The sequence below is a fragment of the Hibiscus syriacus genome, unplaced genomic scaffold (assembly GCF_006381635.1).
Source record: "Hibiscus syriacus cultivar Baekdansim isolate YM2019G1 unplaced genomic scaffold, ASM638163v2 tig00116997_pilon, whole genome shotgun sequence".
NCBI classification, from domain to species: Eukaryota; Viridiplantae; Streptophyta; class Magnoliopsida; order Malvales; family Malvaceae; genus Hibiscus; species Hibiscus syriacus.
The window spans coordinates 5,873,789-5,934,736 of NW_024063513.1; the positions used below are offsets into that span (position 1 = coordinate 5,873,789).

Here is a 60,948-nt window from a genome sequence, read left to right on the forward strand (position 1 = left end):
CGATATCGTCTCGACGCAGCCGTGGTCATGGCTGTCATTAAACCGGGGATTATTCATTTTCCTCTCCTTTATATCTTTATTTTGTATTATGTTTTGGGACAAAACGACTTAAGTGAGGGAGGAGGATAGCATGTTAGATTTTTCCTCGCTTGTTATACTTGAAATTGAGTTTTTGTTAGTGATATGCTTGGATAATTGGTTGTTGATTCCTTTGACTTGTTAAGTAATTTGTTTGCTTTCCAATGAATTGTCTAATTTTGCTTTGAATTGACATTGAATGCATGATGGTTCGTTGGTTTAACTAGTTAATTTCTCAAAATTTTTGACATTTCATGGTATATTGGTTGAATTGATTCATTCACTTGATTCTTTGAACCTATTTTGGTGAGACTTGAGCCTAATAAGCATGAAATTTTTCTTTTTTGTTCTTGTTCTTTGTTTCGTTGAGTGTGCCAAACATTGTTTTTGCATTCTAAAACTTGTGGTTTGATTCTTTTTTAGGCTACATGCATAATGAATTCAATGTTTTTTGGATGATAGAGACATTAGGATTAACCATTTTCTCTACCCCAATAAAAAAGTCTACCTTTTAATTTATCCCTTAGTAAACCAAGTTTGAGTCGACTTTCCCTTTTCTTTGATTTTGATCTCATCAGATTAAACCCGAAGCCTTTCCCTACATATCCCCTCTTTTCATACCATTATCAAGACCTTGATCATTCACTTTTGTCACTAAAAAAAATAGCCAAAATAGTGGAGAAATACTGTTGGAAATTTTGTTTGACCAAAAAAAAAAGAAAAAACAAACATCACCCATTTTGTTCGGAGAACAAAAAAAAATGACCCTCAATTTGAATGATTATCCCATGGTTGTTTTATTTTAATTCTCTTCCTTGTTCTTCATTCTTATTGGTGGCTTGTTTTAATTTTTACGACTCTTTGTATCAGCAATTTTAAATCTTTCTTTTCGGCCTATTTCCCTACCCAAACCTTAGCCACATTACAATGATTAAAGACATCTTAACTCTTGCAATGAATTTGTTTTTAAGTGGTGGAGATTATATCACATTACAAGCTTATGGTTATGTATTGACTTGCTTTGACTTGAGCGTTTCTTGTCCTTAAACACTTTGAGTGAACGAGCGAATCCTTTGTGAGGTAATCAAGTTGTGCATCATGAGATTAGTAGCCATTGGAATACCTTGTTTCGATTATTTCCTAACTTTACAACTTGCTTGATTGCTTTCTAAGTTTTAATTCTTTGCTTAATTATGGTTTATTGGGACAATCGAATTATGATATGAGTTAAGGAATGGCAACCTATAGATTTAGTATGTTGATTGAGAAATGCTTGAGGACAAGCATTATATAAGTAAAGGGGAATTTGACTTGCGTATATTTTGTGCTTAAATGTTCTTTGATTGTTCATGTTTACTACTAAATTAGACATTTTTATGTGCTTTCTTTGCATGGCAATGACTTCTGGAAAATGTACTTAAAAGGGCCAAAAACTGTATTTTTTGTTATGAAATCAAGGCTGGAAAGGCTGGAATAGTGGGCATGAAATGCTGATGTGACAGTGAGTCAATAGCTTCTAGAAGACCCAGTCAACAACGTCCAGTCTGTAACTTCCATAAGATGAGCAGATGGATGAGCATTTCAAACACATTCAAATTCAAGGTTTAGGATTTATCTTTTAGAATTAAATTCAAATTATTTTTCTGAATTATGTTTTGTATTTTCTTAGAATTATCTTTAGTATTTCTAGGGGTTTAGAAGTCTATAAATACCCACCTTGGGTAAGTAATTTTTCATATCTCGAATAATAAAATATTTCTTTATTTTCTTTCTTTTTATAAAATTTCTTTCTTTGTTATTTTCTTTTAAGCTTTGTTTTTAAAATGCTTAGTATGACTTGGTCATGTTTAGCTAATTTTCTTCTAAGCCGAGAGCTAAACGATGACTAAATTCTAATGTGATAATTGAAAAGCATTTAAGTAACTTTGGATACATATCTCAATTTCTTTTGCGCTTATTTCAAATCAAAACAATTTTTCAAAACCAAAGATAGTTGATGGTCGGAATGTTGTTGCGATTAAACATGTGGGAGGAAGGATCGATTAATTGATAGCAAATGAACTTCCTGAGAACACAACTAGCAAATTGTTGCTAAAGTGATAATTGAGATCGGAAACTATTTGTATGGAAACAACTATCCGAGTTGGTTTTTATGTGCTTAAGCGATTCTTGATCTACAACAATTAATGTTGATTAGATCAATTTCCAAATCCGAGATCTAAGAGTTGCACTTGGGTATTCAATATACAAGTTAGTCGCAAGGATATGTCCTTGTAGACAAAGTAACTGATGTGAATCCCGAAGGGTAAATCTATTTCGATGATCCAAAGAATGTGAGTCAAAGTGAATGCCTAAGGCTAATTTAATCCATTGAATTCTCAATATTCTACATTTCTCTATTTTCTTTAAATCAATTTTGCTTGTTTTTATTCCTCAACTCTTTCTATTTCACGCATAAAGGTCAAAGTCAAAAGACAAAGAATTTCGTCTATCACCTTAGTCCATGTAGGTTCAATCCTACTTCTCCTATACTACGTTAATTTCCTTATTTATTAATTCGAGAAGAAGAAATTTATTTTGACTTGCAAAACGACACCGGTCAATACTCTTAACATGCGGAATAAAAGACGGTGTTGTGGCTGGTAGCAGGCAGCTGGCAAATTAAGGGGTGTTGAAACTTTGTTGAATGAAAGGGACGTGCAGGAGCTACACTTAAGAAGAAACAGCAATTCTAGGTCCCCGTTGATGGTGTTGTTGGCCTAATATTCTGAATTGTATATAATTAACTTTAATTAAAAGTGGATAGGCGAGGAGAAGGGATGTGGATAAGATCAGATTGGAATGGGGTGCTTGCTGAGGGGCTTTCTATTTTCTTTTGGGGGAAGAGATTAGGATGACAGGTGCATGGCTTTGGCTTTGCTTAAGGGACCTCTTTTCTTTTCTTCTTCTATTCTCTTCAATATTTATTTTTTAAAAAAAACTTTTTATTATTGGTGCTAGTTATTCACTGAATAATTGATGGGATGGTGATTCGGATTCCTTGAGGAGTTTTGGATTCTTCTTTGTGAATTATGATGCCACCATTTGTGTCCTCCCAGACTCCCAGTGCCAAGGATTTTAGTGCGCTGTCTTGTTAGTATTTATTTACTCACTTGGAAAACGTATATACAACAGTAGATTAAACTTGTAAGCATATTTAAGGCAAGGGCATCCGGGGTGTTTAAATTGCCATCTCAAGCTAATGAATACCTGATTACAAGGAATTTGGTGACTTGGCAATTCCTCTTCTAATAGTTCCACTTCCAATTTTTTTTTTCAAGCGAATTTTCCGCTTAAAGAAATTGAAATATACAACGACGCGTATTAAGATGCCTAATTTTACCCCAATTAGTACCAAATTATTTAATACATTTAAATATAATTTTTACCATTCGCCCTAATTCATCGGACAGTCTAAACCATATATAAAATTTAGAAGTTGTATAATATGTCAACTGATTTTATTTGTGTACGAGTTAAATTTTATATTTTTTAAATATTTAATTAAATGGATTAAGGAATTTAAAATAAAAGTATCTTTATTTTATTGATTTAATGATCCAAAATATATATGAATCCCCTCTTTATATATTTATAAAGTTAGAAGTCAACTCGAGTAGCAGACAGTGAAATGGAGTGTTTTATTTGACAAAACCCTAGAAGAAAGTATAATTGAAGAGATAAGGCAGCCTTTGATAAATGCATTTGTGGGTGTCGTCACGCTGATAGTAGGCCGGTCAGATAAATCACTTAACAAGTAAAATGGGGTACATAGTTGCTCAATGATTAATGTAAGGTGGTTGGCAAACCGACCGTCTCTATATTCTATAAGAGAAACAGAGGTGGATTACTTTTTCTTAATCAGATTAACTAATCAAATCAAATTGCTATATACCAAATGCATTTCAGCTACATACAGTTTATTATTATTAATTTTACTATCTGCTGGTTAATAAATTAAACCAGTGCACTGTCCAGTAATGGTAGGATGATGGTAATAATCTTTCTCGTGTCAAAATACCTAAACCACGTTCTTTGTATTCGAGTATTTGACCGGACGTTATGACTTTTGAGAAAACGTCGTCCTTCTGGTTCGTTGGCCTAAGACAATTCAAAGTAAACAAACCTAACTCAGCAACCTCAAGTCTAACCTTGACTTGAATGTATCTTTCGATGATTGAGGATATGTTTTAGGCAAGCGGTTTAGCACTTGTTCTCACCCCCCCCCCCAAAAAAAAAAAACCCTATACATCGAAAACCAGACCAGATTCAATATAATTCCACAAACTATCTTAGACCTTTACCATTTGTTCTCCACCGCCTCTATATATTGAAACAAGAAAAGTGGTCCAACCTAGCTATTTTGGACACAGTATGTATCTGATTTTAATGTGTGAACTTATAACTATATCATACAAGTTATTAATAGATCAACATTTATATAAACATATAGTATTTTTGAATATATTTTTTAAATGTGGGAATATTGCAGCATAGTAGGCTGGACCTGCATTCTTAAGATGGGCATCTCCAGTTTGACCTACAGTGTTCACTTGCAATTTTATAAACTATTTTCGTTTTGTGGAGTACACTCCTTTTATAGACTGTGCTGTATAATCAGGTATAAGAAATTGAATCCAAATGGAATAGTTTACACACATCTCTTAAGTCAACTTCCTTTTGTTATTATTTTTCGAAGGGTATGGCTGAAGAATTAATCAAGCAGAGTCTTGATTACAGTCTAAGTGTTGAAACTCCACCTTCCCACCCTGACCAGTTGTTGATCTTGTTAGTGTAGTGCATTTAGTTGCCCATTCTGGGATGCAGATCAGATCAAGTGGAGCATACCTGGCTTCCGCATTTACCATTAATAAAAGAAATGGTATATATACATCAAAGGGTTTAACTTTTCCCTTGTCTTTTCTTTAAGAAATAAAGTAATGATCATGCACCACGACGTGCTTTGCTAAAAAAAGGCACCAAACAATAGGTTAGAACTCGACAAATGCCTACAAATGTGGAGAAGGAACTCCAAGATAGTGACATAATCCGATTTTGTGTTATCTCCTTTTCATTCAGAAGTATAACGAAGTGAAAGTGGAAGAACTCCCCCCCCCCCCAATTCAAGTTCCGCAGAAGACTACATAACTCCTCTAAATCTCCAGGCTTTAAAAACAGAAAATAAGGGATGATATCTACATTAACACACCATGGGGCTTGAACCCACGACCACAAGGTTAAGAGCTTTGCGCTCTACTGACTAGCTAGACGGGCAAATTAGCTACCACAAATGTTGTAAAACTTAATATATGTTTTGTATCACATACTCAAAAGAGAACGCTCTATTCCTTATTAAGTGTCTAATAGATTCATGCCTTATGCGAATGTGCCTCTTCTTACAATTGTAAGTTTGGTTCTTGGTCACACTAATTGCAATTTGTGAATCACATAATAAAGAAACTGGAGGAGTCGGTCATCTTCACAACGAAATTTTTGCTAACAAATTTCTGAGCCACTCGTCTTCTTGCCCGGCTAGGTCAAGAGATATAAACTCTGACTCCATTGTAGAACAAGCAATACAAGTATGCTTTGCTGATTTCCACAAGATAGTTGCTTCACCCAAAGTAAAAACATACCCACTCGTAGAGCTTACCTCATCATTGTTAGAATCCCAATTGGAGTCACAATATCCTTTCAGTACTGCAGGATAGCAACTAACTCAGGTTTCCAATCTATTGTGCCCTTAAGATACTTGAGTAAGTGTCTGAGAGCAACCAGTGCTCACCACTCGGATTATGGGTATATCTACTAAGTGTGCTCGCATCATAGGCAATATCAGGTCGAGTATAGTTCAATAAGAACATTAGGCTTCCGATCACTTTTGCATATTCAATTAGGGAAACGCTACTTTCTTTATCCTTAAAGAGATGTATGTTGTGGTCATAAGGAGTTCGAACAGGGACGACGTCAAAAATGTCAAATTTCTTCAACACTTTCTCAATATAGTGTGCTTGACTCAAAGAAAAACCCTTTTTAGTTTTGGTAACTTTGACTCCTAAGATTACATTGACTTCTCCCAAATTGGTTATCTCAAATTTAGTAGACAATAAATCTTTTGTTTTGTTAATGGACTCAATGTTAGTACTGAAAATTAACATGTCATCAACATACAAACTTATGATAATGCAATCAACACCAATCATCCTCAAATACATGCATACATTCGAACCATTCACAACAAAACCAAAACTAATGATAGTTTTATGAAATTTCTCGTACCACTATTTAGGATCTTTCTTGAAGCTGTAAAGTGACTTTTTGAGTCTACATACTTTCTCTTTCATACCAGGTGCCTCAAAACCAAGGGGTTGCTCTATATAGATCTCCTCATCTAGATCTTCATTCAGAATGTAGTCTTTATATCCATTTGATGTACTTACAACTTGTGAATTGAGGCTAGTGTAAATAATGCACGTATCACTTAGATTTTCGTAATGGGAGAGTAAGGATCGAAGAAGTTTAAACCAAACTTTTGCATGAACCCTTTAACTACTAGCATTTCCTTATACCGTTAGATAGAACCATCTGGTATGAGTTTCTTCATGAAGACAATTTGTTGCTTATTGGTTTGAATCCTCTAGGCAACTCAACCAATTCCTAAGTATGATTAGACATTATTGATTCTAGTTCATCATTGATAGTGCTTTTCTAGAAATTAGCATCGATAGATCGTATAGCTTCCTCATAAGTTTTAGGATCCTCATCTAACAAAAATATTTGAACTATAGGACTAGAAATAGAGTCTAAATCATTTATATCATAAATAAAGGAAGTTATAAAATTTGGTCCAAAAGAGGTTTCAACTCTTTGTCTCTTATTTCTTCTAGGCTCGAAAATGATTTCTTTAGAAGATCTAGCAGGTACACTAGAAGAAATGGATGGAATGTTTTATATTTGTGTTTTTTCATTTAATCTAGATTTCTATAAAGGAAAAGAATCATCGAAGAAAATGGCATCTCTTGACTCACAAATAGAAAAATCTTGTAGAAGTATGAATCTGTATGCGACGTTGTTTGTAGCATACCCTATGAACATTGTATCAATGGTTTTAGGTTCGATGGTGGACTCCTTAAAATCCAGTAACCCTACTTTAGCCAGACACCCACACACTTTCAGGTATTATAGATTTGGAGTGTATCCTTTTCAAAACTCGTATAAAGTAGAATCTAATTTCTTATAAGGTACTCGATTCAATATATAATTTACCGATAGAATGGCGTCCCCCACATGTTATCAGATAACCCTGAACTTATAAACTATGAGTTCATTATCTCTTTAAAAAGTATTTTTCCTTTCGGCTATATCGTTTTGTTGAGGAAAATAAGGGGTTGAAGTTTCGTGAATTATGTCATTCTTCTCACACACATTTTTTAAGAAATTTGATTTGTATTCACAACCTCTATCAAATATAAGTCGTTTGATTCTCCTATCTAATTGATTCTCAACTTTTGCCTTATAAATAAGAACGAAGTTTTCAGCCTCATCTTTTGTTCTAAGGAGATAAACTTTTGTCTATCTCGAGTAATCATCTACAAAAGTTATGTACTAGTGTTTTCCTCTTTTACTTTCAGTGTTTCTAAAGTCTGATAGATCACTATGAATGAGTTCTAACAATTCATTCTTTCTCTTAGAAACAATCTTAAAGTGAGGTTTAACATGCTTGGTTTCTACACAAATTTCACATTTATTAAAGCCACTTATGTCTAGTTTAGGCACAACATTCATTTTCATCAATTTCTTTAAAGATTGAATATTCACATGTTCTAATCTAGCATGCCACATATCAACATATTCAACAGTGTAAGCAAAAGTGGTAGCTTTATTCTCATTAAGTTGAGTTTCTATGACAAATAAACCTCCGTTTAAAAAATATTTCCCAATATAATCACCATCTCGGGAAAATACAAGTTTATCTTCCTTAAAAACTAACTTAATGCATGTATTATTCAAAAGTATGCCACTTATTAAATTTCTACGCAGGGTAGGTACATACAAGACATTATTAAGGGCTAAAATTTTACTGGAAGTTAACTTGAGTAAAACTTTGCCTTTTCCCAGCACTTCAGAGCGTTGAAATTCCACATGTACACACGTTCACCTTCGTCCCCATCTTCGAACTTAGTGAAAAACTCCCTTGTTGAGTAGAAATGTCTGGAAACGTCGGTGCTAATGACCCACTCAACATTGTTCTCCACCATATTCACCTCTGAAACCATCGCTGCAATGACATCAACATTGTTCTCCGCAAAGTTCAACTATGGTATGTTCTCATTCTAACGGTCGGAATGGTGTTGGAACTGGTAAGGTTTGTGGTCTACTTGACCCCACACATAGCACTTGATGGTCTTGCCTTTAGCTTTAGACTTCCCTAGCTTCTTGAAGTTGGTGCCCTTTTGCGACTTGGTCTTCTTATTCTGATTCCCCTTTTTCGCTTTCCTTTTATACTTAGACCTTGAGGCATAACCATATTCAACCAAGTTAGCTTTAAAGAATAAATTACCAATAAAGTTAGTAACCTTATCCTTAAATCGGTTAGTCTCCTCTATTTACATGTGGCCCACCAGCTCCTCAACTGAAATGTCTATCTTCTTATGCTTGACAGAGTTGCGGTAGTCAGACTAGGACTTGGGCAACTTTTTGATAATGACATTGGCCTAGATCACTTCACACATTTGTATTCCTTTGGAAACGATGTCGGCAACTAGATTCTCATAATCATAGACTTGATCCATTATGAGCTTATCATTCATCATCTAGAATTTGAGCCATTCATCGATAACGTATTTCTTTATGCCTGTATCGTCATCATTGTACTTCTTCTCTAGAGTGTCCCAGATCACCTTGGCACTTCTTTCCTTAAGGAACATGTCAAATAATTTTTTAGACATGTGGCTGAGAAGGTATCCTCACACCGTCTTATTGTCCTTATCGTATTTCTTGGTGGTAATAACAGTCGCAGCAGTAGCGGCTAAGGTGACATCTAATAGAACCACATCAATATCATTTCCGACAACTGAGGTTGTCGGCGGCATGGTTGGTGGTGGCTTGACCAACCCGTAATCCAGGTCAAGCTGCTTGAAAAATATCAGTATTCGCTAGGACCACCTCCGGTAATTCTTTCCATCGAGTGCGTCGAGCTTGGAAAGGTCGGGAATCAGCTTGCTCAAAGATGATGTCATATTTGCAGTATATGAATTCGTTTCTAAATTGTTGGAAATTTTGGTTGCAAAATCACACCATTAGCACTGACTGGAAAAATAAACAAAATTAAATAATTCAATCGTTGTAAATTGTGTCATGGTAAAACCACTGCCTTAAAAATGAGTTCGCCCCGGTGTGTGTAATCGGTCCAATAGGCAGATCATTCCTCGAGGTTAACAAGGTCGCTCCAAATTCCGTACACCCAGAACTAGAGTGGACTGTTGGTGGTACTGCTCCTCGCCGAAAAGAGTCAGCTTAGAAAGCTCTGAGAGATTTGAGAGATGTTTGAGTGAATTGGTGAGTTGAGAGTGATATGAAGCTCTCTATTTATAGGCTTGGTTCAGGGGTAAATTTGTCTAACAAAAATCATATATAAATTTGATTAATTCCAAATTTAAACCTTGTCCAAAGACTGTTGCAATTCACTGTTGAATCTGGCCCCAAATTAGTCTAGGTTCGTGCATTCATTTTTAGCCGTTTGTAACTCATATAATTACTTCTATAACTCATGTAATTATATTTGTAACTGACACCATAATCATTTGTTAATCCCTTTGAACATAGATGTAAAATAGTCTAGATACATGCAACGTTACACATGTTTAATTTCATAATTTAATTGTTCCGATTTTAATTTTCAGGCAGCCTATAAATATCATAATATTATTCTTTCACAAATCTTTTAAAAATTTTCTCTAAAATTATAGTAATAAGCCACAACTACGTCCACATCCATGGTGCACAAGAAGCCACCTTGTTCTCTATCACTCAATAAAGGAGTGGAGAATGCCTTAAATACCCAATCCCAATGTATTTCCCATTGTATGTGGGATTGAGCATTACTAACACAATACATTACTCAAAGAATCTGCCATGAACAAATTTGATTCGATGAACTACACAAAGAGAAAAGATGAAGACCTCCTAAAGTGTTACAAATCATAATCACAATATTTGGGGACATCAATACAAGCTTCCATTAAATTCCATCAAAGGACCATCCCGAGAGGGGGGGGGGGGAATCAATTTTCCTTCTCTTGCACTCACTGTAGGCGGCTAGAGATGAAGACTCGCTTAAAATTGGAGTCAAAGTTGAAGATCCAAAATGCCATTGCAGTCATAGGAACTAATCCCTGTTCGAGAAATGCCAACCACATGGTAGCTGAAGCAATGGACGAGATAAATGAGTTTTCTACGGTCCCATTGCTTTGGTGATTATGAGATTGATATCTACTTTCTACCAGGCATAACTAACCAAAAGAAAGGGACTAAATGAATGCAGTCGCTTTTGCAACTCTTTTATTTCCATTCAGCTGTTGGGATCAAGAAAGAAATTTGCACTTAGGCTATGGACAAAACACAAACATTAGTGATCATCTTTGTAGTTAACCCTTGAAAATATAAAGGAAAACCAATAAAAACAGTACTGGCGCGAAGTTGAAGAAAAATCAAAGAAATGTGGTTATTTTGTGTGTTATAGTTAATGGGGTTGGTGATATAAACAATTCCAGTTTCGTTAGCTTTCTGAGGGTTGCTGATTTGGTCACCTTCTCTTTTTATATTAGCCTCAGTCTTTGCTTAAGCAGGTCCACCATGGGAGGCACCGTGATTGTTTCCTATCCATGTTCATTGCTTGTTTTCTGTTAGTTGCCTGGTAGCTCAACCCCAGTACGTATGAAAATTACAGCTTATATTCATCAAATATTCATTGACAAAGCACCAAAGTAGAAACCCATTAATACTTTTACAAATTGAGGAATAAGTCAGCAGATAATAGATATGATGGTTAATCCACTAAAATAGAAATGACTAACAATACAAGGCCAGTACCGAACAGACGATCAATACACAAACACAATAAGCTGTTTACATAGGCAACTTGAAGTTATTGAGTGGACAGGATTCGAAAACACAGCTGGTTAAAATATTAGACGATACAGATTTCGTAGCCACATTCTTTAAATGACAGAATCAACTTTCAGATGGCTAAGTGGAACCCCCAATCTTGGGATTACCGGGAGGTGAGGGTTTTGGAATATATGGAATAAGAGGACTACCATGCTCAATAGGGCCAGGTTTTATAGATGCCTTTGAGCGTGGAACTGGATCAATGGGATCGTAATCTTCCATATCCACATTCCTCTGCTTTTCCTTGCTTGTACTATCCCCAATCCCCTGCAAATTCAGATGAGAAAACGCCTCAAAATTCTAAAACAAAAATAAGGATTTGTCTTAGCTGGTTGTGGCCATTCATGATACCTTCAGCTTCCTACTTGTTCCAGTCACCCTTGTACCGTCACCATGTTGCAAAAACTCCATACCTGCGATTGGGGCATTTAAGAATCTGCTTTCATGTAATTATTATTGATTCCTATGGTGATATATGTCTGGTTGCTGCTATTTTTTTTATTAGATTTACGTGCACAATGCATTAACTTTAGCAAGAAACATTTGATCATTTTCTAAGAAAAGGAGATAATTCTGATCATTAAGTCCGTGAAAACGTTGCTCGAATATCATGAATTGACATTGACATGCAAAGCTGCAATTTTAAGCTACATTGTTTTATTGGCGTGATTCAGATACGGGCCAAACACAAGTGGATCGATTAGTTATAAACACCACTGAAATAAAACAATAAATAATTGCTTTACCCTACAGCTAGCAAGGCAACAACCAAAAGAAAGAAAACAAAGACGAGAGTTGGGGTTAAAGACAACCCGAACGCTTGACCAAAATCATTTCCGTAAAACTTGCATAACAAGAAATAGGATGCAGTGAGGTCATTTAATTCTTTAAATGACAACCAGCCAAGTGCAGTCACCAAAGTTTGTGCATTAAAGTTATTATCTGCAAGGTTATGATAATTGGGAAGATTGATTTGACATTATATTCTGGTCACTTCTTGTTATAAATATTGCGTCAGTATACGTTGGTATATGATCAAAGGATTCAATTACTCCTTCCGTCTTATAATTTATGCCTTATATCGATTATGTACGTATATATGTACGTATATTTAGGAGATTGATTTGATCACTAAAAATGATAAAATTATTCATAAAATGTGATTGATAGATTTGTCATGTGTTTTGATAGATGTGAAAAAGTGAGACATATAAGGACAAAAAATAAAATATAATAGTTGTTGTTTGTTTATTTTTCTAAAATGACATTTTGAACGAGATAATTTTAAAAACCAAAAGAGACATGTTTAGTGGGACAGAGAGAGTAGTTAATAATGAACACTCATATACTCAACGTGCTTGAACTTGAGATCTAAAGAGATAACAAGCATCACTTTAACCACTAATGTTGTTTGATTCATATAAAATTGTATCTATTCAAAAAAAACACTCAATCATTTATAATATGCCCGTCACTTTAGAACTATTAAAAAAATACTCACTCAGTCCCACTAAATGTGTCTATTATTGACTCTTTAAAAGTAAAAAAAAATTAAACTTTGACAATGATTATTTTAAATATTTTAAACCATTAAATTTTATAAAATATATATTTAAAAAACTATTTGATTTAAGGTTTTTAAAATATATTTTTTATACTTTTATCAATAATAAATTTTAAATAATGATGAGTCAAAGTTAAAAAATTGATAAAAAAAAAAGTAAACATTAGACCGATATAATGGGACAAGGGAGTAAAATGTTTACATTATTCATTGTTACTGGAAAAGAATCAGTTAACAGACTTCATAACTGCCGTTGGTGCACATAAACAAATGGGATTGCATGCGTTCATTTCTCCTTAAATGAAGTTAGAAGTATTATGATAATATAGTCAGATAATTAACAAATAAACGGTTTTTCAGTATTTATGCAAAATAGTATATTATTTAACTATATAGTAACTAATATCAGATGGAAGAAGTTTAAAGAACTGTGCATTATTGCATTTTGCTATAATATCACTGACAACAGCTCCAAGTGCAGCAATTACCCGTGGTCCAGTTACGAGAACAAGCCCATAATTTTTTTTAAGGACAAATAGATTGTGCTCACTTAATAAAAGAAAAACAGAAGAGTACGAATTGAAACATTTACCAGAAATGGAGGAGCTGCTGAGGAAGGTAAAGGCAACCAACGCTGCCCCGACCACAAAGAAGAAAACCCAAATCCCAGGGAACTTCATAATGGCGATGTCAATGGCGGATGATGAGTTCTCTTCCAAACAAAGAGTTGATTTCTCTTAACTACAACCCTTGAAAAAACTCTGGAGAACTCTTTATATCCAGCTACCAAAGTATATTTAAAGAAAAATAAAGGAACAAGTTTTCGTCACCCTAGATTCGAGAAACTTCAAAGTCGTCCAGAAAACCCGTGGGGATAAGGAGATGAAGTAGGTGGCTCGTGATTACTGTCTCTAGTGCCTAAGAGCGGCCCATGCCATGGTTTTGAGGGGATTGAACATGTATTTATATATATATATATATATATATAAATGTACAATATAAATGGTTGAAACTTTAATGGTGGGTAAGTGAATAATAAAAGAAAGCATGTGAGTTTCATTATCTGGTCTCTCATGGCTGTAGGGATGCAGAGAAGGGAGTAATTGCCATTGTTTTTGCAGGGGAGGAACAGTGTCATTGTGAGAAATGAAAGAAGACTTCAATGCGGCAGAAAAACAAAACAAAAAAAATGTGGTGGGAATTCGAGCCGTTGGGCACGTTCTTCTCTCCAATACTCTTTAGCATTTTGTTTTGTGGCAACTGCCAATGCACCGTTTGTTTGCTTTTTCTCATACATCACCAACCATTAAAACTCGGAACAACTTTTTGTTTTGTTACAACTACTCTCCTAACTAAATGAAGCTTTGGCACACAACTTCAGACAAAACCGGCCGCCGCCAACGTATGAACGGTAAATATGCTTTACTAACTACAAAACATTAATCTTAAACCCTAGAACCCTGCTGAATATCATATCCCTTCCTTAATTGAATCCAGGGTTAAAGTGGGGAAAAGATTTTATAGTTTGGCTAAGAAAGTGGGATGGTGATGATTTTCTGTCGTTTCCAGTGTCTGAAAAAGAACATGCTCCAGCCAGTAAAGTGGGTTAATTGAATATCATTTTATAATTTTTAATAGTCGAGAGATTTAACGGAGTAGTGTCTTATAGTTGGGGGACTATTTATGTAATTTACCATATTATTATTACAAGTGTTACCACTTACCAGTTTTTGTTTGTTTGTTTGTTTTAATCAATTTTGTGGAGTTCGAACCAAGAATCTATTGAATGCTGACTACTTGAACTAATGGGGATACATAAAAACGGAGGTGGAAGTGGCATGGCACACAGGTCGTGTTGTTCAAGTTCAATAGACCAAGGTACTCCTTCATATCCTGATTGAGGCTCTTCACCGGACTGTCCTTTATGCGAACCGTAAAAGAGACATCGTACCATCTGTTTTTCTTCACCTGCAATCTCTCAAGAAGCCTTTGGCATCTGATAATTGTTCTATGTCCAGTATGGAAGACAAGTGACCAGAACAGTTATTATGAATGCATTTAATATACTTGGTGGGAGAGTTCTCTCTCTGATTGAGCTAACCGTGAAACTTTTAGTTGCTCAAAATCCTTTTATTGTGGCTCAATATCCAAGTTATGTTAGAGATTCTCTTAAATTTTACTTGCTAATAATCCATTAAAATTTTATTAGAATTCTATTGACTATAGATTATTAAATAACTAAATTTATATAAAATAGTAAATTATCAATAGGAAGAAAACCATAATGAATAAGATTTTATCAAGCATTCTTATATAAAATAACAAAATTTAATCTTTAGAATTAGAAGGTTTAGAAAAGATGTAGTTTTCAAGATTTTTTATATGGCAGAGTTCGTAATTCTGCGTACAAAGTTACACATCGTTAAATATTGTTATCTACAGATGGATCCATGTCTCAACTATTTTATGATCTTTATTTATCGTTAAGTGAAGGAGAAAAGTGATCAAATCAGTCTCTCAATTTTGTATCCAACCAATTCAACCAGTAAGGTAAACCGATTTAATATAACTTTTTTGTAATGTTTAAATGCTAATTTCAATCCTAAATCAATATGAAATATAATTAATAAACAATTATTAACAAAAGTTGTGCATTTAGCTTAATATATGACCTTTAACGTAGAACTAGAAGATAGAAATTCAATCTCATTAACTACACAGTACACACACGCCCGCGGAAAAGAGATTGTTTCACCGATTCACTGCAACTCTTCATCAGCTTTAACTGATTGACCAGTTTTCAACCCAAATTAACGGGTTTTTTCACATAGTACTAACCAGACAGAAGAAGCCAGCAAGCAGCCAGTCCGATTTCAATAGATGTAAATAGCTCAATAAATGAATAAAGAAAATAGCGGACCCGAAAACTGAATGAGAGCGACAATATAATTCTATCTCTAAAGAACCAGAGGCATGGCTACCGATTATATGAAATATTCGATACTAAAGATTGCTTTTCAGTTGTCGATCGTGTCTTCCAGGACGAATTTCAGTTTGACAGTTGAGTTAAACTAAAAGATTTTCTCTACTCCACGCTCACTTTGTTTAAGCTTGCCATGTATGTCAAATAGATTGTCCATATATAGGCACATGAACTGTTCATTAGGGGCTGCCAGAAAAAAAAATGTTAGCAAAGGTATTAGTCAGTATTCACAGCAATTGGATATGGGAAAGTTGAAAAAACAGATGGCGGTAACCCATAAATACCTGGAGATGAACCGGTACAAATTTGTACGTAACAAAATCACAGGTTGGCCAGAACATAGCACCATTTATTAATGTTGGGAGGAGGTCACGCTTCAATCTAGCAGCAATCTCTTCAGCATTTTCACCTACGGAAACACAATAAGAAGTCAAAGAACAATACTTCATTATCGGAACACCAACATCAAACAACCTGAAACTTAGTTATATAAAATAAGTACAAGAAAAGAACTGGGGCTTCATCTTTGAAACCCTTGTGATAGCACTTAACTATCGTACTCTATTTTCGGAGGATGGGTACAACTACAAAACTAGACAGTAAAAGACAAAAACAATAACAAGGCCCCATTAGAAAGGGCTACAAAGTCAAGCAAATAGCAAGCACAAATAGCATACCAGTAGCCAAAAGGACATTGCATGATACGGGCAAAACTAGAAACATAAAAAAACGCTACAAGGTTCAAGTGACAACAGTTCATCCAAGATGAGATCTCTGGTTTTCAGCTGAAGAGAATTTATGAAATAATGATGGTTGATACCTTTGCTATGTCACCTGCTGAACTCAATGAAGACAATAAAACTCCCAATAAAGCATAGATTCGGAGAATATAGTTTGTAGAAAGCCCCACGTCCCAACATTGCACTTACAATATGCAGCTGTACTCGCTTAAAGAAAAAAGGGTGACGGATCAGTAACCTTGTAATGCCGCATTGTAGGAGAAGAAAACCGAAGTGATCAGAGGCCCAAAGACAGCCTGCCCCAAAAACATTTTCTTGAAGGTAGTCAGCATATCTCGTTTAGGCAAAGCTTTTGACAAAAAGTTAAACCAAAGATGTTGCGATGGCCCCAAGAGAAGCAATCCATATCCAGCCATCCGTAATGTCCGTACGAAGTCATAACCAGAAGATGATGTGATCATCTACGAAGATGTTAATTAAAAAAATGTGAGAAGGAAACATAATTATGGCAAATCACCAAATAATAAAGCAACAGCATTATAGAAATGGAGATATAAAAAAACAATATAATAAATAAGTACCATATTTGGAACCAGGTTAGCTCAAAGGTATTTTTGGAAGTTAATTTAACTCGAAAAAAATAACAGATAATTCAACAAGATAAAAATAATTGCATTACTGCAAGGCAATAATTGTTAATGCAAGCATCAATAAACACCTGGAATGCAACGGACACTTCCTTAAACAAATAGATTCTATTTCCATAAAGCAATCAAAATGCAAAATATCCAGACCCTTGTTCGCAACATTGAAAATTTTAAAAATTCTCAAATTGGGATAAGCTAAAACCTAAAGAAACGGGATTTACCTGAGAAGTAAAATCAGCAGAAGCAAAGATAATCGAAGTTGAGATAGATTTTGTAATAACAGGATTGGATTCAAGCTTCTCTAAATACCATCCCAATAATCCCACCTTTGAAGACGATGACGAGGTTGAAAAGGAACGCATAGAAGGAGAACCTTTGAAACTTGTGAGTTTATGAGGAGAGGACAAAGAGTAAACTCTCCATCTTTGGCTGATGATAGGCGATTCGTTGAAGCTTTTTCCATGGAAGAATGAATGGCTATTGGAAGAGAGTCGGATGGTGAAGCTTTTGAGAGTGTTGCCACCACTGCCCATTTCTGCAACGACTGCTTCAACTGACGGCACAGCCTGGTCCGGTGCTATGACCTAGTGATTAGAGGCCCATCAACCAATATTTGTAATGGGCTCTGGGATAAGGGGGTTAGGGTAGTAGGAGATAATTAAGGGGTCCAATTGGTAAAGACGGGCGAATTCTCTGAACCACCACCCGGGCAGTCTCCATACCCGCTATCTGACGTCACAAGATGGGCGAATTCTTCACCACGCATGTGTCCTAATCCCATATCTATCATCCTACGACTCACATCACTCGAAAACCTTCCTTTCATGACTCCACAACAAATTAATCGTAAAATAATGCAGTGAAGAAATTCAAAGGAAAATTAGTTAATGAAAACACACTAAAAAAACAGAGTTAATTTAGAAACTCATGCAACATCGCATCTTAGTGAACGCATTGGCAGTGTTAGGAAAGAGCATTTATATTTACGTATAAAAGCTATGTGTTGTGGTGGCATTGGGCGTAGAGAGGTGTGATATGAACCGGAGCGTACTCGTCTGGTCCTGGTGATGAGACCAATCTGCATGACCACAGCTCACATAGGGTGCATTTGTAAATAGATCTCGACCGAAATAAATACAGAGAAAATAATTTCAGTGATCAAAAATCTCAGATAATATACGATTTTGACAAATTTTTTTTGGATTTACGAAAATGACCAACAAAATCGCAATGCGATCTCCACTATCGCAAATTCGCGTTGCGATTTTTCATTTCGTGTTGCGATAGTCTACAGTTGTCGTTGCGATTTTCCAAATTCGTTGCGATAGTCTACAGTTGTCGTTGCGATTTTCCAAATTCGTTGCGAAAATTCGTTGTGATAGTTTTAAAAAAAAAAGATTTTGTTTCTTAAGAATTTTCTCTAAAAAGATAGTATCCGCGCGGACGTGTCGAAGACACGTATGACCACGACCACGACCACGACCCGAGACGAGACAGACGGCGGCGGCGGTGCGCGAGAGTCCCCCTTGTTCTCTATCACTCAACAAGAAAGTGGGAAAGCCAAGCCTTAAATACCATTCCCAATAGTGTTTCCAATACTATGTGAGATTTGAGCATTACCAACACTTGTTCCCAATACTATGTGGGATTGAGCCTTAAATAGTGATATTATTTTTGAATGTTTTGCTTAAAATTGCAATAATCGCGATTGATTATAGATTGACTTTTAATTATGACATATTTAATCGTATAATACTAATGCAATTGGTTGCTGATTCAGTTTTTTTAAGGTGCATGATTGTTAATTGTTTCCTGAATAATCACATTGTATTGAAAACAAATGTTGGTAATGCTCAATCCCACATAGTATTGGAAATACTATTGGGAATGGTATTTAAGGCTTGGCTTTCCCACTTCCTTGTTGAGTGATAGAGAACAAGGGGGACTCTCGCGCGCCGCCGCCGCCGTCGTGGTCGTGGTAATGGTAATGGTAATGGTAATACGTGTCTTCGACACGTCCGCGCGGATACTATCTTTTTAGAGAAAATTCTTAAGAAACAAAATCTTTTTTTTTAACTATCACAACGAATTTTTGAAACGAATTTGGAAAATCGCAACGACAACTGTAGACTATCGCAACGCGAAATGGAAAATCGCAACGCGAAATGAAAAATAGCAACGCGATTTTCAACTATCGCAACGCGAATTTGCGATAGTGGAGATCGCAATGCGAATTAGAGATCGCATTGCGATTTTGTTGGTCATTTTCACAAATCCAAAAAAAATTGATCAAAATCGTATATTATTTAAGATTTTTGATCACTGAGGTTATTTTCTCATAAATACATAGATTTGTAATTAGTTAATGACCCACACCCAATTTAGGACTAGGCCTCGATCCAAAGCAACGCAGGTCCTCAAAGACGTAAGTTAAATAAATATTTGTAAATAAATTAATTAATTGATAATATATTTTATTCACTGAAATTTACGGTTGATGATTTTATATATTTTCATGATGAGGTTTAACGCATTAATAATAGATCATTTAGAAAATGACATAAGATGTATTTTTAAAAAATTAATTTATGTAAGATATAATAAAATAAAAATGATCTTAAATATATTATTGATTTTTTTTAATTTAATCTGTTTTTAGAATTTCCTCTTAGATACAACGAAGAAGCTTCATTCCTACTATTCTCCTTTGGTTCAGCTTTGTATTTGTTTCACTCTTTAGTATTTCGAGTCCTTATTTTTTTTTTTAATTTCATGGATGATAAATAACTTCATCCGTACTGCAAACTCACCCCCCGTCAACCCCATATCTTCAATATCACAACTTCTTCATCCCATTCCCTGTTCTGAATCTAAAGTAAATCCCTCCCTGATTTTTTTCATCTAACATATTTTAAAAAAATATTATTAGGTGAACTAAAATAAGTATAATAAAAATTATCTACTATTATTTGTATATATTTTTATTTAAAAAATTAATAATAATAATTTTTTCTGAATATAAAAAAATATATCAATAAGACCAATATAATTTTTTAACGGGACTTATATATTTTAAAAAAAAATTAAGACATGGGTGGTCATGGCCTAAGTCCCACCCCCTGAATATGCCGCTATCCAAATCCAAAGTAAATCCCTTCAAATCAGATAGTAAATTTCTCGAAAGAGGGGACACCGCTTACAGGTAGAGCTCACTCAAAAAATTAGGAGCCGGGAGTGAAAATTTAAAAAATATGTTCATATAAAACGAAAGCATATTTTATTATTTTAAAATATATATATATATATATATATAATTTCCTATTAATAAATTATAGGAGTATAATTAAAATTTTATCAAATAAATTATTTTTTTATAAAAAAATCCTTTGAATACAATTAAAATAATAAAAGATCGTGACTAACTTATAATATTATAAAATATATTATTTTATTATTTTATGAAGGGGAAGATGAGATCCTGAGCAGGAGCTCATAATGCTCCCCTACCGAGTCGGTTCTGCTTATGAGCTCCATTAACATGATGGTTCGGATCATGTATTTGATTTTTCGTATGTTCTTAATAACATTTCCGAATTTTGAATATTTTTGAATTTTTATAATCAACTATCACAACTAAAAATGTAAATGGTTTTATTAAAAAATATAAATTTTATTTATTTTTACTTTATTTTATTAACGTATTATATTAATAATATGATACAAAAAATATTATTAAAAAATATAAATTTTACTTTATTTTTTTTATAAATAAAAATAGAGAAAATAACCTCAGTGATCAAAAATGTCTTATAATATACGATTTTAACCAACTTTTTTTTGATTTGCCAAAATGACCAACTAAATCGCAATGCGATCGATAATTCGCAACGCGATCTCCGGTATCGCAAATCAGTTTCTAGATTCGCAACGCGATTCTGACTATCGCATTGCGATTTCCCAAATTCGCGTTGCGATTTTCCTAATTCGCATTGCGATTTACATAGCGTCATTCGTATTAACGCGTATTTTTTTTCAAATTCCAAACACGAATATATTAATATATCGGAAACTGAACCGTCCACAGTATATCCCGTAATCGCAACTCATAACCTAAAACCTAAAATCACAACTCAGTCACTTCTCCATCTCTCACTCTCTACGACGAAATCCGTCCCCATCTCCGAAGATTTCCGTCCCCATCTCCGGCGAAATCCCTCACGACCATTCACGGTCAAAAATCTCTCACAATCATTCAGAAATGAAAAATCAACCTCCGAGGGTTAGTTTTTTTAATTATTTTTATTTTAAAATTTTTGCATTATTTTATGTTTTTCATATTGAAATTGATGATAAGTTTACTGGTAATTTCAATAATAGATTAATCATTTCACTTAGATTTCTTATTAGATTCATTCGATTGCTGCCAATACTGCTAAACTATTTAGTCTTTAACCCTGTGAAGTTAGTAGTTGTCTTTGTTTTGTCTTTTGGTTGAAGTAATGCAGAAGAAGAATAGTTTCTAAACTTAAAATCGCAACATGAAAATGAAAATCGCAACACGAAAATGACTATCGCACCGAGAGAAATGAAAATCGCAACGCGAAATGAAAATCGCAACGCGAAATGAAAATCGCAACGAGAGAATCGCAACTCGAAACCAAAATCGCATTGCGATTTTCATTTCGCGTTGCGATTTTAATTTCGCGTTGCGATTTTCATTTCGCGTTGCGATTCTCTCGTTGCGATAGTCATTTCCGCGTTGCGATTTTCATTCTCTCGTTGCGATTTTCATTTCAACCAAAAGACAAAACAGTGTTGCAAATTTTAGTTTTAAGAATAAACTACTATTTATGTTTATTGTTTTTGGTATATATTCACAGTGTAGTTTTTGGTATATCTAACTTGGTATGTTTATTGTTTTTGTAGAAATTTTTTTCGGCTGCATTGACATTAAGGAATAAAGTTAGCCTAGCCACTACAATTGCTTCGAAGCTTTCACCTGCACAAAGAAAATTGTTTGAGGAAACCTACTTCGGGCCATGGCTGAGAGTACAGCATCCGGGTGGAGATGCTAATTTGACCCATTTGTGGCTTCAGACCATGACTAGCAATCTACCCGACAGTATACAACGTGGTGAGGAAGAGATATGGTTTCATTTTCCATCGGCGTATACTTGTTTTGGGCTGAAGGAGTTCTGCTTAATCATTGGTCTACGATTCGGACACGATGATGTAGGCTGGTACACTCGTCATATCACCCGCCCATCATGGTTATCCAGGGTTTTTCCTGATGAGTCAATAAAGAAGCCGAACTTACACATCGACGACCTGAAGAAATTGTTTAATAAGAAAGATAGTTTTACTCGGATAAATGACGTCGATGTTGTCCGAGTATGCCTTCTAGTACTTTTGTATGTCGGCTTTTTAGGCAGAGAGGCCAGACAACCTATTCCTCATGAGCTAATATTATTGGTAGAGGACCTAAATGCATGGAATCTGTTTCCGTGGGGTTCGTATATATGGAAAGCTACCTGGACTAAGTTGTCGTCTGCCTTTGATGACTGCAAAAGTTTGCGTGGCGATGGGTCGAAATACACTTTGTCAGGCTTTGTTTGGGCCTTTAAGGTAAGAATTTCTATATAATGTTTTCAAAATTATAATTAATTATTTAACAATTACTAATGTTTGTTATTATATTGTTTGTAGATTTGGATATTCGAGGCTTTCCCCAGCATGCGAACATATGCATTAAAAACTTCAAAAGATATTCCTAGGGCTATTTCCTGGAAGAGGAAACGTTTGTTGGATTGGGAAGACTTAATACCATATACGACAATAAATAATGTAAGTTAACACAAATACTATCATATATAAACAAGTTATTAATAGTAGACGTTTAACTTTGTTTGAGTTTTTATATTTTTAGGAGGCCAACACTCCATTAATGAGACTGACACCCACGGAGGCTGAGCTTGCCACTGATTGGTGGCAAGCTAGTCAGCGTTTTCTTGATGACACGAATGATGAGCAGCCTCCACTTCCTCCACTTCGAGAGCCATCACCTCACGTAGAGCCATCACCTGATCGACCCGACTATACACCTCTACAACGAGAGCCATCACCTATCCCGTCACATCATCGAGCCTCTTCTTCACCATCACCTCATGATAGGCGACCGGCAAAGATGTCACGACTTCTATCTCCCTGTTCTCCACCTCCACAGGATGAGTCAAGGGAGTTACGTGATGAGGTCAATGCCTTGCGTGAGGAGATCGGTACTCTACGCGATAACGATGGTGCATGGCGTGCAGAGGTGTCTACTTTACGTGGTGAGGTTGCAGCTCTACGTGAGATGGTAGTATCGTTGCAGAATGAGGTTCATACTCTACGCAACGAGGTAAGTTTAAGATTTTCTATATTTAACTTGATGATAAATTTACTCGTAATTTCACTTAAATTAACCATTTCACTTAGATTAACCATTTCACTTAGATTGCTTAGTAAATTTATTCGGTTGCTGCCAATACTGCTAAACTGTTTATTAACACTGTGAAGTTAGTATTTGTCTTTTGTTGTCTTTTGGTTGAAGTAAATTTATTCGATTGCTGCCAATTCTGCTAAACTGTGTATTCTTTAACACTGTGAAGTTAGTATTTGTCTTTGTTTTGTCTTTTGGTTGAAAGTAAATTTGTTCGGTTGCTGCCAATTTTGCTAAACTGTGTATTCTTTAACACTGTGAAGTTAGTATTTGTCTTTGTTTTGTCTTTTGGTTGAAAGTAAATTTATTCGGTTGCTGCCAATTCTGCTAAACTGTGTATTTTTTAACACTGTGAAGTTAGTATTTGTCTTTGTTTTGTCCTTTGATTGAAAGTAAATTTGTTCATTTGCTGCCAATTCTGCTAAACTGTGTATTCTTTAATACTCTGAAGTTAGTATTTGTCTTTGTTTTGTCTTTTGGTTGAAGTAATGCAATCCATTCAAGTTTCAATTTGCAGAAGAAGAAGAAATAGTTTATTCTTGAAACTATATTTTAGCAACACTATTTTGTCTTTTGGTTGAAATGAAAATCGCAACGCGAAACGAAAATCGCAACGCGAAATGAAAATCGCAACGAGAGAATCACAACACGAAACCAAAAATCGCAACGCGAAACCAAAAATCGCAACGCGAAACTATAATCGCGTTGCGATTTTCATTCCGCATTGCAATTCTCTCGTTGCGATTTTCATTTCGTGTTGCGATTCTCTCGTTGCGATTTTCGTTTCGCGTTACGATTTTCATTCTCTCGTTGCGATAGTCATTTTTCACGTTGCGATTTTAAGTTCCAGAAACTATTCTTCTTCTGCAAATTGAAACTTGAATGAATTGCATTACTTCAACCAATAGACAAAGACAAATACTAAGTTGACAGTGTTGCAAGTTTGAAACATATTTGTCTTTGTTATCTGATGCATTTTGTGAACTATGATAGAATAATGAATTGGGTGAATTCAATGCAAGTTTGAAACATATTTGTCTTTGTTTTCACTGTTTAAATATCATGTCTGTTTATTTACTTATTTTTGTATTTAATTATTTAGCGGCCTGATAAGGTGGATGCTTTACGTCGGGTTTTTCTTGCACGACAGAGTTCATGCATCAGACGGCGTGCACGTGCTATTAAGTCTCCATACACCCCAATAGTGCGAAGACACCGCAAGAAGAAGCCCGACTCGCTTGTCATCCCTCAAGAGTCCACTCCTATCGTTGAAGAGGCCCCTATCATTCCTCGAGAGTCCCCTCCCACCGTTCAAGAGGCCACTGTCATCGTTGAAGAGGTCCCTCCCACCATTCAAGAGCCCGATTCACATGGCATCATATGTAATATTCTTGAGAAACCCTCTGACGTGCCGGACATAATGGATGATAGTTGGCTCTCGTATGAGTTACCGGCCAGTACCATTCCGGTATCTGAAGTGGAGAGGAGATAACTACCGGACACAATTCTGGATAACACCCTTTGGGCTAAGACCGCAGTTGATTTTTATCTACATGAGCAGAGCCAGGGGTGTTTCACTGACATATGCAAGCTCAACGATGATATCTATTTGTTGCTTGATCGGTCTTGGTGGGGCGTATTATTAGGGGTCGAAGACAATGGCTATTTCGATGGAGGGGTAAGTCTTATATTTTTCTTATATTTCAATTTGATTATTTTTTTAAAATTTATGTAAGTTACTAATATATGTCTTTTTCTTGTAAAACAGCATATCGATGCGTGGGTGTCACGTCTTCTAATAATTAGGAAACTTAAGGAAAATAAAAGAAATACACGATATACAATTATGCCGACGTCTTTTAACGCCGTTCACTTGAAGAATCAACGAGATGAATCATTTGCGTTGGGCAATGGACAAGCTAAACTTTATCCTGCATGGTGGGAGGTCGATAAGGTTAATATTTATTTTAGATTGAGTTTAAAGGTATTCATAAATAAGTGCGCAAATGAATGAATTATTACTTATGATTGTAGGTGTTTATCCCTGTTTTGGAACGTAAACATTGGCTTCTCGTAGAGCTTCAGCTCCCATCCCTTAAGGCAATAGTATATGACTGTATGATAAATTACATATCATTGGCTGATTTAAGAGATATTATTAAGGGATAGAGCTCTCATTTGGCTAAATTCTTGGATGCGATAAATTATTGGACTCGTTCTGGAAACAAAAAGCCAAAGAAGCTCAATATTACAGTTAGCAGAGACGAGACCGCACCACAATAAACGAATGGACCCAGAGGGGATTGTGGTCCTCTCGTATGCTTGGCGTTGGAGCGTTTGATCACAGGAAGTATAAAGTATCTACCTCCCACCGATAGAGATAGAGCTGTAGTAGGCTTGTGGTTTCGGCATTATATGGCTAGATCGATATATACGAGACGCTGCCTACCTGCATCCGCGTTATAAAAATGTCCATAAACAATTGGTAAGTTTATAGGCTTTTGGTTTGAAAATGTTTGGTTAAGTACCTAGAATTCAATAATTTGTTGTTTGTGGTTTTAGATGTGTAGAAAGTGTTGTTTGAGCAAATGTTTGGTTTCTGCAGGTTAATCTCAAAAGTGAGCTACGTGAAAATGATGTATGGCTGCAAAAGTTGATTCAATAGTAGATGAGGAAATAAGAATTATTGCTTATTTTTTTATTGTTTAATTGATTTGTAAAAGATGATTTGTAAAAGTTGATTTGTTTAATTGATGTGAACATAATTCTTATTTGTGCTTGTTTAATTGATTGAAATGTAATGGTTGATTTTGTTGATTTCAATCTGCATTATGTTGAAGGCAAAAATGACTATCGCAATGCGAAATGAAAATCACAACGAGAAAATCGCAATGCGAAATGAAAATCGCAACGAGAGAATCGCAATGCGAAATGAAAATCGCAACGACAAAATCGCAACGCGAAACTAAAATCGCAACGCGAAACTAAATTCGCATTGCGATTCTCTCGTTGCGATTTTCTTTTCGCATTGCGATTCTCTCGTTGAGATTTTCATTTCGCATTGCGATAGTCATTTCCGCGTTGCGAGAGACATTAAGATGATTGCGAACGTCATTTTCGTGTTGCGATAGTCAAATGAATGCCTAATAAGTAATAACAACTGAACAGATCATAGCAATTTTCAAACTCAAGTTACTAATACATGCCTAACTGAAAATGTTAAAAGTTCACACATAAAATCCACATAATACAACGTTTGCATTTAAAAATCACCTAAGTTAACAGTCCCAAAAGGTGAAGCCGGTTGTGATAAGGATTTTAATTGCTTGACACCATATGAGCTTTGGATTTTGATGGGGATCCATATTTTGGTAGAGGAAAAGATGATTGTGATAGCACTGGTGATCCACATGTCAACCTTGTATGACCACTTTCCTTGCACCGACTACATGTCGATCTCTTTTTCTCTTCACCCTTAGACGGTATACGATCGTGACATTTTGGTCGGCCAGGTAGCCTTCTGTCCATGGCTGGTGGCAAAACTGTTTGTAAGTCATCTGGTATGTCCCACTCAGAAGGATGTGGAATAGGGTAAACAATCTCGCCATAAGTCTGTCGATATACTTCTGTAGTGTAGCAATCCATAGCGTATGTGCTTGAATCATCTTGGTTTAGATGAAGAGAAACTTTTATAACATGGCCACACGGATAACCAGATGTTTGCCATTTCATACAACTACACGTCTTTGCATTTAGATCGACAAGCCCATTTAAGTTATTATCCACTACTTCAAACAAAGTGTTTGAACATGGTTCAACTCTCCATGACGTTGACTTCACAACACGTTTCGTTATCTTTTTTTCTTTCCATGGTGTAACACGATGTTCCAATGTTCCTGTAAATTTAAATAAATAATACTTAGTAAAATATATGATAAGTTACGAATTTAAAGAAATAATACCTGCATGGTTTCTTTTCTTGTAGTACCACTGTTGAATAGAGGCTCGAAAAAACTCCATTAACATAGTAATGGGTAATTTCCGGGAATGACGACTTAGAGCGTTGATTGATTCTGCACTATTAGACGTCATGAAACCATATCTTGCTCCAAGTTGATGTACTCTTGACCATCTTTCAAACCTGACATCTTCTAGTGTTTGAGCACACTGAGGCAAAACATGTCTTAAACAGTTTATATGCTTATTAAAATCCACTTCCCGATAAGCTTTTACAGCCTTCCAGTATGTACATTTGTGATTTTTTATACCAGCAGAAGTTGATTTTAGATTTCTATACAAATGAACACCACAAAGTCCATGAAAAGCATCTGGGAAACACCTTCTAACAGCGTTGTCAATTGAGTTTGCCCTATCAGATATGATTGTCAGATTACTAATAGGACCTATGCAATCCCTAAGATGCCCCATAAACCATGTCCATGAATCAGAGGTTTCAGATTTGCCAACCCCGTAAGCTATTGGCAGTATCCCATTGTTAGCATCCATGGCTACTGCTAATAAGTTTACTCCAAGGTATTGACCTTTTAAATGTGCTCCGTCAACTATAATAACTGGGCGCATGCAATTAATAAACGAACGAATCTACAAAATCATATACACAAGAAATATAATCATTTAAATGTGAAATGCATGTAACTAACAAAAATGAGTCAACAAAATTATATTGATTTACTAACCGCAGCACCAATGGCGATAAACAGCAACTCAAAGCGTCCATCTCTATCTGTTTTGATATGAGTTACCGACCCAAGATTTTTCAGCTTTAAATTGTGACAATAAGCCGGTAGTTGGGCAAACGATGCTTCTGGCGACCCCCTCAACAATTCCAAGGCATAATATTTGGCTCTCCAAGCTTGAGAATATGAGATACTAATCTTGAACCGAGCATTCATGTCAGTCATAATTTCATGTCCCCGATATACCCTACCATTCAAAAACATTAACTCAGCCAGAAAACCACCCAACACCTTTTTGTTTTCCTGTCTATGGTGAGGAAAAACTTGGGTTCTTGAACATGTATGTTTATCAATAAAAGTCCTAACTTGAAACATTTCGCAATCTTTTATCCTCTTTGCAATCATACGCCACATACAGTTTTTGTCAATCATACACCTTGTTTCGAAACGATCTTTGCTTGATTTGTTAACTTTTAGTTGATAGCCATCTTCCACACATTTCGTATACAAAGCTATCTTCAAGTCTTCCTTTGTATCAAAATAATCATCTTTCTTGATACGAATAATTTTTGTGTAACAATCAACTGCTATCTTTACCAACTCTTCTTCCGGTATCTGAAGTAATTCTGGCATATTCCAGTTATACTCCCGTGGCATTTTCTTCAGGGACTTTTCTTTGGGGATTTCTTCTTCTTCTTTTTCTTCTTCAGTGTTATATGAATTACAGAATGGATGTTCAACATGTTCATTTACAGTCGTAACTTCCTCCTCATTATCATCAACAACATCTTCCTCGGCAACGGCTGTTTCATCATCAAAATTCGGGTATTGACCAATATCAAAATCATTACACGCAGGGTCTGTTTTTTCTTCTGAAAAATCATCAAAATCCGAGTATTGACCAAGATCAAAGTCCGGGTATTGACCAATATCAAATTTTGAATACTGACTAGTACTCACAAATTTTTTTTGTTGGCTCATCATCGTCTAACTGGTCAATACGAAAATTGGAATTTGGTGCTGAAAGTTGATTGGGATTTGAATTAGGGAAAGGTTGTGGGTTTTGAGATTGTGTTTGGTATTGGAAATGTGGTGAAACAATATTTGCTTGGTGATGAAATTGTGGTGGAACCATTAAATTTTGAGCACCATAAACTGGGGTTGAAAAACTTAGTTGATTACTACCCACTACTGACCTAACTTCACTACTTCTAGGTTCAACAACATACAATGTAACATCATCACTTGAAACACTAATGTAAGCAATGAATCGTTCAACATCTTCATTGTCGGTTAACAAATAAATTTTACCATTTCTCTGATAAGATAGCCTAAATCCACTTAGGGGCTCTAAATTCAATTTATTTGCAACACTTAACATTAGAGTTTCATAAGTTAACTTTTTTAATGACAGTTTTAGTTGAAGATTCATGGGTAAAGGCATATATTGTAAAACACCATGAACATTCTCCCATGACCCTCGAAAATACAAATTTATCCAAACATGATCAACATTAGATGATTTCATTATTGTAAATTAATTTACTAAACAAACGAGCTGCGAAACTAAAACCTGTTGCCGGATGGGGAAGGATATCATTGGATATAGGAACGGATGTCGCCAGAGAAAGTGATAGATGGAGATGGAATGAGTTGCGATTTAGGGATTTAGGTTATGAGTTGCTGCTGCTGCGTAGTTATATACCCAAAACATTTGTGTTGCGAAATTAAAACCTGTTGCGAATTCAGAAATCGAGTTGCGAATTTGAAATTCAGTATTGCGATAGTCAGAATCTCGTTGCGATTTACTAAATCGCAATGCGATTACGTAAATCGCAATGCGATTTTCCTAATTCGAATTGCGATTTACGTAATCGCATTGCGATTTAGGAAAATCGTAACGCGAATTTGGGAAATCGCAATGCGATAGTCAGAATCGCGTTGCGAATCTGGAAACTGATTTGCGATACCGGAGATCGCGTTGCGATTTAGTTGGTCATTTTGGCAAATCCAAAAAAAATTGATTAAAATCGTATATTATAATGCATTTTTGGTCACTGAGGTTATTTTCTCACAAAAATATTATCATTAATAATATAATATAATGATGAGATGTTATATAACGTCATCATCCTCAAATGGTAGTTTAAAAAATAATTTTAAAAAAATAAAATCAAGATTAATATTATTAAAAAAATCAAGATTTAAATTGAAAATGGGTAATATGTTGAGTATTGTTTTTATCAATTTGGTTATTTAAATATCCATTTGCACGAATCAAATGAATTACGTGATAGATGAATTATTATTATTTATTGAGATTTTAGATTCAAACATCAAGAATATTAAAGATATGAGGTGAGAATTATCTTTAAATACATATTAAATTTTTCTTATCTTGTATTAATAAAAAAAATACATGATCCTTTAATTAATTATGACTTTGGGTGGCTTTGAAGTTACGTTTGCAAGTTTGATGGGAATCAATTCAATAAAGAAAATGTCTTTACGAAAAGCAAATAAAAGGACGACGCATTGTTGAATTTCCGAAAGCGACACACCAGCAACCTCCAAAGCTTTTTCTTCGCAACAGAAAACCTAATGTGCAACCTAAGTTTAGGGATTGTCTATCTGCATGTTCATGAGAAACAACCGGCTAAAGAAGGATAAAGAATGAGTGCAATAAAAAATGTTATGAAAAGTATGACGTTTTTATGGAGCGTAACTTAAAACGTTAACTTTTTAATATTTTTGGTTGAATAAAAAATATTATGAAAAAGATGTGCAACCGAAAAATGTTAAGAAAAAAATTTAAATTTTAAGATACACTAAACTGAAAATGTTATGTTTTTATAACATTTTCGGTTGTGTCCCTTCCCTGTAGGTCCTTAACCTTAAATTAGGCCATCGTCCCATATACATTCCCTGTGTTGCTAACTCGAACAAAAGTTGCATGTAACTTGAGCCGTGTTACAATCTTTAGAAAGCAAACCGGAACGTAAAAGAGTATAGAAAACGAAAGCAACTGACAATTGATCCGTGTTAAACCTTGTTTAGAAACATAAAATATTAAATATGTTGATTGATTGATGAACCATGCTGGTGGTCGAGTACAGGAACCATTCGGCCGTCAAAGGTAAAAGAGGTCCACAGACTTTGATTCCGTAAACAAAAAAGGCTAAGGGACTGCATAAAGATTGAGGATTCTGAAATCTGAAACCACTGTCAGCTTTCCATTTTAAAATTCAACTAAATAAAGTTCTTAATAAGGTAAATGCATGAAATCTTTTAGCTTGTCAACATGCTCGAATGTGAACTGAATTTGCTAAGATACCGACATGAGATTGAATTGAACCACCTTCAACAGTAAATGGTCCAATGATCGAATGGGATGTACTACATAAAATATCTTAATAAGGTTGATAATCCTGAGATAACCCAAAATTTAAATGTTGTGAGTCAGCTGCTATTAGTTTGGTTGAAACCTAGCGATCAATCAGTTAAGAGCCTCACATGAAAGTTAATGTTCTGAGACTTGAAAGTTACATCTGCTATTCACCTTCAAAAGGAGTGAGGTTAAGAAAATGGAGTAAGCAGGAGCTAGATATTGTCCCTTTAAAGACTTAATGGTCGTTTAGAGAAGAATTATTGGAGAATTTATTGCTAAACGACACTGATCCTGGAAATACATGGTTATCATTAGAGGAGTAGGGGTCCATTTCCAGCAAATCGCCACTCAAGTATATACCATCGTATAAAGTGGGAGAAACAATCCTTTCGTTCCCGTTGTGGTTGAACCCTCCAATAATTCAAAAGCTCTTTGATTTGGTAATATGACTTAATGACTCGATGTTCACATCCTGCATCAGAAATCTAAATCCTCCTTTTTCACCCCGGAATTAGTTGCTTTGGCCTTTGGGTTATGGCCAATCCATGGGTTTCCACTATGGCACCGAATACCTGATAATGCTCACTTATTGGATTAAAGAAAAAGTTAAACAGCCAGTAACTTTAATCCTTAGCAAATGGGAGATTAGTGGATTCCCCACTACCACTTTACGTAGTATCATTGGTTGATTTTGAAGGTGGGGTGTCGGGTGGAAAGGGAGAGCTGATCTATAATAAAAGATAACATGTTCTAATAATCACATAAATTATCATTATAGTCGCAGTTTTTTAATTTAAAGGAATACGATGAAGTTGGGATTTTGGGTGCAAAAGCAGTGCAGATCTAGAAGATAAGATACCGTGTTGCAATAATCACATAAATTATTGTTGCAGATTCTGTTTTCTGAATTTATAATGAAAGCAATTCCCTCGCATATTTAACCTGAGCATACTTGCCAGCAAGATTCACGATTTTTCCAGACTATTATGAAAGCAACAAGCAAATAAAACAACTGGAATGGTGACTGATGACCTTTAGTTATGTCTAATCAAAGTGACTAAAATTGAAAGGGCCTCTGCTTACCTGTTACATGTGTGACAGTGTGCCTAATTGTTTTAAAATTTTGGAATCTTGTCTTTTACACTGGATTTCAAAACCATATCTATGACAAATTCAGCCTGCCTTCGATTTAAACACTGAATTTTGCTTTCATGTTCAAAAGACAAGTTTCCGGGCCACCAAGAATTAAGCATATTCCTATTTTACAAGCCATCATAAGACGAGTATGAGTCGATGTAAGAAATATGAGTAGATTAAGGTTAGTCGCCATTATTTGCCGCTTGATTTCTACACGCATGCCCCAACTTGAGGCGTTTAACATTATTATTTTAATCATCAATCATTGAAAGAAGAAATTTCTTCCATTATTGAAGGGCATACTTTGTCGGGAACCGATTTGGGGGTCAAACTAATCTCTCCTCATATAGCAGACCCTTCTCCCTTGGTGACCCATGCATTTAGCAATCGAGAGGAAGTGAAATTGCAAACTCGAGCTGTCTTTATTTCCTACACTGAAGAAATGAAGTCATTCAAGTTCAAACTAGTAGACATCTTTCTATTTCTGTGTTTGTATTATGCATACATCTTAGCAGAAGAGAAGATCCAACAAGACAAAAGGACTTACATAGTCCACATGGACAAGTCTAACATGCCAGAAAGTTTCACTCATCACTCCCTCTGGTATGACTCATCTTTAAAATCTGTCTCTGACTCAGCATCCGTGCTTTACCGATATGAAAACGTAGTCCATGGCTACTCGACTATGCTAACAGCCAAGGAAGCTGAATCACTAGGAGACCAACCTGGAATTCTCTCTGTCTTACCTGAGGTGATATATGAACTACACACAACTCGAACGCCGGAGTTCCTTGGGTTAGGAAAGAGCACGGCTCTCTTCCCCACCTCTGGTTCAACAGGTGAAGTGATTGTTGGCATATTGGACACCGGAGTGTGGCCTGAACATAAAAGTTTTGATGATTCCCAGCTTGGGCCAGTGCCATCTCGCTGGAAAGGCAAGTGCGAGGTGGCGAAAAACTTCAGTGCATCAAGCTGCAACAAGAAACTAATTGGTGCCAGGTTTTTTTCGAAAGGATATGAAGCTGCGTTCGGACCTATTGATGAATCAATGGAGTCGAAGTCCCCGAGAGATGATGATGGACATGGAACTCACACGGCAACTACAGCTGCCGGGTCAGCTGTGCCCTTTGCTAACTTGCTAGGATATGCTTCCGGGACAGCACATGGGATGGCTTCAAAAGCCCGAGTAGCCATCTATAAGGTGTGTTGGCTTGGTGGGTGTTTTGGCTCTGATATTGTAGCAGCCATGGACGCAGCTGTTGCAGATAGAGTGGATGTTTTGTCGATGTCTATTGGGGGAGGATTATCAGAGTACTATGGTGACACTGTTGCCATTGGAGCATTCACAGCAGCCGCAAATGGAATTTTTGTATCTTGTTCAGCGGGAAACAGTGGACCTACACCAAGCAGCTTGTCGAATGTTGCACCATGGATAACGACTGTTGGTGCTGGAACATTGGATCGTGATTTCCCCGCCTCTATTACTCTGGGAAACAATGAAAAATACTTTGGCGTGACACTATATAACGGAAAGCAGTTGTCTGATTCCATGGTGCCACTAGTTTACGGGGGTAACACCAGTAATTCAAGTGGTGGGAATCTTTGCATGACTGGGAGTCTGGTTCCAAAAAAAGTTTCTGGGAAAATTGTGGTATGTGATCGAGGGGGTAATGCGAGGGTGCAAAAGGGTGTTGCTGTGAAGGCTGCTGGTGGTGTAGGGATGATTTTGACAAACACTGACCCTTATGGGGAAGAGCTAGTCGCCGACGCACATCTCTTACCTTCAGCAGCTGTTGGACAGAAAACTGGGGATGCAATCAAGAATTATATAGCTTCTACTCGAAACCCAACCGCCATTATTGGTCCTGGAACCACAAAGTTAGGCGTTCAACCATCTCCCGTGGTAGCAGCTTTCAGTTCTAGAGGTCCAAACCCAGTCACTCCAGCAATACTAAAACCAGACATTATTGCACCAGGAGTCAATATTCTTGCTGGATGGACTGGCGCAGTTGGTCCGACAGGGTTAGACAGTGACCCAAGGCATGTAAACTTCAACATCATTTCAGGCACATCAATGTCATGTCCCCATGTTAGTGGGTTAGCTGCACTTCTCAAGGCTGCTCATCCAGAATGGAGTCCAGCGGCCATCAAATCAGCCCTCATGACCACAGCTTACACAGCTTATAAGAGTGGTCAAAAGGTCGAAGATGTTGCCACAGGAGGACCAGCAACACCATTTGATTATGGTGCCGGGCATGTGGATCCAGTTGCAGCCCTTGATCCTGGTCTCGTCTATGATGCCACTATCGATGACTATCTAGGTTTTCTTTGTGCCTTGAACTACACACCAAATCAAATTAAGAGCACTGCCCACAGAGACTTCACTTGTCAGAAAAGTAAAAAGTATACCCTTGGAGATTTTAACTATCCATCCTTCTCTGTTCCTCTGGACACTGCATCGGGAAGAAGGGGTGTGGCCAGCGTCTCAAGCACCATCAAATATACTAGGAGCCTTACTAATGTTGGTGCCCCAGAAACATACAAGGTTTCTGTGTATTCACATTCTCAAGCAGTGAAAATGTCGGTTGAGCCAGCAACACTTACTTTCGGTGCACAATACGAGAAAAAGAGCTACACCGTGACATTCAAAGCGAGTTCCATGCCATCCGGTACAACCAGCTTCGCCCATCTCGAATGGTCAGATGGAAAACACATTGTTCGCAGTCCAATAGCTTTCAGTTGGACATAATCATGACACTAACTGGACTCATGCTACAAATACTGAGACTTCCAAGTGCCCTCTGACAGTATATGGGTCCGTCTCAAACTATATTATCTTACGGAAACGTTCAAAGCAGATGCAAATATAAATGCTCTCTAAGAAAATTGGGGAAGAGTAAATTGTGTTCTTAAAAAGTGGTCAGGGAAAGTGGCGGAATAATTGTACGCTGATCTGCCTAAATAAGGAACATGTATTTTCATTTAAACTGGATTCCTAGTTTAAGTATGGTTTACTGATCTTACATCTAGTGTTCTAATATCCATGTATTACATCACTCAAACTGTTGGGCAAGATAAAAGATGGTTATTGTCATTATATTTCTTTCTTTTTATTCTTGTTCTTTTTCCATTAACTTCACACTATTGAGCAAGATAAAGATGGTTATTGTAATTATATTTCTTTCTTTTAAATGCTGCTCCTTTATCAATTAATTTCACACATCATACCTACAAGATTTTACACAAAGACTTACTGCCTCAACAATCTAGCAGAGTACTGATTGACAAACGATTTCTAGTCTTCCCAACAGCTTTGCATCAAAACCAAAAGAGAAAACAGCACTTAGAGTATCAATCACATGCATCTAAGATGTGTGGCTTATTTTATTGAGCATTACAGGGTTTTGCCACACTAAACCAAATGAAACAAGGAAAAAAAACAACGAGAAAATGGAGAAAATGGTTTTAATTACAGAAGAGGTAGAGTTTGAAGAGCATTGTAAACAAATAATCATTGGTTACAAAAGTCAAAAGGCCTTTCAGATTGGTTATCTAGTTTGGCCAACAATGGGAATATTAACCGGCTCATGTCTCTCTCCTTATACTGTAAAACAGAAACTCATTTTTTTCCTTGTTATTTGAAGAATAGTATGATGATTTCTTTTAAGAAAATTTTAACTCAAATTTGCGTTAGAATGAGTATTATAATAGAACCTAACAAAAAGAACAGACTTCTGACCAAATTGTCTTATTTTCTAGTAACTAAAACTTAACCAGACAAAGGAATTTGGAATAGATCCAGCACACACACAATGGACTAGTTCTTATTCAGTAACAAATTTTCTGAAAGATGTTATCTGCACTAAGTGAATCCATTTTACACAATCCTAACGGTCCAAAGTTATGAAACGCATGAAAGATGATACCGGAGTGCTTTAGATAAATCCAAATTTAAAGGAAAAAGTAATTCACATGTAGGGCATATGAACTCATCATTCTGGTTCCTGTATAAGCTGACAAACAGGGAGATAATACGTGTCAAGTTGCCAATATTTCTGACTCACACCACTCCAAACTTTTTCACCTAAGCAATCCTTCACGGGCAAGGGGATTAATTGTGTCGAGTACCCCAGAATCTCCAGTTCTAGTGAAACTAAATGGCAGTAAACAACATGGAAGAATGCGTTACCTCCACAAAGGCCATTAAAAAACGACTAAATTCCTCCAGGTTTCAATAACTTACGAAGATGCTGATGGAACTCTCTCAGGTCTTCGTAGTACTCTCCATAGGTGTCAAAGAAAATACCTATAAAGGTTTCACATACAATTCAAGGTGTTACTTAAGTAGGTAGTCCTATATACCACAAGGACACATTTCTAAGATAAAAAGGTTATTACTCTACACTAGCTGAGTTAGCACTTCCTTTCTAAAGTTTTTACGAGGTAAGAACTCGGACTATTAGTATTTAATAATCAAACTCAAAAACTTTAATTATTTGAAGAAACTACACTGAAACTTGCATCTCCAACTGAATAAGAAGAGAAAATGTCATAGAATGAGTGGCATACATGATGATTCACACATGTGCACAGAGATTGAGTGGTGTTCAAATTACCATCATAAGAATCAAGTTGTGAAAGAACATCTTTCCAACGACCAAATATTATCTTCATGTTATCCTTTTTGCCCCAACCAATTTGAAGCATGCGTTCATAGACCTCCGGATAAGCCTCGACAATTGTGTGCGTAGCTGGACCATACTGTTGAATAGTTGTATCCACAAGACCCATTCCAAACCCAACATTTAGTATGTTGCCACCTCCAGTGCAAACAGCTTTAGCATGAGCTTCCATCAATGATTTCTCCCAAGCCATCATCACAGCTTTGCGTCAGAGTCCATCAACTTATCCTCACTAAAGGTAACTCTATCTTCCAAGTAATCCCCTTCAGAATCACCATGCTTTTTTGTTTTCCTTGCAACCGTTTCCAAAATTAATTCTGCCTGAATTCCTGTTCAATTACAGACACTTATTTGTCAACACATCATATAAATTCGCTGTTGGAATCTCCCCCGTCCGCCCTATTGAAACAATGTGTAACCTTTTTGCTATAATTGGTTTCAATTACTATATTTAATGAATTTTTCAGCTCCCTGAGTCTTTTTTTTCATATTAAACTTCAAGTAAAGAATTAAACAAAGCAACGAATTACCAGCATTGAGAAGGACTTCAAAGGCTTCCTGGTAACCGGCGTACATTGCAAAGTCACCGGCGGATTGGTTAGATGGAGAGAGAGCGTTCCAGGGGGCGCCAGCCTGAAGGAGGGCTTTGACTGCATCGGTATGCCCGAGCTTGGCGGCGTGCATAAGTGGCGTGAGACCATCCCTGTCGAAGAAGGAGACATCGGCTCCTCATTCTATCAAAGATTTCGCTTTGGCGACGTCTCCGTTTCTCGCAGCTTCGCAGTGTTGCTCTCCTTCTGTTTCCATGTCTGCGCGTACTACTCCTGGTCACATAGTGAGGAAATGCGAAGTAAAACCCTGCTACGCAAAGTTACAGATCAAACTTATTTGTTTTCCGACAGTTACCACCGCGAATCACTCCTCCACTTACCATACCTTTTATGTAAAATGGTAGGTCCAGTTCAACCAACAAACCCAAATTGACAGGCCTACACAATTAAATTTAATGAATTTTTTTAAAAAAACAACTAATTTTATTCATAACCGTAAATATTTCAAATTAAAAATAAACATTTACAATTACAATGATAAATTAAGCATATAATTAGGAAATTTTCTTATAATCATTGAAACAAAACTATGAATTTAAGATCACATAAGGATCATACAAAAAAGATTAAATTTAACTAAGAAATTCTAACAAAGATAGATAAAAACATATCGCATCGACAAACGAACCACAAAAAGGGATCAAATTATTGAAAAACTACTGATAAACCATAAATCAAACTCGAGCGACGTGAAAAGCTATCCACAACTGCAAATCAAGTATCCAAATACGAAATTTAATACGTTAACATTAATTTTTTTCCTTTTTATAAATTTTGTAAGTTGAATTTTAATAAATTAATTATAATTTAAAATTTTAAAGTAATTACAATTTTTTATTAATATAGAGGAAGTGTAATGTAATATTTATTTAAAAATAACTCATTAAAGGCTTATACATCTAACATTCTTGATGTTGAAATTCAAGATTTCAAGGAATAATAATAACTCCTTCACCATCGATATCACTTGACCCGTGCAAAAGATTAATCTCATGTTAAAATACATATAGTAAAAATGTTTTTTTATGTAAGAATAAACATTTTAGCTATGAAATGTTATCATTGATTCTCGGATAAACTATCTGTTTAGTCATTTATTTATTCTAATGTTTTTATTTTAATCATTTAATTATTTTTAAAAATCATACCTAATGTTATATTTTATTTATGTTTTAATCACTTACTGTTAGACACTTAATCATTGACTTAACAAAAATGGTGATGTAACATGGTGTAATAATAATTTTAGTATCTAAAATTTACTCATACTATCAAATTGATTATAATTCAAAGCACTTCAATAAATTCTGGATATTTAAAAATCTTTTTTTTTATCTAACATAAAATGTCAAAATCCTCTCTCAAATCCCAATCTTCCCCGACACCTGTTCTTCAATGTCGTCATCGTCAGTTAGTCGTCACCTTTTCACACCGGAGATGAGGTGGAGTGTCTTGAAATGTATTCAATGGTAGATTCCTGGGGTAAAATCATTGTTTGCTTTATATGTTTTCAGATTGGGGTGCTCATGCTATATTTTGTATCCATATTCACATAAATCACATTCTCAAATTGAATTCATCATGGTATATGAAGCTTAATCTTCTTGCCATCACATGTAGTTCCATTCACATATCATATGATATGAAAAGGAAACAGAATCTTTGACTGGCAGTTCATACTTATTTGGGGGGAAGGTTGTAAAGGAGTCCGCTTGTGCATGTTATGCTGGCACTTGAATGTTACACCAAGTAAAGTTTTGAATGTAGTACAACAAACTGAAGGAGCACTCTACCTTGTTTAAGAGATCTAGTTTTTCATCTCACTAAATCAACTGATTGTTGATTATAGCTCTTTATTTATAATTGAAAAAGAGAACAAAAAAAAAAAAGAAGCGTCTTGAATTTGGCTTGGTGGTTCATCTTGAAAGTCAAGATGAGTTAGAGCGTGGATGAGCCAGCATTGAGGCATCCGTAAGCGAAGTAGGAAGCAGCAACCAAGAGCGGTAAGAAGAACTCGACAAGGGTCGCGTGTTTAGGCATGTGATCATCCTTGATCACAAAAGCACTCATCTCATTCTTCTTGGGTTCTTCAACTGGAACATGTGAATCCCCTTTGAAGGTGTAACCCTGGACAACACCAACCTGGTACTTGAGGAGCAACTTCTGAGACGACTTGCTGTGCCCGATATCATTGAAGGCATGTGTGGCGTCCTTCCCTGCACACAACCATAGTATCATTGCAGCAAAACTCCGTCTTGAGGTCTTTGAGAGTATCTTGTTGTACATGAATTCTTTCTTCAACCCTTAGACAATTGTCAGTCGTACTTTGATTGCAGTTTTGCTCTATTACAAGTATGATATCTTCCAAATCTTTTTCGTACACTATTTGAACCCCACATTTCTTCACCTCAACACATTCGCCAAAAACAATGTATTTCAATGATAATTCAAGTTCATCGCACTCCTGATTTGAGCAATCTTGTGTTGATATATTCTTAGTTTCACTTTCACCACATTCATTCTCTAAGGAATATGGACATATCACGTTACGCGACAAATAATGAAGAAAAATGTGATCATTTTTTATGGGCTGAAAATATTTTTCCCTTAAAACAAAGCCACTTGCATCCACAATTCGAGTTTCTCTACAACGGATTACAACTCTACAGCCAATATCCTCATTCTTCAAAGCATCACCGTTGAAAAAAATGCAGCAGAAAGCAACTCCCATTCTGGGATTTCACTTCCAGGTATAATAACATCCAACTGTTTTCTTGATGTTGCGAATACTTGTGAAATAAAATACACATTGTTGGTAATTAAAAACATAAATTCTAAAGTACGAGATTTCGTTAAGCAAAAAAGAGAGATTGAACGACCTTAAGATGCTTTTTCAGCAATGTTAATGCATTGGCTTTTTTAACCAATCTGTAGCAGTTTGTACCTATAATAATCGCCTAATCCACTGAATTGCATACTTTAGATGGATTAGCAACTAGTTACAGAGAAGCACAATCATCTATGCTCACATATATTATACTAGATGGAAGCTCAGACAAGTCTTTCAGCCCCCCGACAATTCATCAATTTAAGAGTTTTACACTTGGAAAAATTAGAAAGCTTTTGGGCTAAATTAGATATAAAATTATTGTTCAAAGATCTATTTGACATTTTAGTGACCAATTTGTTACTTTTGAAACTTTAGTGAGGAAAACAAAAACTTACTCAAACATTAGTGACCATTTGTGCAGTTTATCCTTTATAATTTTTTATATTCATTGTGTTATATCAACAATTTGTTAAAAGTCTAACGACATTTAACCCTTAGTGACCATATATGAATTAAATAAAAATAAAAGTAATCAAATATTATATTTTCTAAATTCAGTAAGAAATATACAAAACGTAAACGAAAGTGATCAATTTTGTAGTTTATCCTTTTTATTTTTTTAATTGTCTATGCAATTCTCAAAACAAACGAAAATTTTGTTTATTTGTATAAACTTGATAGAAAATCAATTATTCATTTTCGATCGACATACAGAAATAAACAAATTCAAGGTCGAAAAACATCGACATTTGAATATAGTTATGCATTCATAATGGATCAATCAGCCCATACAACGATAACTAAAAGGTCCATCTCACACACCTCAAATGGCACCGAGTGCCCCCAACTCACCTCAATTATTAACCATTTATAGAATAAAAATTTATTCATTACTAATCAATCAATTTACAAACGAGGATTAACAAGTTGAACCTTTATGAAATAGGGTAAATTCTAATTTCCTTATTATGCCAGTAAGGTAAACCGTTCACTGTTGGTCCCATTCTCACACTTGAAGTCTCGAACTAATTACCCTTTGTAAACTGCAGAGGACAATTCAGTTTCGATGGCTTCTCTATAAAATTTCTAGGATTCCTTAACAATATTTTGGGTCCCTATTTAAATGTTTATGGTGTGATGGAAATGAAGCATGGATTACTTATCCAAGCCTGGATGCTAATAAAGAGTCATGTGTTGGTGAACCTTTCCTTCACCTTCTGCTTCGGTTTCTCCCTGTTTATGCGTAATTTGGTATAATAGCTTTGGTTTCATTCTCCTCACCGGACTGCTATCACAAGAATCTAAGAATAAAATCGGACCAGTAGTTTAAAATTTTAAGCGAAACCAAGTAAATAACAAAGGCCGACTCTAAAACCTCTAATCAAGATTACAGCCTTACCACAACCTCAAACCATTGACCATAAACTGATATACCATAAATTTCCCACCAAGGCTTTATATAATCAACAAGTTTTATTGTATAATAATTCAAGCTTGTACACTATAAAAAAGACACAATGCGTCATAAACAAGTAAAGAACAGAGCAAACCACACAGCATCATCGCAAATACAGCAAAAGTTTCACTTCGAAGGTAGAGGTTTTCACAAATACATCTAAGAGTTCCATGCCTTTCCATAATAGCTTACCTTCTACTTATTTTAGACCAACAGAAATTCATCTTCAGTGGAAAAACCCTGGAACAACTTGAAGCAGGAGATTGAATGATCAAGGCACAATCTTGTAAGCCTTCACCTTATCAATCCAAGTAACAAACGACTTCCTGGAATTCCTAAATCCCACAAACCCATGTTCCTTACTCTTATTCATACTCATTAAAGGCATCTCCACCGATAATAGCAAATCCACAAACCACCACTGCCCCACCTCCTCCAAACTAGTTTTCTGCAACTGGTTTTCCTTCACTATTTCTTCCCACAGACTTTCCTTGCCTTTCATCATCTCCTGCAACCCCCGATTCTCCCCTTCTACGAAGCCAAATTGTTCAATCCCGAATTGCTCAGCAAAAACGGTCCACAAATGTTTCCACTTAAAAACATCCCCATTAGATACATTAAAGGCTTCGTTTTTCGCGTAAGGATCCACCACCGCCCATATCTGTTGCTCCGCAATCAAATCCGCGTCCGATGCTTCAGAGTAACAGTTCCAAGCGGCTTTGCTTCCAGGAAACAGCAACGGTTTGCCTTCGTGTTTGCAAATGGCAGCGTAAACGCAAAGAGATCCAACGAGGTTCATTAAACTATAAGGCGAAAACCCAAATATGTTAGTGGGTCGGTGCACCGACCAGGTTAATGTTTCCTTTTTCTCGATCTCTTCAAAGAGGATGTCTTCTTGAGTGTAGTAGAAATTGGGAGCGTTTAACCGCGGCAAATCTTCGGAATAAGGCGGATCATGCGGTTGGATCTTACCAAACAACTCGAATGGTCCGATATAATGTTTGCCTCCTGTTTTTAGACATATGTGGCGTAGATTGGGTGCGTTCGGGATGACGGAGCGCAAAACATTGCGTAGCATGGAACCGTTGACTTCGCAATTCTCGGCTTCCGATGATCGGCTGATCCAGCTGACGTAGAAGATATGGGTGACGTCGGTGAGTTGGGAGAGCGTCGATTCGGTTTCCATCGGGTCGGATATGTCGCACTGGATGTACTCGATTGGATGGTCGGTGTTCCAGTTTGGTCTGGGGCGACGAGCCACCCCGTATACTTTCCATGGGCCTCCGGGTGTGTCGGATAGCGGTAGGATCTCAGCCAAGCTGTTACCGACTATGCCGGTGACTCCAATTACCAAACCAACGCTCTGAAAGCTTTTCGGTGCTTCATCTTCCTCGAATTTCTTCTGCAAAAATTAAAACAAAAAGAATAACCACAAGCAATTTCTTAAAGGCGGTAAACATAAATCTACCGAGCCAAAATTAAAAGGGGGCTCACCTTTGCGGCGCCAATAGCACCAGCCCACCACCAGCTCATTTTTATCTCTTCGAGATATTTGGATGGGAAAATAATAAAAAGGGAGAGGTAAATGATTGATGCCCGATGGAACAGCGAACTAACAGACTGGGGCTTGTGATTTTGTTGATCCAAAGGATTGAGGGATTTGAAATCGAAGGAAGAAAACGACAGAAAGAGTGATAAGGCGATGACGATGTTTGGGCTGCTCTTGATACTCAACGTAGGGGCATTTTTGTCTCTTCAAAATCATTCCAACAAAATAATCTACATTATTATTTGGACCAATAATCAACTCAGTGTACTTATTTGACCCAATAGGTCACCTCTAAATTTATTTTAGAATCTAATACAAATGTTACGGTGTTCAACAAATTGTCATACTCACGTAACAAGTTTTTCAGTGAATTATTTTTTAAAAAAAGCATAGGTTTGTGGGTTTTTTTGGATCTAATTATTTAATATATTTATTAAAACTCGGTGTACTCATATGATGAATTCCTTAATATATATATATATATATATATATAAAATTTAAAATAATTATATATAAAAAAAATTATGAGACTCGTCATGTGAGCATGACGACTACCATTTGAATTTAAAAAAAAACTAATCGTTAACTGAACGTTGGACATAGCCTAGTCGTTTATAGCAGTTAGAATTGGAAGTATAAATAGAGGTTTAGGGTTTATATTGTGATTTATTGAGAAGAAAAACAATTTATTAAGAGAGAAAAATTGTGTTTTATGATGATTTTGAAGCAATATGTCTATAAAAAATGTTATGTCTTGATCATGTCTATATTTCATTGGTTGAACTGACTCCACTAAGATTTATTTCTTATATTTTTTAAAGTTCAAATTATAATGTTAATGTTGTTGTTTTGAAGAAAAAAAATTAATCGTTTGAATTTTAAATTGTAGTAAGAATAACGAGGCAATCTTCATTGAGGAATGAAAAATACACCGTCACATAAACAGACTGTTATTTATCTATAACAATCTAGATTGTATCTTGCCACATCTCTTCGTGGTTTTCGGGTGGTGTTTGCATTGTTTTCTACATTGATTACACGTTGGAGACCCGAAACTCATATGTTTCATTTTTAGAGTGATGATGCAACTCAACGTTTCGATAAATGGTATGATGTTAGTGAAACAAAACAATTACAATCGAGACACGATTTGCGAGGTATTAGTAAAGTTGCCACCACAAGATTTCGTAGATAGGTATCGAATGCGGATGACGTGGTTGAATAATGATTTTCAAGCTGATGACCATCCTACCGAGGAAGAGGTCATGTATGTAGCCCGAACATATCTTCTCCAATTGATTGAAGAGATATTGTTACCAAATAAATCCGATAATTTGGTGCACACTCAATATATTCCACTATTGCGAAATTTTGGTGAGTGTCGTCGACACAATTGGAGTTCTACAAGTTTGACATTTTTTCACCGTGAACTTTACAAAGCTACAATTGTGGAAAGGAGTCAAAGAGCATATGTAGTGGGTTGTCTAATCTTATTACAACAATTTCAGTTGAGTTTTCTTTCGCTATACGATAATTTCTTGAATTTATATTTGAGTAAATTTGTATTATTAATTAATATGTTTAGAAATTTTGAATAAATAATGTTATTGTTAATTTGTATTTATTATGTTGTTTAGATAGCGACATAAGATTGCCAATACAAAGTTATCGGGTGAATCAAAACTTGATGTACAAATAAGGATCGATATCTTCGGTAGACATGCGACAAATATTATAATTTTTGTGTATAACTTTTAAATTAAGAGTTTTTTTTATTTATACTAATGTAGTCTGTTTACATTTTAATTATATTCCATATAATGAATCAGATATCTATGTCGCGGAGATGTGGTGTGTCATCATGTTGTTTCTTCATTTTGTCATTGTTGAGATCTATGTCGCGGATAGAGTGTTACGACAGTTAGCTCTCATCAATCCATTTCAATACAAATATTTGACATTAACGAATTACATAGAATTGACATGTGTGTGAAGCATAAAGAGAATTGACCGAGGAAACATGTTACATACATACAACAATGGAATGAGAGGCATTTATATGTGTCTATTCGTTATGACCTTACACCATATGATCTTGATTTCTCAATATCTCCCTACCTCCAAAATTATGAAGCAAATGAAAAATCATATTTAACAACGCCGAGAGATAGGGTCAAATGGGAACAAATGAAGGAAAAATATGCTAAAAAATCATTAACAACAACAACATCTTCTTTTTCTGTTTCTACCGATTATTTTACATATCAAACAAGTTATGGTGTTTATCATCCATATCATGCTTCAGTAGAGAGTCGACCGAAATGGAATGTAGTACCACTCTCTCAACCACCTTTGAGAGAAGATGTAGGTCCAAGGTTATGTTTCTATATGCTCAATTAACTATTGATTTTGGTGTGCATTTTGAGTCAATGACATCGATGATGACATCAAATACTTTAAATATTTCATCATTATCACCTGAAGATGCAAATCAAAGTGGTAGATTAATGTACACTACATCAGTTCAATAAGAAGCAAACATTGAAGAACATGATGAAAATGAAGGCGAAGGTGGATAATCGCAAAGAAATCGACGAGCCTCACGTCATTATCATTCGACCATTTTTCGACATTGTCAAGAATTATGAAAATATAAATAAATTTTATTATTATTAGTGATTGTATTTAGTTTTTAGTTTGTAATAAAGTATTAAAAAATACTAAAATTATTAAATTTTTTAAAATTTAAAATTTATTATTAAATAATTTATTTTTAAAGCAAATTGGGACTCGTCATGGATGTATGGTGAGTTCCAATTGGATTTTAAATTTTGTTTGTTACTCACGTTCACTTAACGACTAATTTTTTAAATCCAAATGAAACTCGCCATGTGGGCATGTCGAGTCCTATAATTTTTAAATATATATATATATATATATATATATATATTATTTTAAATTAAAATATTTATATTTATATATTAAAGAAACTCGTCATGTGAGTATGACAAATTTCAAGAAATATATTAAATAATTAGACCTCACAGGGCCCACAGACCTAACTCCATTCAAAAATAATTTTATGAGGAACATGACGAGTTCACTAAACACTAGAGCATTTGAAGTAGATTCCAAAATAAATTAGGAGTTGGCCTATTGGCCTAATAAATATACGGTGTGGATTATTACCCCAAGTTTGTTGTATATGCAAGTTCTAAAATTATAGATAAACTACTTGATTGATCATTTTTTTAAATTTTATATATATTTTCTCATTTAATTCAAAAAATATAATATTTGATCATTTTTTATTTAATTAATATTTAGTCACTTTCATTTTTATTTAATTAAGATGTGGTTACTGAGGGTCAACTGTCGTTATACCTTTAACAGATTGTTGACGTGGTGAATTTATAAAATTAAAAGGGTAAATTACACAAATGGTCACTAATATTTGTTTACATTTTCGTTTTCCCTATTGAAGTAAAAAAAAAACAAATTAGTCACTAAGACATTAAGTAGGTCATTGAACAATGATTTTATATTTAATTTATTCTAATAGTTTTCTAATTTTTTATTTATCATTCAAAATATTTGATTGCTTCACATCCAAAAAAATTAATTTCTAAGTTTGATTTTTATAATTCAAACAATATATATATTTGAAAAAATTAAAAAGTTTTTGGGTAAATTAGATATAAAATCATTATTTAAGGACCTATTTGATGTTTTAACGACCAATTTATTACTTATGAAATTTTAGTGGAAAAAATGAAAACTTACTCAAAAATTTTTGATCGTATAGTTTACCCTTATTTTATAAATTCATTATGCTACATTAACAATCCATTAAAGGTCTAACGACAATTAACTCTCAGTGACATAATCTTTAATTAAACATAATCTTTAATTAAATAAAAATGGAAGTGATTTAATTTTTTTTTGAAATCAATGAAAAATATTGTACAAAATTTAAACAAAAATGATCAATTTTGTAATTTACCAAAAAAATAATGATAAAAATAGTGATCTCTTAATATCGATCATCGAAATAGAATTCTATTTTATCATGTAAGATAAAACATATTCTTCTAATCATAATTTTGAAATTTGTATTTGACAACGGGAAAGTTGAGGAAATATTGGTGGCGCCAAAATTATTTGATATAATATACTAGTTTAGAGTTTTATTTTGTGAAATTATGGTAAATGCTGAGTGTAATTGAAATTCGTCACGTCCTGTTGACGGGTTCACCTAAAAAGTATTTTTCATTAACTCAGGGCATGTGAGCTCCACGGATCAAATATTTAAATTTAATTTCTGACAAGTTTAAAAAACAATTATCTTTTAAAAAATCAAGAGAAAATCGTCATCAATGTAATCAATGCAGCAGATTTCCAATTAACTCAACAATGAACGACTACACACAAATCCACCGCAATAAATGTTCGAATAATCTGAATTAGTTAGAAATTTGAGTGCAATTACCTAATATACAATGGCGTTTTTTCAAAAAAAATCATTTTTTTAATTTAATATTCCCGATCAGATACCGGTTAGATTATATTTTTCGATCTAATACCCTTTACAGTAGGGCGCGCCCCCTGCAGCGTGCTATACGTTGATTTGGCGCCACGTGGGGTAAGGCGCGCCCCCTGCGACGCGCCTTATGCTGACATGGATACACGTGTGAACGGACGAGGGTAGGTTGGTAATTAAGGGTATGGCGCGGCGCAGGGGCCGCGACTTACCTGTGATTCTGACACACGTCAGAAAGGCGCAGGTCCTGCCTCGCGCTATACCCTTAATTACCAAATTACCCCCTCCCGTTCACATTCATCCCTCCCTATAAATACCTCCATTCTTAATCAATTTCATCACACCAAATCCTCTCAACTTCTCTCAAATACTCTTATATTCTTATTAAGGTATATTTTATTATATTTAGTATTTTTTTAGTAATTTATTTAATTATTTTAATTGTTTAATATTTTATTTAATTAATTTTTTTTTGCAAATATAAAATGGAAGGCGGTCTACTTTGGTTGGATGGAAATCATATATATCGACACTTTGCTTATACGGTAACATTTTAACGTTTTAATTTAATTAATTAATTAATTTAATGCATGATTATTAGTTTAAAAATTAATTTGTGTAATTATTTATTTTTTAGGAGAGACCGTATAATAGATCTTTTTATTAGGAACCTTAAGTTAGTTATACCTACTCGTGTAATGCCGTATTTAGTAGAGCCTGGATTCGGTAACCTATGTAGATATCAGGGTCACTGTAAGATAGAACCAGACCTTATTTCTGCCTTAGTAGAGCGGTGGAGGCCGGAGACCCACACATTCCATCTTTCGTGCGAAGAGTGCACGATCACGCTTGAGGATGTTTCTATGCACTTGGGGCTTCCGGTGGATGGAGGTGTGATATCAGGGATAGCTTCAGGTTCTTGGACTACTTTGTGTCAGGTTAGTCTAGGACGTGTCCCGGAAAATTTTAACGGTGGACGGATACCGTTAAATTGGTTAGATGCCAATTTTTTGGAGTTGAGCGAGGACGCGTCTGACGATGAAGTTAAACAGTATGCACGGGCATGCATACTGCAGCTGATAGGAGGGTTGCTGATGCCGGACAAATCGCGCAACCAAGTTCACTGTATGTGGTTGCAACATCTTGGCGACTTTTATCTGGCCGAATCACTCAGTTGGGGCTCGGCAGTTTTGGCTTGCCTGTACAGGGAGATGTGTCGAGCCATTGACTACAGGCGTAATGCTATCGGCGGATGTCTCCTGTTGCTGCAGTCTTGGGCAATGTATCGATTGTCCTTTTTATGTCCCGTTGTCAAGAACCCATTCGTATTTCCGCTACTCCTGAGGTAATTATAAAACTGATTTTGTATATTAATAATTTTATACAGTGAATAAGAAATTATTTTTCTTGAATATGTGGTCTACTGATAGGAAAAATCATCAGGAGCTACCTAATGATTTAGAAAAAATTAGGGTGTTAATCGATCAGAAGGCTGACATACATGTATGAATTTAAACAATATGCACGGGCATGCATACTGCAGCTGATAGGAGGGTTGCTGATGCCGGACAAATCGCGCAACCAAGTTCACTGTATGTGGTTGCAACATCTTGGCGACTTTCATCTGGCCAGATCACTTAGTTGGGGCTCGGCAGTTTTGGCTTGCCTGTACAGTGAGATGTGTCGAGCCATTGACTACAAGCGTAATACTATCCGCGGATGTCCCCTGCTGCTGCAGTCTTGGGAATGGTATCGATTGCCCTTTTTATGTCCCGTTGTCAAGAACCCATTCGTATTTCAGCTACTCCTGAGGTAATTATAAAACTGATTTTGTATATTAATAATTTTATACAGTGAATAAGAAATTATTTTTCTTGAATAGGTGGTCTACTGATAGGAAAAATCATTAGGAGCTACCTGATGATTTAGAAAAAAATTAGGGTGTTAATCGATCAGAAGGCTGACACACATGTATGAATTTTAATGTTTAAAATTAGATTTTAGATTATAGTTATATAATTAGATTATTATTTTGATAAAAATTATATATATTTGTTTTAGTTTGAATAGGTGTCATATTCTACTAATGATGTAAGGGCGGTGATCCCACTTGAGTTGAGGGGTCTATCAGATGTTTGGATGGCGATGGTCTCTTTGATCTGTTATGCGACCGTCGAGTGGCACTCCACTGATCGCGTGCTCCAGCAATTTGATTGTTTTCAACTAATTCCGGAAGCACCTCGCAATATGGACGAGTTGCATAGCACAGACAGACGCGGCAAGACAGATACAGATTGGCTGGTAAGGCATCATGCGTGGGTCGTGTTGTGGGAGGATCGACATCGGTGCCTTCCCCGTAGAGAGCCCATTTTACTTGACCTCTTGATGGTTGTTGACGGTTATTACGAGTGGTTAAACAGTAACGACAAACCGTTTCTACTTCCCGAGGATGCACGAAGGCAGACCTTTCCGCGACGTCGACAGAGACGTTCACCGACACAGCACCATCGTCCCCCAACTCGTGGACGGAAAGCAGGTGCATCCGGTTCATCCTCAGCTGCACTAGCAGGACCTTCACAGCAGTCACCGTATCCATCGACTTACATACCGCAACCATATATGATGCCACCACCACCTTTCCATTACCAGATGTCGCCGTTGCCGCCTTCACATGCTTTTATGACCCTCCGTCGCCGCCGTCACAGATGACCCCTCTTGGAGGCTATTATGGGTCTATGTTTGTAGATCCGACTTAGGGTTTATATGCTGGATATTTGGCGGGTTCAGCCTCATCACCCATGGCCGCAACACAGACACCTCCTGTACAGTTTTCACACTCAGCGATGTCTGGGTATTATGAGTTTTCCCAGTTTTCGCAGGCCGGTGGGATAGTCAGTCATACACCTCCAGGGTCTTTATTTTATGGAGGTGCTTCATCGTCATCAGCTCCTCATCAACCTAATGTACCTACTCAGGATGACAATGACGACGACGATGATGATAGTGGTGATGATGATGACAGCGAGGAGTCACAACCAGTGATACGAAGAAATCCTCCTCGAGACCGATAGCCACCGCCCTTCGGAACACATTCGCGTCGCAGGCATCGATAGATTTTATTTTTTATCATATTTGTTTTTAGTTTATTGGACTTTTTAATTGTAATTTTTTATTATTTCTCATTTAATACTTACTTTATTTTTGTTAAATTTGTTTGACTTTTTTTAATGTATTTCAGTTAATTTTGTTTATTACCATTTAATATTAGTTATTGTAATTTGGTTATCATTTACCATTTAATACTTATTGTAAGTTTATTGTATTTAAAATTATTTTGAAATACCGAATTGATCGATAACTTTCTTAAGTTTGTCACTTATTATCTATTTTTTTTAAATCACATATAACACAAACGTCCAATCTCGTATTATTGTATCATTTTTTAATCTTCATCAGCGATTATCGAATGACATTAACTTGAAGTAAATGCAAATCAAAGTACAAGAATTATTATTTGATAAGCAAATACATCATTTCCACATCAATTGTTACTTGATGGCAACAAAAGTGGACATGTTTTTCTAGTGTGTCCTGAGTTTCTACAATGCCCACATCTTTTGTCTTGTCTAGATCTTTCTCGAATATCCATATCGCAATGAATTCGATTGGATTTTGGACGACCACGCTCCCTCAATAAACTTGGATTTGGTACAATCGGAAGCCAATCTTGAATCTCATTAGGGTCTTTGTCATTACCTATGGGGGAAACTCAAATTCGTATACCTTAAAAACTTCTGATAGTAGGTATACGGGATCCACAAAATGGTTATAGTTTTGGCGTGTATGCGAGCAAGCTGCTATCATATGAGAGCATGTATACTTAAGGGTGGTTGCCACATTGGACCCAAAGACTTCATTGCTACTTTGATCCCAGCTCCGCGATCTGAAATGACACAGATGTTTTCCCTCGTGATAACACGTGCACGTAAATTTCGGAGGAAAAATGCCCAAGAATTTGTATCTTCTCCTTCAACAAGAGCAAAAGCAACTGGAAGAATGTTGCGATTGCCATCTTGGACAACTGCCAATAATAAAACTTGCTCGTATTTTCCATACAAGAAAGTCCCGTCGACCTGGACCACAGGCTTGCAGTATTTGACAGCATTAACACACTGTGGGTAAGTCCAAAAAACTCGGTAGAATTAGCATCGATCGCGGAGAACTCTATCATTATGGTATGCATAGGAGGTTTCGAAGTCCACAATTGTCCTAGGATTCAACCTCCGCACCAGCCTAAACCAGCCTGGAAGTTCGTTGTAAGATGCATCTTATTCGCCATGAAGTTTGACAATGACATTTTGTTTTGCCAACCAAGCTTTTTTATAGGAGACAGTGTACCCATACTGCGATTGTATAGCTGAGATCAACACAACAACAGCTATATGAGAGCTTGCTTTTACCATGGGAATGATGGTTTGACATATCACTTCAGAGTCCAAGTTGGGATGATATTGGTTGACCTCTCCAGCACAACATGTGTGAGGACCGTTGTATACTGTTAGTTCTCATCTGTTGTTTTTCCTCTTCCTCTTCGATACGCAAACCATCCAATTGCATCCGTTTTTGCGTCGGGCACAGTAGCATACATATTTTTCGGTCATGGAGCTGTCGACTCTGGACTGAACAGAATTACGGATATTGTAATTTTTGATAGCCATCATCGCTTCTTCCTTGCTTGAAAACTCCATGCCTAAAGATAACTCACCATTATTTATTGATGAGTAATATCCATAGTCACCGAGATGAGGCATATCCATAAATTCTGGCCCGCACATTGAATCATAATCAGCTTCATACATATGTGCTAGAGGGTTAGTTTGTGCCACATTTGCTGGAACTTCATCTACATCATCATCACCATTGGAGTTTAATTACGGTGATTCTGGGTTAATGAATAGTCCAGTCTCAGCACCATCCGCACCAAGCTCAAGAAGCGGTTCTTCTGGTGGAGATGATGGTTCCTCCATGCTCTCCACATTTAGGTCGAAGAGCCTACTATTAGCACGCCTTCCCATTGAACTAGAAGGCATATCTGGATTGAGATCAAAAAAGCTTGCAGTCGAATGCCTCCCCCTGGAGCTTGAAGCCATCGTGTCAAATGGAAACTGCACAGATTGTTGAGTCGATGACATCTCCATATTAAGGTCAAAGAAATTTGCAGATGAATGCATTCCCCTCGAACTGGACGCGATGTTGCCATACATATTGTTCGTGGACCCACCTCGGTACATATCGTAAGGAGTTGCGGATGAATGTCTCCCCATTGAAGTTGATGTGGCGGCACCATGATGTGGATTTCCCATTATGGTATTAAAATCATTACACATTACTGTAGTCGGACTGTCAACTTGATCAACTTGTTCAGCCAGCCCATAGTGTGAGCTTAATGGGTGACCCGAACATCACGCACTTAAACAAACTTTGCATACATCTCAATATCGCCATCTGAATAAATACTTTGAGAAACAACCATCATTTCAACAGCATCATTGTTCGATAGTTCGAACGTTGTATAAATTAATCGCAACAATGATGATGGAAATCTGTACTGCAACGACGACATTCTTCTACTACTTCCAACATGAACCTTTCTCAAAATCTTCGTTATCAGCTCCTCAAGAGTTATGTTTCTCTTGAATGATATTTTAACACGCTCATTTGATACGAATACAACGTTGGTTTCATATTCTCAAATTTCTCCATCACAATAAACAATAGTTGAAAGTCGCATCATTCTTAGAGTTTAAAAGTGCAATAATATTATATCTGTAAAAAAGCAACTGAAAAAAACCTGATTAAATAAATAATATATGACCAAAAATATAACAGAATAAATTTTTTACACATAAACGTAAATAATTTAAATAATATAATTTTATATTATTACCTGCACCGCAAAAATATTTCGACGTATGCTCCTACTTTCTAACTCTACAAATACAGAAATTAATTGAAAACAATTAGTATAATATTTTTTCAAATAATCATATATAACTATAAAATAAATACTATAACAAAATTACCTTATAACGAAAGATCGATCAAACTTCTGAATCAAATATAAGATGATTGTCGGATGTTATTTACTTATTCAAAGGATTGTTGGAGAGAGAGTTTACGGGAGACATCTATTTATAGTCAATAGATGATGCCTTAAAGACGAGAAATTTGGGAAAATATTGAATAGCACGGCCTCTGTCCCGCGCTAAATCTTACGTGACGTAAGGCGCGAACCTTACCCCACGTGGTGCCAAATCAACGTATAACGCGCTGCAAGAGGCGCGCCTTACAGCAAAGGGTGTTAGATCGAGAAATATAATCTAATCGGTGCCTGAAAAAAATATTAAATTAAAAAAAATGATTTTTTTTGGAAAAAACGCCATATACAATAGTCTACTGCATAGGTTATTGTATTAATGCATGATTGCATTGATTATTGTCTTAATGAACATTATGGCAGAAGAAGTTGGAAATATGCGTATAATTATTAATGCGCGAGTTAATTGAAAATTATTAACGATAAAAAATATTTTTGGAAAAGGACGAGTTTTAATAAATTAAATTAAAAATTAATATTACAAAACTCGTCACAAGAGTAAAATAAATTAGGGTCAACTACATGAATGATTACTTATATTTATATTTATTCACTTTTTGTTATTGATTTTAAAAAATATAAGATATGATCACTTTCGTTTTTATTTGATTAAGATGTGGTCATCCCGAGTTAATTGTCGTTAACAATAGTTAAATATTTTGATATAATCACACATTTAACCCTTGTTATTTACATATTCTCTCAATTTAGTCATACTTTTAAATAAATTTTAACATAAAATATATATTTTAAATGAAAATAAAATTAAAATATTTTTAAATTAGGTCAATAATAAAATATATTTAATAAGTTAATATAAAAATATTTTAAGTTAATATATATAAAATTATATTATATATAATCTGGGAAACGGGTACCCAATTCATAGGTTTTTTTTTTGTTTTTTCTTTAAATTATATTATTTTTTAAAAAAATATATAGAAAAAATCTAAAATTTAAAAGTCTATAATATATATAATCCACACGTAAAGTTTAAAAATTTAAATTACATAATTAAAATAAAATTTATTAAAAATTAAAAATAAAGAAATATAATTAAATTTTAAATGTTTTGAAGTTAAAATAAATATTTAAAAAAATTAGAACGTAATGTGAAATAATTTAAGAAATTAAGAATTAGAACGTTATGGTGTCAAAATTTAGAAATTAGGATTTTAGAATGTTAGAGTAAAATAATTTGAGAATTATAAATTAAAATTTAAATATAAAATAAAAATGAAAAATAAAAAATATATAATAAATCGGGTATCGGGTAGGTTGGTACCCGATTAAGTAGGTTAAGCAACATTTTTTGATTCAGGGAGGTCCTAGAAACCCAAAAAAAATAGCGGGTCAAGTACCCGACCAAAAAAGATGGGTATTTTTATCATAAATACCCGGTGTTTTTTAACTAGGTCGGCGGGTCAATTGGTCAGGTCAATCAGGTCGAATATTTTTTAACACCCTTACGTGGCATGACACATGGCATCATTCAATCGGAGGATTAAATTTATTTTAATTTATTAAAAGTATGACTAAATTGAGATAATATGTAAATAATATGGACCAAATATGTGATTATATCAAAATATTTAACAATTGTTAACGGCAGTTAACCTGTGATGACTACATCTTAATTAAATAAAAACAAAAGTTACTATATCTTATGTTTTTTTAAATCAGTGACCAAAAGTAGATAACACACAAACATAAATGAACATCTGTGTAATTAACCCAATGAATCATACTAAAACAATATTTTGCCAAATTATTTTTTCGCCACCAATATTTCCCTGAGTTTGCCATTTGACGGCCCCAGATTATATGTAAAATGCCTTTTTTTTATATAAATGATATCATTATTTAAATTATAAATATAATATGAAATTTTAAAATATCATAATTTTATGTTTAAATGTATGATTAAAATAATTTTTTAATTTACACGTTGATCATGAATCAAATGTATATTATCTCCTTTTTTATTCCGTAAAGAACCTCAATCATATTTTTACAGACAATTTTATATCTTATAAATAAAACATTATCTAATAACAGAGTGCTTTTTTTTTTTGAATAATAAGGAAAAAGGCCAAACTACTATTAGCTAGCAGTGCCTATCTCACATCGAACAAGTTTGACTATCACCATTGACAAACTCTTCTGGCTCAGACGGTGGATCATAGAAGAGATGAAGTCCAAAATTACGGTTCCAAGCTAGACCAGCTAAACCATCAGCAACTTATTGCACTCTCGAAGGACAACTGAATCGCAAACTCCAGTTCCGGTTGATGAGGTAATAATATGCGGTAGCATTGACAAGCCCCAGCCAACTTCAAATCACCTTTGATCAAGGCCAAAGCTCCCCTGCAATCAGATTCAAAAATAATTCTTCGAACATTGTCTCCAAGCTATTGTTAAACCCTAAAAAAATTCCCTCACAATTCCGCATCAAGAATCGAGCAAACCCCTACAGCTTTAGAAAAGCCCATAGTCCAAAGGCCTTCATGGTTTCGTATAATTCCGCCACAGCTAGATGCACCCGAATCCGGTCTGCGTGCACCATCTGTGTTTAGCTTCACCCAATCAGCTGGTGGTGGCTTCCAGGGCAGGAAGCAGTTAATCGGTGGCGCACACGTTGAGAAGCCAGTAGTGCGCATTTGCAAAGCATGAACCGCTTCCATTGGTGAATATATAGTTTATCTAGAAGTTCTGTTCAAAACAGAAGTTCATCTAGAAGCAATATCCTCACATCAATTAAATTGGCATACTCGAACTTAATTACTGACACTAACTTTAATTATAGTTTTATATCTGATAATCTGAATATAATTGTAACATGGTTTTTTTTTAGGAAAACTGTAACATGGAAATATAACATAAAAACAAACTAGCTTTCAATTAATAAGACAACTTTGGAAGCACTATAAATAATAGATTGAGATGCAAGCGAAGACGAGTACAAATCTGTCAGGTATTTAGTAATACGTTTGATTGGTTCACTTACATTTATCTTCCTCCGTGAATTGACAGGAACCTCAACACCATAACTTAGTTCCAGTCGCTGGAATAACCTGTTAGTTTGTGTGTGTGGTAGTGACACTAAAGAGTTCATGAATTGATAAAAGAACACAGAGATGCACCCCATTTAGGAAACAAAATGATCAGTCGGTCTGTCCTCTATTGTCAAGTTAGAGGGGACATTAAACAACTTAAACCACTTAGGAAACATAGAGCTCCCTGCTAATTAACTCTGGAAGGTCCTTGAAGTCGGGCATCATCTAGTGCTGGCTACAAAGCCAATATGAATTTTACCCTCAATAAAATAATACCATATAAACCCCTTGCAAACCCTTTTCACACTCCTAACCATTGTTTCAAGCAACACCATACAGATAAAATGAAGGCAACTAATCATCAACAAACAGATGCTACACTTTTTCCCCTCGTTTTTTTCTCTTTGGGTGGTTACTGCACTGTACACACCTTCTAAGTCCAGAATCCAGATACAAAAATATACGAGAAACTGAATTATTAGCTCTGCCACAAACAATCATAAATATAACCAAGAATTACTATTTGGCAGGCATCAACATACAGTTTTTTAGATGCTGACAGTTAAGATAAAGCTTGGCATCAAACAAAATATGCTTACAAGAATCTAAGAATAAAATTGGACAAGTAGTTTAAACTTAAAGCTAAACCAAGTAAATAACAAAGGCTGGCTTTAAAACCTCTAATCAAAATTACAGCCTTACCACAATCTGAAACTATCGACCATAAACTGATATACCATAAATTTCCCACCAAGGCTTTATCTAATCAAGAAGTTTTATTGTATAATAATTCAAGCTTGTACACTATAAAAAATACAATGCATCATAAATAAGTAAAGAACAGAGTACTCCACACAGCATCTTCACAAATACAACAAAAGCTTCACTTCGAAGGTAAAGGTTTTCACAAATACATCTAAAAGTTCCATGCCTTTCATAATAGCTTACCTTCTACTTATTTCAGACCAACAGTATTCATCTTCATTGGAAAAACCCTGGAACAACTTGAAGCAAGAGATCGAATGATCAAGGCACAATCTTGTAAGCCTTCAGCTTATCGATCCAAGTAACAAACGAATTCCTGGAATTCCAAAATCCCAAAAACCCATGTTCCTTACTCTTATTCATACTCATTAAAGGCAACTCCATCCATAACATCAAATCCACAAACCACCAATGCCCCACCTCCTGCAAACTCGTCTTCTGCAACTGGTTTTCCTTCAGTATTTCTTCCCACACACTTTCCTTGCCTTTCATCATCTCCTGCAACCTCTGATTCTCCCCTTCCACGAAACCAAATTGTTCTATCCCGAATTGCTCAGCAAAAACGGTCCACAAATGTTTCCACTTAAAAGCATCCCCATTAGACACATTAAAGGCTTCGTTTTTTGCGTAAGGATCCACTGCCGCCCATATGTGTTGCTCCGCAATCAAATCCGCGTCCGATGCTTCAGAGTAACAATTCCAAGCGGCTTTGCTTCCAGGAAACAGTAACGGTTTGCCTTCGTGTTTGCAAATGGCGGCGTAAACGCCAAGAGATCCAACGAGGTTCATTAAACTATAAGGCGAAAACCCGAATATGATAGTGGGTCGGTGCACCTGGTACCGACCAGGTTAATGTTTCCTTTTCCTCGATCTCTTCAAATAGGATGTCTTCTTGAGTGTAGTAGAAATTGGGGGAGTTTAACCGCAGCAAATCTTCGGAATAAGGCGGATCATGCGGTTGGATTTTACCAAACAACTCGAATGGTCCAACATAATGTTTGGCTCCTGTTTGTAGACATATGTGGCGTAAATTGGGTGCGTTCGGGATGACGGAGCGCAAAACATTGCGTAGCATGGAACCGTTGACTTCGCAATTATCGGCTTCGGATGATCGGCTGATCCAGCTGACGTAGAAGATATGGGTGACGTCGGTGAGTTGGGAGAGCTTCGATTCGGTTTCCATCGGGTCGGATATGTCGCACTGAATGTACTCGATTGGATGGTCAGTGTTCCAGTTTGGTCTGGGCCGACGAGCCACCCCGTAAACTTTCCATGGGCCGCCGGGTGTGTCGGACAACGGTAGGATCTCAGCCAAGCTATTCCCAACTATGCCGGTGACTCCAATTACCAAGCCAACGCTCTGGAAGCTTCTCGGTGCTTCATCTTCATCAAATTTCTTCTGCAAAAAGAAAAATTCACAAGCAATTTCTTGAAGGGGCTAAACATAAATCTGCCCAGCCAAAATAAAAAGAGGACTCGCCTTAGCAGCGCCCACAGCACCAGCCCACCACCAGCTCATTTTTCTCTCTTCGAGATAATTGGATGGGAATGTTATGTTTAGGTCAGGAAGGATTAAGAATTTGGAAGAAGTAAAGGAATTCAGAATTTTCATTAGATATTTTTTAAGATTTTTCAATACACTTCATTCTATTTTATGTTGTACATTGTACCATTTTCGTTACTTCTTCCAACTGTATTGGATTTCCTTATCACCAGATCAGCCTTAGTTAATTCAGTGGGTCAGTTTGCTCTAAGTCCATTTTCTCAACGCTAAGTCCTGTATCGTTTTGACTGTACATTATCTCAACTGGTTCTTTAATCCCCAATTCTTTAATTTCCACCTCTTTTAGCCCTAATTTCATCGTACTCACTTCCAATTCCTTTTCTATCTTTGATTTCTTCATCCCAACCATGACATTACCCTCCCCAGCAGTAGATCCTTGACCCCAAGGATCAAAATCAGAAAATTGAGACTTCAAGGCGGAATAATCCTCCCAAGTTGCATTCTCCGGTGACAAATTCGACCATTGAATAAGCAATTGAGTCACCGGTCGATTTTGACACTTCACACTCCGTTTGTCAAGAACAATAGCTGGATAAATTTTCAATTGGCCATCATCCCCTACCTCTAGAGGATCGAGAGAGGTAAGCATATTCGACCCAATCTTTTTCTTTAATAAGCTCACATGAAAAACTGGGTGAATTTTGGAATGTGGAGGCAACCGAAGTCTGTAAGCAACTAAATCAATTTTTGCAATGATTTTGTAAGGACCAAAATATCTGGCAAAAAGCTTCAAGTTCTTTCTCAGGGCCAATGAAGTTTGTCTATACGGTTGTAATTTCAGGTAAACATCATCTCCCACATGGAATTCTCGTTCAGTA

At 35.7% G+C, this 60,948-nt stretch overlaps 4 protein-coding genes and 2 pseudogenes across 5 annotated transcripts; 1 reads left to right on the forward strand and 5 right to left on the reverse strand.

Annotated features, from left to right (window-relative positions):
* Positions 1–11,170: 11,170 nt before the first annotated feature.
* LOC120193820 lies at positions 11,171–13,790 on the reverse strand. Of its 2 annotated transcripts, none has more exons than XM_039196252.1 (4): positions 13,757–13,790; positions 13,443–13,619; positions 11,638–11,699; positions 11,171–11,553 (listed from the first exon to the last, which is right to left on the reverse strand). In XM_039196252.1, the coding sequence occupies exons 2-4, from the start codon at positions 13,528–13,530 to the stop codon at positions 11,365–11,367; spliced, it is 339 nt and encodes a 112-aa protein (XP_039052183.1). In that variant the 5' UTR covers positions 13,531–13,619; positions 13,757–13,790; the 3' UTR covers positions 11,171–11,364. The 2 variants fall into 2 exon arrangements, with proteins under 2 accessions (XP_039052183.1, XP_039052182.1); XM_039196251.1 differs by lacking the exon at positions 13,757–13,790 and adding an exon at positions 13,681–13,722.
* Positions 13,791–15,587: 1,797 nt separating this feature from the next.
* Positions 15,588–17,753, reverse strand: LOC120193819 (PXMP2/4 family protein 4-like). Its single transcript, XM_039196250.1, has 4 exons — positions 17,442–17,753; positions 16,812–17,034; positions 16,118–16,242; positions 15,588–16,019 (listed from the first exon to the last, which is right to left on the reverse strand). The coding sequence occupies exons 1-4, from the start codon at positions 17,751–17,753 to the stop codon at positions 15,936–15,938; spliced, it is 744 nt and encodes a 247-aa protein (XP_039052181.1). The 3' UTR covers positions 15,588–15,935.
* A 15,504-nt stretch (positions 17,754–33,257) lies between these two features.
* On the forward strand, positions 33,258–35,944 carry LOC120194372 (subtilisin-like protease SBT1.7). Its single transcript, XM_039196691.1, has one exon. It carries the CDS (start codon positions 33,363–33,365, stop codon positions 35,667–35,669), a length of 2,307 nt encoding a protein of 768 aa, XP_039052622.1. The 5' UTR covers positions 33,258–33,362; the 3' UTR covers positions 35,670–35,944.
* An 885-nt stretch (positions 35,945–36,829) lies between these two features.
* LOC120194375 lies at positions 36,830–38,471 on the reverse strand (annotated as a pseudogene).
* Positions 38,472–42,497: 4,026 nt separating this feature from the next.
* LOC120194374 (3-oxo-Delta(4,5)-steroid 5-beta-reductase-like) lies at positions 42,498–44,121 on the reverse strand. Its single transcript, XM_039196692.1, has 2 exons — positions 43,994–44,121; positions 42,498–43,901 (listed from the first exon to the last, which is right to left on the reverse strand). The coding sequence occupies exons 1-2, from the start codon at positions 44,030–44,032 to the stop codon at positions 42,771–42,773; spliced, it is 1,170 nt and encodes a 389-aa protein (XP_039052623.1). The 5' UTR covers positions 44,033–44,121; the 3' UTR covers positions 42,498–42,770.
* Positions 44,122–58,627: 14,506 nt separating this feature from the next.
* LOC120194373 lies at positions 58,628–60,127 on the reverse strand (annotated as a pseudogene).
* Between the last annotated feature and the right edge of the window lie 821 nt (positions 60,128–60,948).

Excerpts from the sequence above, each read along its gene's own strand:
- LOC120193820 (XM_039196252.1), bottom strand. The coding sequence starts at position 13,530 with ATGAAGTTCCCTGGGATTTGGGTTTTCTTCTTTGTGGTCGGGGCAGCG. Across the intron at positions 11,700-13,442 it reads CAGCAGCTCCTCCATTTCTG|GTATGGAGTTTTTGCAACAT; the intron begins GTAAATGTTTCA and ends CCCCAATCGCAG. Across the intron at positions 11,554-11,637 it reads GAACAAGTAGGAAGCTGAAG|GGGATTGGGGATAGTACAAG; the intron begins GTATCATGAATG and ends CTGAATTTGCAG.
- LOC120194372 (XM_039196691.1), top strand. The coding sequence starts at position 33,363 with ATGAAGTCATTCAAGTTCAAACTAGTAGACATCTTTCTATTTCTGTGT.
- LOC120194374 (XM_039196692.1), bottom strand. The coding sequence starts at position 44,032 with ATGAGCTGGTGGTGGGCTGGTGCTATTGGCGCCGCAAAG. Across the intron at positions 43,902-43,993 it reads GTGCTATTGGCGCCGCAAAG|AAGAAATTCGAGGAAGATGA; the intron begins GTGAGCCCCCTT and ends TAATTTTTGCAG.
- LOC120193819 (XM_039196250.1), bottom strand. The coding sequence starts at position 17,753 with ATGGGCAGTGGTGGCAACACTCTCAAAAGCTTCACCATCCGACTCTCT. Across the intron at positions 16,243-16,811 it reads CTACAATGCGGCATTACAAG|GTGAAAATGCTGAAGAGATT; the intron begins GTTACTGATCCG and ends GTGTTTCCGTAG. Across the intron at positions 16,020-16,117 it reads TTGTACCGGTTCATCTCCAG|CCCCTAATGAACAGTTCATG; the intron begins GTATTTATGGGT and ends TTTTTCTGGCAG.